We start from the raw sequence: 72,089 nt of genomic DNA, 5'->3' as shown, positions 1-72,089 counted from the left end.
GAGAAGAGGACGCCAGAGTCCTGGGTTGTACAGGGATTGCACGTCCCAGCAACCGTCCTGTCTGGGGGACAGGAGACTGCAAGTTTTCTGGCCTCAAGCAGAAGCCCTGCAGCACAGCGGCATAACTAGAGCCTGGAGATGCACCCAAGACAGCAGTACCCATTATAGGTTCGCACCGCCTGCTAGTACGGAGCTTAGAGCAGGAGTGAAGAAGAGGGACCGCAGTGTAGCTCACAGGCAGCGGGTCCCGCAACGGAGAAGTGTAGCAGGTAGGCCTCCAAACCCACCTGACGGGACGGACTCCAACTGCTTCCAGGCTGACCGGACCCTCCTGGACCTAGTGACCAGTGCCCCGGACTCTATAGCTTTCACTGCAGTAAAGGTAACTGGACTGCATTCCTCGTGTCTGTCTCCTTCTTCTGCACATCCCCGTAGCTGTGCTATCACCGTGACTATCATCACTGCTGCCACCCTGCTCTCTGCAGCCTATTTCCCCTGCCGCCATCCTTCATATCAGCGCTCTCAGTCCCAGGGGGCCCGCTTCGCCTGTGGGAAGAGTTTCATCTCAGCTGCTATAACATCTATCCCCCAGGGTCCTCACAGAAGCGCTGGTCACCCCTGACCAGGCACCACAGGTGGCGTCACATAAAGACTACAAATCCCCTGTAAATACTCCGATCATCTGCTCGGTCAGGGCCACGGAGCTGGGCCACTGCCACCGTGACCTCCCTGGAAGACTGCCAGCCCGGCTATCGAGTACCCCAGGCCCTCATGGCCGCTGCAACTGGCATCACAAACAGGATTTACGGACCCCGTTAACCGGGTCCTGTGTGCCACAAAGACTGTATATAACCATATATACTGCAGCCATTACTGTAACACGTGCAGAGTTAATGATATGTGGGGTGTCCCATCGTGGGCGGAGCCTCAGAAACGGCTCCAAAATAGGCACCTCCCACTTGAATAGACTATACCAAAGTTGCCTGTCACTCAGGCTGAAAGGTGCCAGCCTTCCCCTTTTGCATCAGACTGGAGGGGGGAGATTGTCGCCTCCCCCTGCAGAGGGCTGTGTGATCCGATCCATCCAGTTGCTGCAGCTCTGTCTGTGAGATCTCATCCATCCCATCTGACGATCCCAGTTGCTGCAGCTCAGTGAGTGCAATACAAGTGTGAGAAGCTCAGCAGCAGGAGTGCAGCTGTAGAGTGAGCAGCAGCGCAGTCACGGTGACCGACTGTGCAAGGAGCGACAACATAAGCATCCGAAGCGGTGAGTCCTATCACGGCAAAGGTGAACTAGGAGGGGAGAAAGATGCCCAACTTAGGCGAAGCTCCAACAGCGGGTGCTGCCGCAGCCCCCATAATGCCACTGTCTATGCCGTACATCCCAGGAGCGGCCCGGTTACCACAATACTCAGGGGAGTCGCATACCCTAAGTGATTTCAAAGAGAGACTGCATAGCCTGTTTGACGTTTACCCCTTGGCCGAAGGGCAGAAGGTCAGCATTATAATCATTCAGCTAGAGGGAAGTCAAGTCCTGGCTGAACACTGATAAAAGGACAGTCAAGCACATCTTAACAAAGCTACAAGACACTTTTGATACCCGCACCGTGGCAGAAATAAAAATGCTGTTCTTTGGCTGCAAACAAAGGGTGCAGGACAGTGTGAGAGACTATGCCCTCAACCAACAGGAGGAGCTGCAAGCCATTAAGCAGATTGATCCTGACAGCGTGCAGGAAGAGGACAGGCTACTAACAGAGTAATTTATAGAAGGACTGCTGTCTACCGTGCATAAGACCCAATTGCGTATAATGTCCTTACAAAACCCTGACATGAAATTTGCTCAATTTAAGGACAGGGCAATTCGTGTGCTACGAGAGACGACCCCTAGCGACAACGCACCCACTAAACGCCCAGCAATACTCTACCACCAGGAGGCAGTGTCTGTGCCCCAGAAACCTGTTGAGGCTGATGCACGGACACTGAGTAACGAACCCTCTGCAGATTTACGCCTACAGGTACAAGAACTAACCAGAAGTATGGCTGTGTTGGCAAGAACAGTGCAGTCTCTGCAAGTGTCTTCCCCTACAGAGAAGATCCAGCTGGCCTCGAGTCCAGATGACCAGCCGTGGCGACGACAGAAGAGGATCCCATCCACCCGTACCAAAGGAAGGGACACCGACTGCTACGACCTGACCGGGCAGCCCATCTGCCGACGCTGCGACAAGGTGGGTCACATCGCAAGGTGGTGTCCGTTAAACGAACGACCCCTGGGGCAGAGGGCCAACCCCCAGGAGTAAAGCAACCTGGTCCACACAACTGGAGGGACACTGCCGATCCTGCCCGTCGTGATTGATGGCATTCCATTGAACGCTCTCTTGGACACTGGTTCCCAAGTGACCACAATGCCTCATGTCCTGTACAAATGCTATTGGGCGGACACTGGCCTTACCCTTCCCCCTGATGATGACTTGACTATAGTAGCAAGTAATGGTCAGCCCTTGCCTCAGATGGGGTATAAAAGAGGTGATCATTAAGGTGGGGAGAGTGGAACTTGAAACACAGGGTATGATAATTGTGGATATTGATAAACGTGAATGCCATCCCATGATCACCCTGGGTACAAACATTTTTGAAAACTGTCTTGGTGAGATAATTGTGTTGTTACAGCAGGTAGCTGAAACTGCCAACTCAGGACAACAGCGAGCTCTGCACAAAGAGATTAGAGCACTCATGCAAAGACAACAGGTAGAGTTGTCCAGTGGAGAGATTGGCAGCGTAAGGGTGAGTGACCCGTACCCCATTGTGCTACCCCCCAAGAGTGAAATGATGTTATGGTGTAGGGCTGCCATGGATATCAGAGGCCAAGACTACCAGGCCTTAGTAGAGCCCGTTTACTCTGACAGCAGACCCACTATCCTGACAGCTCGAGAGGTGGTGGATGTCAGAAAGGGGAGAGTACCCATACGAGTATTAAATTGTGGGGAAAAAGAGGCCAACTTACCCAGGTATGCTACCGTAGCCATGCTCTTTACTGTTAGTAATAATGCAATCCAGGCAGTAGAACCCTTGGACCTGTCTGAAGCCACGGAGGACAATGGCTCCTCGGGATAGTTGGAGGACTGGTGTCTGAAACTGCACATTGGTACTGATTCCACCCCTTCACATCAGAAAGATGGGGTCTACCGGGAAGTCCAGGAATACAAAAGGGTATTCAGTAAGAACCCCCTGGATTTTGGGCAAGTAAAAGGTATTCAACAACATATCCCTACGGGAGACCACCCCCCTATTAAAGAGAGATACCGTCCTGTCCCTCCGGCTGACTACCAGTGTGCCAAGAGCATGTTGCGAGAAATGAAAGAGGCAGGAGTAATAAGGGATAGTTGTAGCCCCTGGGCAGCCCCCTTGGTACTAGTCAAAAAGTAGGATGGTACCATGCGTATGAGCGTTGACTATAGGCAGATCAATCGCATCACCCATAAAGATGCCTCTCCCTTGTCGCGTATTGAGGAGTCGCTAGCTGCCCTAAAATCAGCTAAATACTTCTCGACCCTAGATCTCCCCAGTGGGTACTGGCAGGTTCCTGTTGGAGAGGCAGACAAGGAGAAGACCCCATTAACTACACCAATGGGCTTATGCGAGTTCAACTGTATACCATTCGGGCTGTGCAACGCCACTGGAACGTTCCAGAGGTTAATGGAATGTTGCCTTGGGCATAAGAACTTTGAAACGGTACTGTTATACCTGGATGATGTCATTGTCTATTCCAGAACCTATGAAGACCATTTGAAACACCTGGCTGAGGTATTCGAAGCCCTATCCAACTTTGGTCTCAAGGTGAAGCCGTCCAAATGTCATCTCCTGAAACCCAAGGTACAATACCTAGGCCATGTGGTGAGCGCAGAAGGCGTGGCACCACACCCGGATAAGGTCACCGTCATCAAGGACTGGCAGAAGCCAACTACCATTCGTGAGGTACGACAATTTCTAGGGTTGGTTGGCTATTACAGACGATTTATCAAGGGCTTTACCAAGATAGCCACTCCCCTTCAGGACCTCTTGGTGGGCCACTCCAAAAAGGCGAAGACCAAGAGCCCTCCGATTGACTGGGACGACAGAGTGGAAGAATCCTTCAATCGCTTGAAGCTAGCTCTCACAGGAGACGAAATCCAGGCTTACCCTGACTACGGTCAGCCATTTATCCTGTACACAGATGCCAGCAACGTTGGGTTGGGAGCCGTGTTGTCTCAAATGCAGAAAGGCAAAGAGAGGGTCATCGCCTATGCCTGTAGGAAGCTTCGCCGTACCGAAAGGAACCCCACCAACTACAGTTCCTTCAAGTTGGAGTTCCTGGCCATAGTCTGGGCAGTGACTGAGAGGTTCAAACACTACCTCGCCTCCTCCAGATTTACAGTCTTCACGGATAACAACCCGCTGACGCACCTGGAGACCGCAAAGCTTGGTGCCCTAGAGCAATGATGGATGGCTCAGCTGTCTAACTACGAGTTTGTGATCAAATATCGGGTGGGAAGCAAGAACGCCAATGCCGATGCTTTGTCCCGCATGCCGAACTTACCAGACATGGGAGAATATTTGGAAGACCTTGAAAAAATTGAGATGCCTGCCTTCCACCGCCAGGGTGCTTCCCAATCCTCCCATTGTGTGAAAAACAAGCAGTTGGCCGTTCAAGGAGTCTCTTTCAACCCATTGCCCCACCATGGATGGGCAGAATCGCAGGACAGTGACACGGCAGTCCGCATGGTGAAAGAACTGCTGAGTCAAGCCAATTCGTCCCCAGGCCCGGATGCACCACCAGAAGCCTTGCGTTTGTGGAAGGAGAGAGCCAAGTTGTTCTTTTATGAAGGTAAATTGTGCAGAAGAACCATCAACTCCTGCACGCACGAGCTGGTATGGCAGATAGTGTTCCAAAGAAGGATGCGCCAATGGTCCTGGAAGCTTACCACAATGGGGCAGGACACTTCGGGTGGAAGAAGTTGGAGGTCCTGATCCCGTGAGCGTTTCTTCTGGATGGGCATGAGAAGTTCCATCGAGAGGTGGTGTCGAGAGTGTGGCCCATGCAATCTAAGACGAAGAGATTGTGATAGCCAGAGAGCCCCTTTACAACCCATCATCACAAGACAACCACTTGAAATCGTAGCCTTGGACCATGTGAAGCTGTCTCCGAGTCGGTCGGGATACACCTACGCCTTAACGATTGTGGACCACTACTCCCGTTTCCTAGTGGTTGTACCAGTCAAGGACCAGACGGTGAGGACAGCTGCTAAAGCCTTTCAAGAGCACTTCTGTCGACCTCATGGCTATCCTGAGCAAGTCCTAACAGACCAAGGCCCAGCTTTTGAAGCGGAGATATTTCAAGAATTCTGCAACCTGTACGGCTGTAAGAAAATTCGGACAACACCTTATCACCTGCAAACCAACGGTCTGTGTGAAAAGATGAACCAGGTGGTAATTGACTTGTTGAAAACCGTACCTCTGGAAGAGCGCAACGAGTGGCCCGAGAAGTTACCAGACTTGGTGGACCTGTAGAATCACATTCCGGTGAATTCAACCAACTGTACCCCAGCCTACCTGATGCGGGCAAGACTGGGTAAACTTCCTATCGACCTGGACATGGGTGTCCTAATACCAGCAGCAGTACAGCCAGACACAGACTGGGACACTGAAAGACAGCTACAGTACCGTAAAGTCCAACAGTGTGTGGAAGAGAGTCTATTGTGAGCCAGACAGAAACAAGAGAAAGATTACAATCAGCAAGCCCCTGCCGCTCCCTTGTCACCAGGAGAACAGGTACTTTTCATCCATAAGCTGGATGACCAGATTTTTATCTATAAGCTGGATGACCAGTGGGAGGCTGAGCCGTATACCATCTTGACCTCGCACTTTGATAACAGTAAGGTTTGCCTCATTACTAAAGATGGAGGGAGAAATTCTGCGACTGTATCTAGAGACCACCTGAAGGTGTGCCCAGATCAACTGTGTGACAGAGGTAAAGGTCAAGACACTCCTCAACAGATAGAAGAGGTTGAAGGGAAGGTCCGCACCGTATTAGGAGAATTTCCTCAGTCTTGGACTCAGGTAAACCAGGCAGTGGTAGTATCAGTCTTGACATTTCCACTGATGACTACACGAGAAACAACAGACACTTTGGGTCCTCGTGAAGACCAGTCGGCTTCAGAAACAGATGCCTCATCAGCAGCAGATCAGGAGAATCTACCCCCTGCTAGCGGCAAATCTGTCGTGCCCATGGTGAGTCAAATAGGTCGTAGAAGACTACCAAGCCTACCTGTGCTACGTCATACTAACAGTAGTGTAGCCCAAAGTGAGCCTACCACACCAGCAGTAGACACTTCAGATCAAGAAAGGTCAACAGAACCACCAGTGTTACGTAGATCGCAGCGTAGTACACTAGGTCAGACCCCAGTTCGTTACAAGCATGGTTTATAGAGTATTATAAGAGTTAGCAGATATTAAGTTAGAATGTTGAAAAACCTTGTGCCCACCTGGACTAAGTAGTGTGAGACTCAGTAATTACTACGCATAAATTACCTACAGAGATTACTGTATGAACTTCTAAGAACATGTTAATGGGCAATTGGGCCATAGGACTAGGTGTGGCCAGGACAATGAAACAAAACAAAAAAAAACAAAAGGGTGGTTTGCATCCAACCCTGACCTCAAAAAAACGTCGGCTTGGCCAAAGAACCAGGTCAAACCATGGTCTGTGTGTCCTGTAGCCACGCCTAGGGACGAAGTTTGAGGTGGTTTGGGGCGGTTCCCACCATGCTGCACTACAAACCTGTGAGGTGACGCTCCGGATAGGCGTTATCACGGGTACCTTGTTGAATGGTTTATATTTTGCATTTTTCTGATGTTTTTGTACTTTTTGCATTTTTTTTTTATAATAATGTATCGTTTAAGAAATGTGCCTCCCCAAAAGGGAAGAAACTGTTCATGTTAACTTGTACCTCATGTCTTTACAGTGCGGGATGTACTGTGCTTCACTAGGGGGTAAGGTGGCGCCCCATGGGCCGGTTGCCACAGTAGTGTTGCCTCCTTTACTGAAGGTGATATTACGCTTGGAAGCAGGAGGAGCTCCCCACGTCACGTAAACCCCACATGCACACACAAGTTCTGATCCCTTACCTGAAGAGGGAGCTCTATACCCTATTTTGGGGAGCTGCCTTTTCTGGTTGAGGGGGAGGAGTTAGTCAGTGAGTGTGAGAGGGAAGGGAGAGGGAGAAGAAAGCAGCAGAGAGAGAGAAGGAGAAAGTTCTGGGGAGCTGAGTACGTGAAGAGCTCACCTCAGGCAGTGGAGCAGAGGACGCCAGAGTCCTGGGTTGTACAGGGATTGCACGTCCCAGCAACCGAATCTGGGGGACAGGAGACTGCAAGTTTTCTGGCCACAAGCTGAAGCCCGGCAGCTCAGCAGCATAACTAGAGCCTGGAGCTGCACCCAAGACAGCAGTACCCATTATAGGTTCGCACTGCCTGCTAGTACGGAGCTTAGAGCTGGAGTGAAGAAGAGGGACCGCAGTATAGCTCACAGGCAGCGGGTCCCGCAACAGAGAAGTTTACCAAGTAGGCCTCCAACCCCACCTGACGGAACGGACTCCAACTGCTTCCAGGCTGGCAGGACCCTCCTGGACCTAGTGACCAGTGCCCCGGACTCCACAGCTTTCACTGCAGTAAAGGTAACTGGACTGCATTCCTCGTGTCTGTCTCCTTCTTCTGCACATCCCCATAGCTGTGCTATCACCGTGACTATCATCACTGCTGCCACCCTGCTCTCTGCACCCTGTTTCCCCTGCCGCCATCCTTCATATCATCTCTCTCAGTCCCTGGGGGCCCGCTTCACCTGTGGGAAGTGTTTCATCTCAGCTGCTATACCATCTATCCCCCAGGATCCACACAGCAGTGCTGGTCACCCCTGACACAGGTGGTGTCACATAAAGACTACAAATCCCCTATAAATACTCCCCTGATCTGCTCGGCCAGGGCCACGGAGCTGGGCCACTGCCACCGTGACCTCCCTGGAAGACTGCCGTGACCTACCCCAGGCCCTCACGGCCGCTGCACAATGACTGGCACAGGGTAGAGGCATCGGTGAAGTGGCTTGATAGAAATACGACGCTGGCTGCTGCATTCAGAAAGGATTGGAGAGGTGACAGTTTGTTTAGAGGGAGACCGATTAGAAGAGAGTTGCAGTAGTGAATAAGAGTGACAGTAAGACTTTTTGCAGCATCAAAGGTGAGAAAAGATCGAATTCTGGAGTTGTTTTTAAGGTGCAGGTGACATGAGCGAGTGAGTGATTTTCCACGTTGAATAAAGGAAAGTTGTGTGTCAACTATTACTCCAAGACAGTAGGCGTGCCGAGTGGGAGTTATGTTGGTACCACCTAATGGAAATTGCAAAGTCAGGTATAGGTAGATTAGTAGAGGGAGGAAAACGAAGGAGTTAATTATTGGAGATATTAAATTCAGGCTCTTGTTGAAGAATTACAACTAATGATGAGCGAGCATTAAAATGCTCGGGTACTCATTGCTTGGGTCGAGCAAATTGGAATACTCGGGTGCTCGACGCGAGCAACGAGCCCAATGTACGTCTATGGGAAACTTGAGCATTTTTCAGGCGGCTCCCCCGGCGGTCTGCAGAGGGCCTAAAAATTGCCCAAATCGATGGGAACAGTGCTCAAATGACATGGGAACAGCATGGGGAAGACCCCTGGAAGAATTTCTGACTCCCAGGTCACTGCTGTCAACAAAGTTGTCAGAGTATTACGCCACTTTTACGGACTCACAATAAAACATACAAAAACGAAACCAAAATGGATTTTCCTGGGAAATATGTTAAGGAACATCGTTTCCAGGGCAATGACTTGTATATAAGGCAAAATAAATAACCAAAACCAAAAATACTCCTCCACACCTTGGGCTATGTTCACACGTAGTGTTTTTGATGCGTTTTTGCACTTTTGCATTGCTTTCAACAAAGACAAATGCATTCACTGGGAAATGTCATTTTAACATTTTACAACCTTATCTGGCCATGTGGTGTGTGATACATCATCAGACACATGCATACAGTGCTGAAAAGACATGGAAACAGCATGGGGAAGACCTCTGGAAGCATTTCTGACTCCCAGGTCCTTGGCGCATGCGAAGATGCCTCCCACCATGCACCTGTCGTTGCAGACTTGCAACAATCACCGTCCACGTCCTTATCACAGTGCAGCGTTCAGTTGTCCCTACCCCATTCCTTCGAATGCAAGTGCAAATAGGCAGCCAGCCACCCACCCTCCCACAGGCTGCAATGCTATACTGCCAAATTTTTGACAGCTGCTTGCACTTGAAATGTGGCCTTTTAGGCTCGTGGAGACAGACGCTGTCCACAATCTTATGGTGGCGGCGACCGGGTATCCATACTCGGTCCCCAGCCGCCAGTATTTTTCCCGGTATCGTCTCCGCCTTCCACAAGCACAGGTCCCACAACATTACCCGTGCCCTCCCCAGTGCACTTACTGGGAAGGACCGCCTAACCACAAACACGTGGACAGGTGAATGTGGCCAGGGACGGTACGGAGACAGTCCACAGCTTTTTTTGCTGAGTTGTATATTACCATAGCCATATTCTTTAGCTCGGTGAAAGGACTTGGGAAACCATATCTACCCAGCTGTCATTTCTTCCAGGAAGTCCTCTAAAGCTGCTTTCACTTGAAATGTGGCCTTTTAGGCTCGTGGAGGCGGAAGCTGTCCACAATCTTATAGCGGCGGCGACCGGGTATCCATACTTGGTCCCCAGCCACTACTATTTCTCCCGGTATCGTCTCCGCCTTCCACAAGCACGGGTCCCACAACATTACTCGTGCCCTCCCCAGTGCACTTACTGGGAAGGACCGCCTAACCACAAACACATGGACAGGTGAATGTGGCCAGGGACGGGACGGAGCCAGTCCACAGATTTTTTTGCTGAGCTGTATTTAGCTCGGTGAAAGGACTGGCATAGAGGGAAAATTATTCGGAAGAAAAAGACTCAGGATATATAACCATGCACACCCAATGTTGGAAAAGTGGACGGAGCCAGTCCACAGCTTTTTTTGCTGAGTTGTATTTAGCTCGGTGAAAGGACTGGCATAGAGGCAAAATGTTGTCTAAATGTAATCATGTAATAAAGATTTTTCTCACTTTTCCAACATTGGGTGTGCATGGTTATATATCCTGAGTCTTTTTCTTCCGAATAATTTTGTGGCTTTACATCAGGTTACTGTAGCACCCCTTTCTATTTTTGATTATTATTCCCCAGCATTGCCCACTTTTTCTTTTTGTGGACTGGCATAGAGGGAAACCGTGTCTACTTTGGGTGTCATTTCTCCCAGGAAGTCCTCTAATGAAGCAATGGCAGCCCGTTCAACATCAACTCGCACTTGACACACACATCTTTCTTTGCGCATTTAATTTCATGACTACAGAGTTGGGCAATGGCCTGATCTGCAATGCGGTTTAAGAAAAAACATGCATAAGCACGTTTGATCCACATTAAAAAAAAGCTGCCATAGTGTCCGGGAACCTTCCTCCACACTTTTCTTAGTCAGAGCAGCTTTTCGGCAGGGTTAGACGGGCCCACTAGAAAATCGGAGACTCCTCCGGTGGGCCTTGGCTTCTCCTTCAGGAGAGTTCATAGTGCCGAGGTGAGGCCATGATGATGATAGAGGCCACCATCTGCTTAGTTTTCTGTTACTTGGAATACAAGCGCAAGTATGCAGCCAGCCACCCACCCACCGACAGGCCGCAATACTAAACCGCCAGATTTCTGGGCAGCTGTTTGCACTTGAAATATGGCCTTTTAGGCTCGTGGAGTTAGAAGCTTTTCACAACCTAATGCCGGCGGCGGCCGGGTGTCCATACTCGGTCCCCAGCCGCCACTATTTCTCCAGGTATCGTCTCCGCTTTCCAGAAGCACGGGTCCCACAAGATTACCCATGCCCTCCCCAGTGCACTTACTGGGAAGGATCGCCTAACCAAAAACTCGTGGACAGATGAATGTGGCCAGAGACGGTACGGAGCCAGTCCACAGCTTTTTTTGCTGAGAGTTGTAATGCCCATGCTGTGACTGCAAGGGCTCCAAAATTTGGGAAAAACCCCACTAACAATTTAAAGACACATAGAGCAGGGCCACAGTAATGACAAATTCCCATTAGAAAGGAGAGGGTCTGCTATACAGTTATAGGGTATGCAGTGAGTCCGACGGCTGACCAATTTTAGGAAAAACCCCACTAAGAATTTAAAGACACATAGAGCAGGGCCACAGTAACAAGTACGACATGTTCCCATTTGAAAGGAGAGGGTCTGCTATACAGTTATAGGGTATGCAGTGAGTCCAACGGCTGACCAATTTTAGGAAAAACCCCACTAAGAATTTAAAGACACATAGAGCAGGGCCACAGTAACAAGTACGACATGTTCCCATTAGAAAGGAGAGGGTCTGCTATACAGTTATAGGGTATGCAGTGAGTCCAACGGCTGACCAATTTTAGGAAAAACCCCACTAAAAATTTAAAGACACATAGAGCAGGGCCACAGTAACGACAAATTCTCATTAGAAAGGAGAGGGTCTCCCATAGTAGTGGCCTATGCAGTGAATGCAAGGGCTGCCAAAAATTGGGGGGCAGTCCAATGCCCCTTGGAAGAGACTTAGAGGGCCTCAAAAAAAAAAGGTTCCCATTAGAAAGGAGCGGGTCTCCTATACTTGGAATGCCCATGGACTAAATGTATGGGCTGACAAAAATTTACCCCTGAGGGGTATACATGAACATACTGTATAATTTTTTTTTACAGGCATCATAAACACCCTTTTAAAAAATTATGTGGGTGTTGCATCACAGACCATGGTCACCCTGGTGATATGGTGGTGGAGGATGAGGAGAAGGAGGAGGACAAGAGCAAATAGCCAAAATTAGGAAGCGTATACCCGTGTGTGGAGGTGAAGAGGTGCATGGGAATACACCTCCCAAAAAAGACACTGGATTTGAGCTTATGTTACGCTGCTATCATTCAGTGGTGTTGAGAAGTCTGGCCCAATCCAGCCCTTGTTCATTTTTAGTAGAGTCAGCCTGTCAGCATTTTCAGTTGACAGACGGATGGACTTATCAGTTATATTCCACCAGCGGCACTAAAAACCCGCTCTGATAAAATGCTAGCGGCAGGGCAGCCCAGGACCTCCAAGGCGTAGAGAGCCAGTTCATTCCACGTATCCAGCTTGGATACCCAATAGTTAAAAGGCACAGAGGAATCACGGAGGATGTTGGTATGGTCGGCAAGGTACTCTCTCAGCATCTTCCCAAACTTGGCACTCCTTGTGAGAGTACCTCGCACTTCAGGGCCTGTGCGATGGGAGGGTCTGAGAAAACGGTCAGGGAACCTTGACAGTGTTCCCCTGCCTCTGCTGGATTGCATTTGTGTCTCTCTCACTCGTACTCCTTGGATGTCCAACGAACTGTGACCTCTGCTGCCAGCGTTTTCAGATGGGAATTTTTTTTAAAGCTCTGCAACAAGGGCCTTCTGGTACTGCCCCATTTTTGTAGACCTGTCCGCCTTAGCAATAAGACATATAAAGTTCTCCTTGTAGCATGGGTCTAGAAGTGTCACCAGTAATGACTGTCACCCAAAATTTTGAGAACGCGAGGGTCATGGGAAAGGCAGCGTAACATAAAATCAGCCATGCGTGCCAGACTGCTAACAGGCAAGACTTCCGTGTCCTCACCAAGAGGATGATTGACCATGCTCTCCTCCTCCTCCTCTCTGTCCTCTGGCCATCCAGGCTGAACAGGTATGGCAGTTGTGCAGGTAGTACCGTCTATAGCGCATAAAACTAGCTCCTGTTCTTCCTCCTCCTCTTCCTCATTGTCACACAATCCACATTGGGATGAGATGAGACTGGGCTGTGTGTAATCACCCTGTATGGTTCCTTGCTCCATCTCATCGTGCTCCGCCTGCAATGAATCCTCTTTAATTGAGAGCAGAGAGCGTTTCAGAAGACAGAGAAGCGGGATGGTGACGCTAATTATGGCATCATCGCGGCTCACCATCTTGGTGGAGTCCTCAAAGTTTTGGAGGATGGTACATATGTCTGACATCCATGTCCACTCATGAGGACTTATGTGTGGAGTCTGAACTGAATAACGACGGCCTTGTTGATGCTGGTACTCAACAACTGCCCTCTTCTGCTCACAAATCCTTCCCAACATCTGCAGTGTAGAGTTCCAATGCGTGGGGACATCACATACCAGTCTGTGAGCCGGAAGCTACAAACGCTGCTGAAACACGGCAAGGGTGGCGGAAGCTGTAGGTGACTTCTAAAATGGACACAAAGGTGGCGTACTTTAACAAGCAGATCCGGCAGCTCCAGGTAGGATTTGAGAAACCGCTGAACCACGAGGTTAAGCACATAGGCCAGGCATGGTACGTGTGTGAGCTCGCCTCGCCTCGCCTCAGAGCCGCCACCAGGTTCCGGCCATTGTCACACACTGCCATGCCTGGCTGTAGGTTCAGCGGTGTGAGCCACAGATCTGCCTGCTCTTTCAGAGCTGTCCACAACTCTTCAGCATTGTGCGATTTGTCACCTAAGCATTTTAGCTTCAGCACAGCCTGTTGCCGCTTGGCTGAGGCAGTGCTGCAGTGCTTCCAGCTTGTGGCTGATGTGTTCATTTCGGAGATAGAGGATGAAGAGGAGGAGGCTAAGGAGGATGAGGTGCAGGAGCTGTAGACTGTGGGGGCAACCCTGATTGACCTAGGGCCCGCAATTCTCGGCGTCGGGAGGACGTGTTCCGTCCCAAGGTCCGACTGGGTCCCGGCTTCCACTATGTTAACCCAGTGTGCCGTCAGTGAAGATGTACCATCCCTGCCCACAAGCACTTGTCCACGTGTCCGTGGTTAGGTGGACTTTACCGGTAACTGTGTTGTTGAGGGCACGGCTAATGTTTTGGGACACATGCTTATGTAATGCGGGAACGGCACACAAAGAGAAATAGTGGCAGCTGGGGACCGAGTACCGAGGGACGGCCACTGCCATCCGATTGCGGAATGCTTCCGTCTCCATGAGCCTAAAAGGCAACATTTAGAGCGCAAGCAGTCGTGAAATCTGGGAATTTAGTACGTGGCCTGTGGGGCGTTGGCTGCGTATTTGCACTTGCTTCCAAGGACTGGGGTATGGACAACTGAACGCTGAGCTGGGACAAGGACGTGGATGTGCTTCCTGATGCTGCTACTTGAGAGTGTGCAACGACAGGTGCATTGCAGGAGGCAGCTTCGCATGCACCATGGACAGGGGATTGGCTTGCATGCACAACAGTGGAAGAAGCAATGGTGCCACCCGCAGACACTGTTCCTGGACCCTGGGGTTCAACCCACAAAGTCGGGTGCTTTGCTGCCATGTGCCTGATCATGCTGGTGGTGGTCAGGCAGGTAGTTTTGCCACCCCTGCTGATGCTGGCCTGGCAGGTGGTGCAAATGGCCTTTTTGAGGTTATTGGCAGAGTCTTTAAAAAACAACCAGACTCGGGAAGACCTAACAGTTGTACTGGCAACTTCCTTCGTGTTGGTGTTACGGGGAACGGTTGCCTGCCTTCTTTCTGCGGCCACCACACTGCTTCTTCCTGCCTGTTGGGGTGCTCTGCCTCCCTCCCCCTGTGTGCTGCTGTCCTCGCTCTGCATGTCCTCCTGCCAGGTTGGGTCAGTTACTATATCATCCACCACCTCGTCTTCCTCTTCCGCACTCTGGTCCTCCTCCTGACTTTCTGGCAATTGTGTCTCATCATTGTCCACCTCTTGGGACGCATTCCCACCGTCGCCTTCATGTGACCGCGGCTGCTCAAATATTTGGGCATCGCTAGATGTGATCTCTTCTTGCCCCGCTTCAAGTAGACAGGGCGAGATGCCCGAATCTATAAATGGAAAAGTAAACAGCTCTTCGGAGTGTCCAAGTGTGGGATCAGTTGTCTCTGGTCATTCGGCATGGTGGGAGGAAGGAGGTTTAGGGTGAGGAATATGCGGTCCAGACTCACAGCTACTGAGACTTGACCGTGTGGAAGACAAGGTGGTGGTGGTGGTGGCTAAGTGACTGGAAGCATTATCTGCTATCCAACAAATAACCTTTTGACACTGCTCTGTGTTCAATAGTGGTGTTCTGCGGTCCCCTATTAATTGGGACAGGAAGGTTGAGCGAGAAGACGTGGGTGTTTGTTGTAGCACGGCCTCGGCCTCTGCATGCACCATCATCACCATCACGTCCAATTCCCCGTCCCTTGCCACGTGCCTTGCCCATTTTAAATGGAGGACAATATCTTCCACGCTCACAACAAATGACTGAATTTGGAGCGAATATGTGATCCGTGTGACGCAGAAAACACAGTTTTAAATATCTGGCCTGTAGGTAACTATTTTCAACAGCAATCTGGTGTATATTGCTTCACTGACACACTGAAAATTTTTTAAATGGAGGCCAGAAATGGCAGTATTTTCTGAAAACGTATATGTAATCCGTGTGACGGAGAAAACACAGTTTTAAATACCTGGCCTGTAGGTAACTATTTTGAACAGCAATCTGGTGTCAATTGCTTCACTGACACACTGCAACAAATTTTTAATGAAGATCCGAAATGGGATTATTTTCTGAAAACGTATATGTGATCCGTGTGATGGAGAAAACACAGTTTTAAATGCCTGGCCTGTAGGTAACTATTTTGAACAGCAATCTGGTGTCAATTGCTTCACTGACACACTGAAACAAATTTTTAATGGAGGCCAGAAATGGAAGTATTTTCTGAAAACATATATGTAATCCGTGTGAAGGAGAAAACACAGTTTTAAATACCTGGCTTGTAGGTAACTGTTTTGAACATCAAACCGGTGTCAAAAACTTTGCTGACACACTGAAAAAAAATTTTAATGGAGGCCAGAAATGGCAGTATTTTCTGAAAACGTATATGTGATCCGTGTGACGGAGAAAACATGGTTTTAAATAGCTGGATTTTTAGCGCTGTAATATGGAAAGGACCTGGCTGTATTCTGCAGTGCCAACAAGCAAATGGCACAGAAAAACGGTGTTCTCTGGATTGCTTTTTAAGCAAATAATGAGGATTAAGATCCAAAAAAAAATTATTCCTGGCCCCTGAGACCTGGGTCTTTGTCTAGAAATATCTAACAGAAGCAGAAGGCAGGACTGGAATGGAGCCTCTTGTGCTATGTGCACTGCAGTCTGCTATATACCCTGCCTGCCTATATAAACTGCCTGCCTGCCTATATACACTGCCTGCCTGATATCTCTGCAGATGGATTAGTCCTCAGAAGGACTGTTTGTTGAGAAGGATATGTGTCTCTAATATAGTTTGTACACATACACTAACTAGAAACAAGCGAATCTCTCCCTAGCTCCACAGCAGCTCTCCTTACACTGTCTGATTCTGGAGTGACTGTGACAAGCATGGCAGCGCCAGGTCTGATATAGACCTGATGACGCTGTGCGGCCAGCCAATCATGTAATGCCACAACCAACATGGCTACGACATTACAGTGAGTGGCAGGCAATCCCTGCATGTTCATTGGCTCTCTAAAGAGTGCCAAACATGCAGGGAGGAGACCCGAGCTCCTGCCAAGCATGTCGAGCAGTGAGATGCTCGGTCGCGCACCGAGCAATAGTGAACATGCTTGCTCATCACTAATTCTAACAAAAAAAAATTCCCATCTGATAACCCTGGCGGCAGAGGTCACAGTCAGACAGTTCACTGGACAACCAAGGAGTAAAAGTGAGGGAGACGCAAACCAGATGCGACAGAGGCAGGAGAACGCTGTCAAAGGTCTGGGACAGTTTTCTCAGACCCTCCCAGCACCAAGGCCCTGATACACAGGGTACTCTGACAAGGAAGGAAAAGTTTTGGAAGATGCTGAAGAACTACCTTGGCGACCATACCAGCGTCCTCCATGATTCCTCTCTGTCTCTGTGTCTTACAACTGTTGGGTATCCAAGCTGGACACGTGGCATGAACTGTCTCTACACCTTGGAGGTCCTGGCTGCTAGCGTTTTGTCAGAGATGGTTTTTAGTGACGCCGGGGGCATTAGAACTGATAGGCTCATCCGCCTGTCAACTGAAAATGCTGACAGGCTGACACTTATAAAAATGAACAAAAGCTGAATTGGGCCAAACTTCTCACCACCACCAGATGAGAGCATCAAACATAAACTCAAATCCAGTAGTTATTTTTTGGGGGGTCTATTCCAATCACACCCCATCACACCCAGACATGGGTATACCCTTCGGGAATTGTTCAATTTTATGTCACTGTCCTCCTTCTTCTCATCCTCCACCACCATATCACCAGGGTGACTGTGATGCAACACCCACATAATTTTCTTAAGGGTGTTTCTGATTAGAGACAAGCAAATATTTCAATATTTGTTTGGAATTACAATTGCCGTTTTTGCAATATTCACCAATGTAATTGTCGAATATTCGCCGAACATTGCCGAACGCCATTGGATTCAATGGGTGCCAAAACCAAACGCATACACAACACCTTCAAACGGGACCAAAAGCTGCCAAAACACATCAATTTAGAGGCAGTCACGAGGACAGTGCCATCAATTGACCCAGAGTTCAAGTGGTATAATTATTATTATTTATTATTATAGCACCATTTATTCCATTGCGATTTACATGTGAAAGAGGTCACTGACTTGTACAAGAGCAGAGAAGACCCTGCTTGTGAGAGCGCACAAACAGTCTATAAGGGATGGGTGAGGATACAGTATGTGAGGGTACAGCTGGTCGTGCAGCGGTATGGTGGAGCGAGGGTTACTGCAGGTTGTAGGTTTGTTGGAAGATGTGGGTCTTCAGCTTCCTTTTAATGGCTTCAACAGTAGGCGAGAGTCTGATATGTTGGGGTACAGCGTTCAAGAGTAGAAGGGATGCATGGGAAAAATCTTGTATGCGATTGTGGGAAGAGGGGATAAGACGGGAGTAGAGAAGAAGATCTTTTAAGGATCGGAGGTTGCATGCAGGTATGTACCGGGAGACTAGGTCACAGATATATGGAGGAGACAGGTTGTGGATGGCTTTGCATGTCATGGTTACGGTTTTGAACTGGAGTCTCTGGCCAATGGGGAGCAAGTGAAGGGATCTTATAGATTGCAATCTTATAGATTGCTGGAGCCAGTCCACAGTAAAAAAAAAAGCAGCCATAGAGTGTCCGGGAACCTTCCCACAGACTTTTCTTAGCCAGGGCTGCTTCTCCGCAGGGTTAGACGTCCCCACCAGAGAATCCCGCGGTGGGCCCTGGCTTCTCCATCAGGAGAGTTCATTATAGCGCAAACTTTGCAGCTGATATGGGGCTCTTGAGCAGGGAAGAAAGGTGGGCCCTCAAAATCAAATCCTCTGGTCGGCCCTCTGTTTTTCAGTCTGACACTGCTTCTCGGTGAGAGTTGTATGTCACCACAGCCATATTCTTTAGCTCAGTGAAAGGACTGGCATAGAGGGAAACCGTATCTACTCCAGCTGTCATTTCTCTGCCACCAGGTTCCACCCATTGTCACACACGACCATGCCTGGCTGTATGTTCAGTGGTGAGAGACGCAGATCAGGCAACTGTGTTACAGCTTTCAACAACTCTGCAGCGGTGGGCGGTTTGTCACCTAAGCATTAAGCATATTGTCTTCAGCACAGCCTGTTGCTGCTTGGCCAAAGCAGTGCTGCAGTGCTTCCAGCTTGTGACTTATGTGGTCATTTGGAAGATGGAGGTCGAACAAGAGGAGGAGGAGGAGGTCCAGGAGCTGAATAATGTGATTACATTGAGGTTACATTGACGAGTCTGGTTTTTATACTAAAGAAAGATCCTACTGTGTTTTTATTTATTTATTTTATTTTATTTACGTTTCTTCAAATGTGTATTGGAGTTCGTCCTAATTTTTGGCAGCCCTTGAAATTGCTGCATATGCAATAACAGTACAGGAGACACACTTCTTAATAATGGGAAGGACAATTCAAATAGATTCTATATTCCAGAATATTAACTGTCTTATCTGAAATTCTTTTACGGGTGAGGTATCGCAGTATGGATAGCGTATTACATTGATCCAGCCAGGTATTATTGCCTTATACTGTGTGCTGCTAGTGCTGCCCAAAAAAATGTAAAATCTATTCTATTCCCTATCGATAATGCTGTTAGATGCATTTACAATAAGGACAGGTGCTGCTTGGTGGTATCATCACCAGTTACAGATGAGTGTTCATTCTGGTCGCATAAATGTCTTCCACAGTCCATAACTTTATTTTTTTTATTTCTTTGGCCTTATGTACAAGTTATTACCCTGGAAAGAATGTTTCTTAATATTTTTTTCCATTTTAGCTTGTTTTTTGTATGTTTTTTTTGTCAGTCCGTAAAAGTGGTGTAATACTCTGACAACATTGTTCACAGATATACTATTTGTCAGTGGTCAACTGTGAATAGGTTTGAACCCACAACTGCAATACTTTAAATGGAGTGTAACATTTGACATGCTCACAAAAATTGCTGGATTATTAGGGCAGTCATATGGGTTAACGTCTGATGGCCACGGTTTCAGGTAGTTGCCTAATAGTATGGTATTTGTCAGCGACCAAGTCTCAATTGGTTCAACAAAACATAACTGGCTGACTTTAACCCCTTACTTACCGGGGACGTATTAGTACGCATATTTGCGTACTGCCCGTTCAGTGAGGGCTGCTGCGCTGTGCCCTCACTGAACGGAGCACATGTCAGCTGATTCTTACAGCTGACATGTGCCCGCAACAGCCGCGGGTGGAATCGCGATCCACCCGCGGCTGTTAACATGTTAAATGCCGCTGTCAATCTCCGACAGCAGCATTTAACGCGCGCTTCCGGGTAGCGCGTCATAAGCCCCGCCCACCGGCGACCCCGTCACGTGATCGCGGGTCGCCGATGGGCGTGCATGACAACCCAGGGTCTGCAGCAGACGCCTGTGGTTGTCATGATCTTGTCGCTATGAGCGCCACCTAGTGGTCGGCGTTCATAGCACAGGACCATTTCTGCTGCATGCAGGGGACCTGCTCGTCCCCTGTATGTAGCAGAGGCGATCGGATAGTTGCTGCTTCTAGTCTCCTATGGAGACTATAGAAGCATGCAAAAAGTAAAAAAAAAAAGTTTTTAAAAATATAAAAAAAAATAAAAAAATATAAAAGTTTAAATCACCCCCCTTTTGCCCCATTCAAAATAAAATATATAAAAAAAAAACCCACATACACATATTTGGTATCGCCGCGTTCAGAATCGCCCGATCTATCAATATAAAAAAAGAATTAATCCGATCGGTAAACGGCGTAACGAGAAAAAAATTCTAAAAGCCAGAATTAAGTTTTTTGGTCGCCGCAAAATTGCAATAAAATGCAATAACGGGCGATCAAAACATCGGATCTACCCCAAATGTTATCAATAAAAACGTCAGCCCGGCACGCAAAAAATAAGCCCTCAACCAGCCCCAGATCACGAAAAATGGAGACGCTACTGGTCTTAGAAAATGGCGCTATTTTTTTATTTTTTTTTTTACCAAATTTTGGAATTTTTTTTCACCACTTAAATATAAAAGAACCTATACATGTTTGGTGTCTATGAACTCGTAATGACATGTAGAATGAGAAGGGCAGGTCAGTTTTAGCATTCAGTGAACGTGGTAAAAAAAATAAATAAAAAACAACTGTGGTATTGCACTTTTTTTGCAATTTTACCGCACTTGGAATTGTTTTCCCGTACAGGATATGGTAAAACTAGTAATGGCGTTGAAAAGTACAACTCGTCCCGCAAAAAATAAGCCCTCACATGGCCATATTGACCAAAAAATAAAAACGCTATGGCTCTGGGAACAAGGGGAGCAAAAACGAAAATGCAAAAATGAAAAATGCTCCGGGGCTTAAGGGGTTAAATGTAGTGGAATATTTGGCACGCTCCACAAAATTTCTGTATTATTACGGCAGTCATATAGATCACGTGCGTCTATTGATTTTAAAAAGATCCTCTGCTTCTACAATACAGTAATATGAATAAAACTAAAAAAATCTGGCTGCATTCTGCGAACAAGCAAATGGAGCTGTAAAATGGTGTACACTGACAGACAGCTACAATCTATAAATGGAGGACAATATTTTCCACTTTCACTACAAATGGCTGGATTTGAACTGCAGTTATATGTGATACGTCTAAGGGAGAACCACGGTTTTAAATTGCAGGCCTGTAGTTTATTAATACTATTCTTCACAGTGACCTCGTGTGAATAGCTTCGCTGACACACTGCAACAAAATGTAAATGGAAGCTAGAAATGGTTGATTTTGTAACTCAGTTACATGTGATACTTCTGACGGAGAACCACGGTTTTAAATTGCAGGCCTGTAGTTTACTAATACTATTCTTCACAACAACCTCATGTGAATAACTTCGCTGACACACTGCAACAAAATGGAAATGGAGGCCAGAAATGATTGAATTTGGAATGCTGTTATATGTGGTACGTCTGACGGAGAACCACGGTTTTAAATTTCAGGCCTGTAGTTTACTAATACTATTCTTCACAACAACCTCATGTAAATAGCTTCGCCGTATGGCTACAGCATTGCAGTGTGTGGCAAGCAATCCCTGTGTGGTGGGCCACTGGGGAGGCGCCAGATGTTGCAGAAGGGCCAGCTGGGGTGTGTAGTCTCACTGGCAGGAGATAATGATGTCACGGTAGCTGAAGTGGGTCAATGGACCCCTCAACGCTTCACTCGTGTCCACAACAATTTCAAAAGCAGGAGGTGGCACTTGTGGATGGTATAGGACCCCCCCGGGGGCACTCCTGTAGCGGTGGTGTCTGGGTGCAGAGTTTGGAGTGCCCGTGATGTTTGTGCAATCTCAAGTAGCCAGGAGAACTTGTAAACATAACAATTTTACTGAAGGAGGTAACGAGGTACAGTCTCTCTTACAAGCAAAGTTCACAGTATATTGTGCACATGAAAGTAATGGTTTTCTCCGCATGAGACAAGCATTGTTATGGCCTCTCAGGGCGGCTGGAGCAGAGATCTCTTCACTTGGTAGTACAGGAAATGCTATGCACAGTCCAAGAAATATTACACTGATGGAGGGACCGTCACAGATTGGCTCTCCATGGAAACACACTAAAGTGTATGTTGGTATATGCAACAGTTGTGGACTTCTTTGTTTGTGTGAAGGAGGACTTTATGCTGATCTGACAGTAGATGGCGATGTTGTGTAAAGTTTCCTTGTTTACTGTATTGTAAAAGAAAAAAAAAGGTCTCTCTTGTACTTCCTGTTTTGTTCTTACTTCCTGGTGCAGTACTGTGTGACTGAGCATTTTTTCCTTTACCTCATGTTCTAAGAAGTAAAAGCTTGTTATCCTATCTAATCTGCTCTGTGAAGTTTCTACTGCAACTGTGGGTATCCAGAAGCTGTGCAACTGGTTATGGGCCCAGGCACCGAGGACCGCAGACACCCAGGACACTGGAACTCTCAGCAAGACCCTGGTGAATGCAGAAGAATTCTTCAGTACAATTCTCTCCAAACAAGTAAGACAAGTTAAAGATGACAAGTAGCACAGAGCTAAAACTCACAGTAGCTAAGCTGAATAATGAGAATTATCAGTTATGGAAGTTCAAAGTAGAAATGTTATTGTCTAAAGATGATTTATGGGAAGTAATCACTACAGATAGACCTGATGAGGATAATCAGACATGGGATAAGAAAAATAGACACGCAAGAGCTACCATCAGCCTATTAGTGGATCATGCTCAATTAATCCACATAAGGAATGAGGATACAGCAAATGGAATGTGGGAAGCACTAAGAAAGCTACATGAAAGACTCAGCTTATATCACAAGTTATTTCTGCTAAGAAAGCTTTACAGTATGAGACTAAGTGCAGAAAATGCCATGCAGAAGCATATATTCTATATTATAGAAGTGATATCATAGCTGAGATCAATTGGTGAAAATATTAAGGAAAGCCATGTAGCAGCAATATTATGTGCAGTTTACCGGATTCATATACTGCTTTGATAAATGCACTAGAGACAAGGCCTGAAACAGACATTACATTAGAGTTTGTGAAGACCAGAGTCATAGATGAATATCAATATTAATGGGAATGCTCTTAAAGCTACAGAATCAAAAAGACCCTATTAAAAAGAGACAAGAGAATGTTTCAAATGTAAGAAAAAAAGGACATTTAAAGAAAGACTGTACTATATGGAAAGCAGAACAACAGAAAATACATCATAAAGAGAATACACAGAAGGTGAAAAACACAATTTCTGATTCATGTGAAAATAATTGGAATGGCACATTTAAAGTGACTGATAAGAAATCATCGTTTCGGTTGGTTTATTGACTCACATGACAAGTAATAAAAATTTCTTTACTGAATTTAATTTAAATAAGAAGGAAGCCATTTATCTTGCAGATGGAAGCAAAATTATTGCAGAAGGTGTTGGACAAGGAATGCTAAACTGTTCTAACAAGTTTGGGCATGATTCAAAAATACTTGTACAGGATGTGTTATATGTTCCAGGATTAGAAGGAGGATTGTTATCTGTAAAACGTCTAACAGCTAATGGACTTACTGTAAAATTCAAAGATGATGAGTGTACAATCCTAGCTCGAAAGAAGGTAATAACCAATGTCAAGACAGATGAACAATTATATCTAGACACATTAAAGGAACAGATGAAGTTGTGTACACATGATCACAAGAATTGTATTCACATGTGGCATAGATGTCTAGGTCACAGACATCCTGAAAGTATAATGGAGCTACAAAGGAAAGAATTGACAAAGGATCTATTGATATCTGATTGCTCAATTACCGTAAGATGTGAATGTTGTATAAAATCCAAAGCCACAAGTATATCTATTCCTAAAGAAATTGAAACGAAAAGCACAGGACCACTTGATTTGGTGCATACTGAAGTATGTGGACACATGAAAGTGAGTACATCAGGAGGCAATAGATATATGGTGACTTTTATAGATGACTACTCAAGATACACAGTCACATACTTGATCAAGAACAAAAGCGAAGTTTTCAATAAACTAGTAGACTACGTGACAAAGTAGAATAACAAGTTTCAGAGAAAGCCAATTGTCATTAGAAGTGATAATGGAGGTGAATTCACAGGACACCAAATAGAAAACTACTGGTTTAGAGCATCAAAAGACTGTTCCATACACACCTGAACAAAATGGAGTAGCAGAAAGGAGAAACAGAACTCTGACTGAAATGATAAGGTGTATGCTGACAGATTCCAAACTATCAGAGAAATATTGGGGTGAAGCTGCAATGACAGCTACATATCTACAGAACCGACTTTTTTCTAGAAAACTGAAAAAAAAACATATTAACTGTGGCAAGGTATGAAACCAAGTGTAAATCATTTAAGAGTTTTTGGTTGTAAAGTTTTTGTATTCATTCCAACAAAAAATGTTCCAAACTTCAAAATAGGTCCATGGAAGTAATATTTGTTGGATATAGTGAAAATTGCAAAGGATATAGAATCCTAGATCCCAAAACAGACAGAGTTATGGTGAGTAACAGTGTGACATTCATTGAGGATCTAAATGAAAACACTATGATTTCACTTGAAACAAAAAATTAGAAAAACAGCAATGATAAGAAGTTGAAATTAATAAAAAACAATACTAAAAGTGAAGAGATACAACTACAAACAGACACAGAACCAAGACGTTCAATAAGAGAAAACAAAGGAAAACCACCAATACGCCTTGCATACAAGGCAAGTACAAGTAAAATTTATGAGCCTACCTCTTGGGAAGACATATCTCGACTTCCTGAAGAAGAAGCCAATAAATGGATAGAGGCAACAGAAATAGAAGTAAAATCCATGCATAACTCAAAAACATGGACACTAACAGAATTACCAGAAGGAAGAAAAGTGTTACGAGTCCGGGTGGTGGAACCTCTGTGCTTCGGTGCAAGGAGGGACCAGAGGGGCGTGACTAAGTGACTACTCGGACCAACCCAGGTCACGCGGCGGCTTAGTCAACTCCGTGAACCAGGGAGGGACCGGGCAGGTGAACCAGGTGCCAATCTCGGACCGACCTTGTGTGAGAGCAGGTGACTCCCACGGATCAGATGACAGGAGCTGACAGGTACAGCGGAAGATCACGGCAGGAAGGCTGACGGGTGGTCCGGGTAGATAAGTAGGCAGGTACTGCAGACAGCCAGACAGGTGCTCAGGTTAGGCAAGCAGGCGGGTACAGCGAATAGCCAGACAGGTGCTCCGGGTAGGCAGGCTGGCGGGCATGGCAGGTTACTGCCAGGTGCTCCAGGTAGGCAGGCTGGCGGACACGTCAGGTAACTGGCAGGTGCTCCAGGTAGGCAGGTTGGCGGGCGCGACAGGTAACTGGCAGGTGCACCAGGTAGGCAGGCTGGCGGGCACGGCAGGTAACTGGCAGGTTACTGGCAGGTGCTCCAGGTAGGCAGGCTGGCGGGCATGACTGTTAGACTGGCAGGCAGGACTGCAAGACAGACTGGCGGGCTGGACTGTTAGACAGACTGGCGGGCTGGACTGACAGGCAGCAGGACCTGAGGGCTGAGAAAAGTGTTAGCACACAAAACAACAACCTTGCACAGGCACCTCTATTTTGGCCAGGGACTCTTTAGGATGGCGCGCACGGCCCCTTTAAGAGGGAGGGAGCGCGCGCCCTAAGCACAGTGCCCGGGAAGCTGCGCACGGAGCGCGCCACAGCAGCAGCAGGGGAGCAGGAAGACGCCGGATCGGGACCGCGGCGGTGAGGGGAACGGCGTCTCTGCCCGGGAGGAGGCAGAGACGCCGATCCTACAGTACACCCCCCTTTATGCCCCCTCTTCTTTAGGCCCACGAGAAATTTTTTAAAAAGATGAGGGACATGAATGATCTCCCTGGGTTCCAAAGACCTCTCCTCCAGGCCAAACCCCTTCCAATCCACAAGAAAGAAAGCCTTTCCTCTTACCCTCTTGGTGGCCAAAATGTTTTCTACCTCAAAGACATCCTCAGCGAAGACTGGAGCTGGAGTGGTACCTGGATTGTCAGAGAAGGAATTAAGGACAACTGGTTTAAGGAGGGATACATGAAAGGAGTTGGGAATCCGTAAGGTGACCGGGAGTTTCAGCTTGTAAGCCACGGGATTGATTTGGTTCAGAACCTCGAACGGACTGATGAACCGCGGACCCAACTTATAAGAAGGTATCTTGAGACGGACTTATTTGGAGGAAAGCAAGACCTTGTCTCCCGGATGGAATTGTGGTGGATCCAGACATCTCTTATCAGCGTGTTTCTTTATCCACTCAGAGGACTGAAGAAGTGCAGATCTAGTGTCTTCCCAAATAGCCGAAAATCCTCCGCGGCAGGATTGTCCACTGAAGAGGAGACGGGAAGTGGAATCCGGCGGTGTCGACCATAGACCACAAAAAACGGGGATTTAGTAGAAGACTCGCTCTCATGGTTGTTATAGGAGAACCCGGCCCAGGGCAGGAGCTCAACCCAACTGCTATGGTGAGCGTTGACGAAGTGACGAAGAAAGCTGGTAAGGATCTGATTGATACGTTCCACTTGACCATTGGACTGAGGATGATAAGCAGAAGAGAAATCCAAAGAGACATCCAGCAGCTTGCACGTAGCTCTCCAGAAGCGCGAAGTGAACTGAACTCCACGATCAGAGACAATGTGGAGGGTAGGTTGTGAAGACGGAGGATGTGATGGATGAAGTCCTTAGCCAGCACAGATGCAGACGGAAAACCAGGCAAAGGGACGAAGTGGGCCATTTTAGAAAAGCGGTCAGTGACCACCCAAATGACAGTACAACTGGCAGAAACAGAGAGATAAATGATGAAGTCCATTGCAATGTGTTGCCACGGAGCGGGAGTCACGGGAAGAGGAAGGAGACGGCCGGATGGAAGGTGCCTGGGAACCTTGTTACGGGCACAAGAGGAACAAGCCGTGACAAAGCAACATCCTTGCACAGGGAAGGCCACCAGTAATGTCGGGCAATGAGCAGAAAGGTCTTCCTTTGGCCAGCATGACCGGCAAGTTTGGATGAATGGCCCCAGAGTAGAACCTTCTTTCGATCCGGAACCGCTACAAAGGTCTTACCGGGTGGAAGATGAGACAGGTCAAACGGAACAACAGTCATTACTTTGGAGGGATCAATGATATGTAGAGGCTCCTCCTCTTGGTCGGAAGACAGGAATGAGCGGGATAGAGCATCAGCTTTAATGTTCTTGTCCGCCGGGCGGTAATGCAGAGTGAAGCAGAATCGGGCGAAGAATAGAGACCACCTGGTCTGACGCGGATTTAGTCTTTGGGCGTTCTGCAAATAATCAAGGTTCTTATGGTCAGTATAGATGACCACCGGGTACACAGCCCCCTCAAGCAAATAGCGCCACTCCTCCAGAACTAACTTGATGGCCAGCAGTTCTCGATCTCATATAGAGTAGTTGCGTTCGGACAAGGAGAAGAGCTTGGAGAAGAATCCGCAGGTCACCATTCGCCTGGACGAGGATTTCTGGGTGAGCACTGCTTCGGCCCTGGAGGAAGACGCATCAACCTCCAGGAAGAACTGGTTGTTGCAATCCAGACGGTGTAGCACAGGAGCAGAGGAGAAGGCTTGTTTAAGGGAGACAAAGGCCTTCTCCGCTTCGGAAGTCCATTCCCTGGGATTTGCTCCTTTACAGGTGGGCGCAAAGATGGGAGCAGTCCGGGAGGAGAAATGAGGAATGAAGAGGCGGTAATAGTTTGCGAAGCCCAGGAATCACTGAATCGCCTTCAAGCCTTCCGGTCGGGGCCACTTTAAGATGGCAGACACCTTCTCGGGATCCATCCGCAGACCAGTCTCAGAGATAATATAGCCCAGGAAAGGCAGAGAGGTCTGCTCAAAGAGGCATTTCTCGTATTTAGCTTATAGGCGATTCTTCCGGAGCCTCAGTTGAACCTGGGAACATCCCTTCGGTGTAAGGGCAGATCCGGAGAGAAAACCAAGATATCGTCCAGGTACTCCACCACGCAAGTATACAGGAGATCTCGGAAGATGTCGTTGACCAGCTCCTGGAAGACGGCTGGAGCATTACAGAGACCAAAGGGCATCACGCGGTATTCGTAGTGACCGTCCCGGGTATTGAATGCCGTCTTCCACTCTCCCTGGCGAATCTGGACCAAATTGTATGCCCCACGAAGATCGAGCTTGGTGAAGATCTTCGCGCCTTTAAGGCGGTCAAACAGCTCCGAGATGAGAGGCAGGGGGTACTTATTTTTGATGGTGATCTGGTTAAGGCCCCTGTAATCGATACAGGGACGCAGAGAGCCGTCTTTCTTCTTGACGAAGAAGAATCCTGCTCCAGCCGGAGAGGAGGATTTCTGGATCAATCCACTAGCAAAATTCTCCTCAATGTACTCAGACATGCACGGGTCTCGGCCAGCGACAAAGGGTAGATTCGCCCATGGGGAGGAGAAGCACCAGGTACCAGGTCGATGGGGCAATCATACGGCCTATGAGGTGGTAATGTCTCAGCCTCCTTTTTGTCAAAGACATCCGCATAGGACCAGTAGAGCGCCGGCAGACCAGGTAGATTAGGCTGAGTAGACGGGGGTCGAGCAGGACGAACAGGAACCAGACAGGACTCATGGCGTTCCTGACCACAACGGAGCACTTCACAAGATCGCCAATTCAGGATGGGCTCATGTCTTTGTAACCAGGGTAGACCAAGCAAGAGGGAGTGAGAGAGACTGGACAGCACATGAAAGGAGATCTTCTCCGAGTGCAGCATTCCCACCTGAAGGGTTACAGGCTCAGTGACAAGCAAGATGGTCTCCAGGAGAAGCTTTCCATCCACAGAGGCAACCACCAACGGTTCAGCCAGACGTTTGGTGAGAATCTGATACCGCTCCACAAGGGCCTGAGAAATGAGTTTCCCAGCGGCTCCGGAATCCAGGTGGGCAGTCTCAAAGAAGCAGGTCTCACCACTGGAAAAAGAAACGGAGAGAGTCAAGGACGGAGAGGATTTACTGTTGCCTAGGACGACCTCTCCGAGTGGTCCTAGACACTGGAGTTTCCCGGCCTCACCGGGCAGGAACGGATCAGATGCTCTATACTGCCACAGTAGAAGCAACTCCCCTCGGCTCGGCGTGTCTCCAGGCGAAACTTGACCATCTTGGTTTGGTCAATTTGCATAGGCTCAGGCGAACATGCCCGGGGAATTGCTGGTTGCGAGGCTGGCCTTTGGAATGTTGGAGCGAGACGCGGAAATCTTCTCTCCCGGGTAGTCTCCTTAGCACGTTCCAGAAAACGGATGTCAATCCGGGTAGCTAATGACCCCAGGTCGTCCAGGGTGGAAGGGATGTCATGACCGGCTAGCTCATCCTTGATCCGTCCAGAAAGCCCCTTCCAAAAGGTAGACACCAGGGCCTCATTGTTCCAGGCAAGTTCTGATGCGAGGGTTCGGAAACGTATGACATACTGGCCCACAGTGAGACTCCCATGGCGAAGACGGAGAAGTGAGGAGGCAGTAGAAGATTTTCATCCGGGCTCATCGAAGACCTTCCAGAAGGCAGCGAGGAAAGCCAGAAGATCGGACACCAGGAGATCCCCTCTTTCCCACAGAGGGTTTAGCCATGCCAATGCCTCCCCGGTGAGGTGAGACATGATGAACGCCACCTTGGCCCGTTCGGAGGTGAACTGGTGAGCCAGGAGTTCAAAGTGCAGCGTGCACTGATTTAAGAAGCCCCGACATAGGACGAGGTCACCACCCAAACATGGAGGCGCAGAGAGCCGGGGTCCAAAGCCGGGTGCCACAGCGCCACTGGGTTGAGGTGCCGCCGGAGCGGGTGCCGCTCGGCTATAGACAGACACAGATGGGGTGGACAGCGTGTCCAGGCGGGAGTTGACACTCCACAGATAGGACAGGATAGTTTCCTGTTGGGATCTCTGATGTGAGTCCTCCTGGTACAGGTCAGAGAGCGAAGGAGCCTGGGGGCCACCGGGCTCCATGGCCTGTGCAAACTGTTACGGGTCCGGGTGGTGGAATCTCTGTGCTTCAGTGCAAGGAGGGACCAGAGGGGAGTGCCTACTCGGACCGACCCACGTCACACGGCGGCTTAGTTGACTCCGTGAACCAGGGAGGGACCGGGCAGGTGAACCAGGTGTCACTCTGGGACCGACCTTGTGTGAGAGCAGGTGACTCCCATAGGTCAAATGACAGGAGGTGACCAGTACAGCGGAAGAGCATGGCAGGAAGGCTGACGGGTTGTCCGGGTAGATAAGCAGGCAGGTACGGCAGATAGCCAGACAGGTGCTCAGGGTAGGCAAGCAGGCGGGTAACTGAAGATATGACAGCAGACATTTTCACAAAGGCATTGAATGCTGAAAAACATCAGAGACTAATGAAGAAATTAGGTTTGACTGAATAAGTCCTTACTGTTGAGAAAGGGTGTTGGTATGTGCAACAGTTGTGGACTTCTTTGTTTGTGTGGAGGACTTTATGCTCATCTGACAGTAGATCGTGATGTTGTGTAAAGTTTCCTTGTTTACTGTATTGTAAAAGAAAATAAAAGGTCTCTCTTGTACTTCCTGTTTTGTTCTTACTTCCTGGTGCAGTACTGTGTGACTGTGCGTTTTTTCCTTTACCTCATGTTCTGAGAAGTAAAAGCTTGTTAACCCATGTAATCTGCTCTGTGAAGTTTCTACTGCAACTGTGGGTATCCAGAAGCTGTGCAATAGTGTGGACGTACTCACAGTTTTTATCCCACCGTTCCCTCTTGCAGGGGGTAGGTTTAAGCAAAGTTGGTGGCGTGGCAGCCACGTGGATCTGGTCCTGGCTAGAAGCGATCAGGATAACCAGAGAGCAGGAGAGTCCATGTACAGCTTTCTCTCTCCTGACTAGAAGACACTTCACTCTTTTTGTGAAGGAGATTATGTGAGGCAGCAGGAGCTGCCCACAACTGGTCTGTACCAGTGTTCAGTCAGTGTGTCCTGAGCTGAGAGGCTCCTCCCAGCCATTGCTATGGCAGCTTGTTGTGTGGAGATTAATTATTACTTCATATACACACATTGGCCAGCAGATGGCAAGAAAGTACAATTTACAATGCAATGTATTATATCCCGTAACTCAGTACACACAATGGAACAAATCTACTACCACACTACAACTGTCTTATTTAGCAGTAGTAGAACGGGTACAGGGATGCCACACCCGCATGTTCATTGGCTCTCTAAAGAGCGCCAGACATACAGGGAGGGGACTCGAGCTCCCACCCGAGCAACCCGGAAAACTCGCCGAGCTTTTCGAGCACCGTGATGCTCGGGCGAGTATCGAGTAGTGGCGAGTGTTAGAACTCTCCTGTTAGTTTTTTTTTAGTTTGCTGGTCACATGACCATTTTTGCCTATTTAATCCGGCTCCGCCCTCCTGGCCTTGCTGGACTTCATTGTATTTACTACTCTTGAGCTAGCTTGGTGCTCTGTTGCCGTTCTCTGTTAGTTTTGCTAGGTCTTCTGACCTCTATGCTTTTTGTTGTGTGTTTGTCTTTGACTGCTACTATTTCTGCTAGGAGGTGGCCAACTTATCCCAGTCCCTAGTTCTTGTAGGGATCCCTCCCTCACATCTATAGGTCTTCGTACAGACTAGCCGAGGACTTTAGCGGGTCTGATCGCAGGATCAGGTTCCCCGTTACATCATAGGGATCTAGTTTAGTTCTATTGTAGGGACAGATCTCCTGTCGTTCCTTAGTCTCTGTAGCAGATCATAACAGTAAGTCCAGCCCTAAAAAAAAAAAAAAAATTTCTCTAAGGAAAGACCTCCAGTTTTCCATCATGGTCTCGGTTCAAGATTTGGCTCAACGCTTGCAGGGACTCTCTCTGGAGGTGGCCAAGCTCCAACAACACGTGAGTAGCTGTTCTGGAGCACATTTTGTGGAACCAAAGGTACGTCTGCCTGATCTATTTTTTGGCGAACAACAAGATTTTTTTTCTTTTAAAAATGCTTGTTTATTGTATTTTCGTTTGAGACCCGGATCCTCTGGTGATGAATCACAGCGCATAGGGTTCATAATGTCACTTTTGCGCAAAGATCCTCAGGGATGGGCCTTCTCTCTCCAACCTAGTGATCCGTGCTTTAGATCAGTGGATAGTTTTTTTTTCTGCTTTGGGTTTGTTGTACGATGATCCTGATCGTGTCTCATCTGCTGAGTCTGAATTAAGACGTTTGAGGCAGGGATCGGGTAATGTGGAAAAATATTGTTCTCACTTCCGTCGGTGGTCTGCCCAGGTGGGGTGGAACGATTCAGCTTTGAAAAGCTTGTTTCTTGCAGGGGTAGGTGAAAGGGTTAAGGATTTACTGATTGCTTATCCCACACCTGGAAACTTGCAGGAGGCAATGCAATTAGCTATACGGGTGGACAGGAGACTGCGTGCAAGGGTTAATGAGAGCAAATCCTCTGCTATGTCAGCTCCGAGTCCTGAGAGGGTCTGTGCTGACAATGGAGAGCCGATGGAGATTGGGGCGATGGCACCCCGCTCTCAGGAAAAAGACCGCAGGCTTTCTGAAGGCTTGTGCTTCTATTGCGGAAATTCTGGTCATTTTATTAAGAACTGTGTGCTTCGTATGAAGAAAAAAAAAAATGGTCAGTCATGCCCGTATTGCCTGTTTAAATTCTAACGGAGTATTCCTATCTGCTACTACTGCTGCTCAGGATTAATTAATTGAATTTCGGGTATTTGTGGATTGTGGTTCTACTCTGAATGTGATTGATGGGGGATTCTTGGAAAAACTTAGATTAGAACCTAAAACTTTGTCATCCCCTATTGCTGTGGTTTCTGTTGATGGCTCTCCCTTGAAGAGTGTTACTCACAAGGTCTGTGAATTTCCCCTTACTATTAATGGTATTCATCAAGAGAATTTGGATTTGGTGGTATTGGATAATTTGCCTTCTCCAGTAATATTGGGGTTACCCTGGTTAAAATTGCACAATCCTGTACTGGATTGGTCTACCAATGAAATTAAGTCCTTGAGCCCTAAGTGTTATGACAAGTGTTGTAACGGGCGCATTGCTGCTGTGGAAAAAGGGGAATTACCTATTCAGGATTTTTGGAGAGTTTTTTCTGAGGAGGAGTCACAAGTTTTGCCTCCCCATAGAGACTATGATTGTACCATTGAATTTGTCCCTGGAGCGACTCTTCCTAAAAGTTGTTTATTTAATCTTACTATTCCTGAGAGAAAGGCTTTGGAGGAATACATACAGACAAGCTTGGCCGCCGGTCACATTAAGCCTTCCAAGTCTCCTGTGGCTGTTGGATTTTTTTTTGTAAAAAAAAAAGATGGCGGTTTACGTCCTTGTCTGGACTTTCGTGAGATTAATAAAATTACTGTACGCAATCCTTACCCACTGCCATTGATTCCTGATTTATTTAACCAGTTAGTGGGGGCCAAGTGGTTCTCTAAAATTGATCTCCGGGGGGCATACAATTTGTTGCGCATGAAGGAGGGTGATGAATGGAAGACTGCTTTTAACACTCCTGTGGGTCATTTTGAGAACCTGGTTATGCCTTTTGGTCTCACCAATGCTCCAGCATTTTTTCAGAATCTTATTAATGACATCCTTAGACCTTTAATCGGCAAAAATGTGGTTGTGTATTTGGATGACATTCTGATTTATTCGCCTGATCTGGAGTCTCATTGGCGGAGCGTACGTGATGTATTACAGTTATTAATGGACAATTCGCTTTTTGCTAAGCTGGAGAAATGTGAGTTCGCTGTACAAAGAATTAGTTTTTTGGGCTACATTATCTCCAGCGAGGGCTTTGAGATGGACCCGGTTAAAGTTCAAGCTGTGCAGGAATGGCCTAGGCCTATTGGTTTGAAATCGATACAGAGGTTTTTGGGTTTCGCCAATTATTACAGAAAATTCATAAAAAAAATTTCTATTATTGTCAAACCGCTGACCGATCTCACCAGGAAAGATGCTAATGCGGTTCAGTGGACTACTGAGGCCATTGAAGCTTTTGTGTTTCTAAAGGAGAGGTTCACCTCTGCTCCCATCCTTATGCAGCCTGATGTGACTAAGCCGTTTTTGGTTGAGGTTGATGCTTCTTCGGTGGGGGTCGGTGCGGTGTTGTCTCAGGAAAACAAGGATGGAGTACATCCCTGTGCCTTTTTTTCAAAAAAATTTTCTGAGACTGAACTTAATTACGATATTGGTAATCGGGAATTGCTGGCGATTAAACTCGCATTTGAACACTGGCGTCACCTCTTGGAAGGTGCTGAATTTCCCATTCAGGTTTTCACTGATCATAAAAATCTGATCTATCTTGATGCTGCCAAGCGCTTGAATGCCCGTCAGGCTAGGTGGGCACTTTTTTTCTCGCGATTTAATTTTTCCGTTACTTACATCCCGGGTACCAAGAATGTTAAAGCGGATGCTTTGTCTCGCAGCTTTTCTCCCATGGTCGGTGTTGAGGAGGAAGAGGAGACCATTTTACAAGAAGGTGTTGTGATTGCTGCTTTGGACTCCGTTTTGGAGGATGAGATTCTTAAAGCTCAGGAGAATGCCCCATCTAACACTCCCCATGGGAGGTTGTTTGTGCCTAGGACCTTTAGGAGAGATTTGTTTGTTGAGTGTCATGAGTCTCGGTTGGCAGGTCATCCAGGAATTTCTGAGACCAAGAGACTTGTGGGTCGCAGTTTTTGGTGGCCTGGATGGCAGAAGGAAGTCATTAAGTGGGTGCGCCAATGTACTGTGTGTGCAAGATCCAAGTCTTCGCATGCTCCTGCTGCGGGGTTGCTTTGCCCTCTGGAGGTTCCTAGTGCACCTTGGACACATCTGGCTATGGACTTTATTACTGACCTTCCCGCCTCTGAAGGTTTCACGGTCATCTGGGTGGTCGTGGACCGTTTCAGCAAGATGTGTCACTTGGTTCCCTTCATCAAACTGCTTTGCGCTAAGACACTCGCTAAGGCCTTTGTCAAGGAAATTGTCAGACTACATGGTGTTCCTACTGACATTGTTTCTGATAGGGGACCTCAGTTCGTGGCTCGTTTTTGGCGTGCCTTTTGTGACAGGTTGGGAGTTCATTTGTCGTTTTCATCCGGATATCATCCTGAGTCTAATGGCCAGACAGAAAGGAAGAACCAGGATGTTGAGCAGTTCTTGCGTTGTTTTGTGGCAGACAATCAAGAGGGGTGGTCTGAGTTTCTGCCACTTGCTGAATTTGCTCTTAACAACCATACATCCTCTTCTGCTGGGTGTTCGCCTTTTTTTTGTTGTTCTGGGAGACATCCGTCTTTTGGGTCATTCTCCAAATTGGTTTCGGCTGTGCCTGAGGAGGAGAGTTTTTCCGGTGATTTGGAGAGAGTTTGGACGGATGTGCGTGGTAATCTTCAGGAGGCTAACAAAAAATCTAAGAGGTACTTTGATAGGAAACGGCAAGAGGTTTTGTTTGCTGTTGGTGACATGGTTTGGTTGTCCTCTAAGAATCTGCGATTGAGAATTCCTTCTAAAAAATTGGGTCCCAAGTTCGTAGGGCCCTTTAAGGTGCTTCAGATAGTTAACCAATCTGCTGTTAGGTTGGAGGTTCCTACGTCCTTGAAGATTAACCCGGTGTTTCATGTTTCTCTGTTGAAAAAAGCTGATGTGTCGGATGGTGACGCCTCTGCCACTGTTCCTCCGGTGGTGGAGGACGGGGAATATGAAATTTCCCGCATCCTAAATTCTAGACGGTATAGAGGGAGTTTGCAGTATCTCGTCGCTTGGAAGGGTTTCGGACCTGAGGATAACTCATGGGTGAGGGCGGATGATGTTTCTGCTTCCAGACTTGTCAGAGCGTTTCACAGGAGGTTTCCTGGTAAGCCTGGGCCTAGGGGATCCGGAGGATCCTCTTAGAAGAGGGGGTACTGTTAGAACTCTCCTGTTAGTTTTCTTTTAGTTTGCTGGTCACATGACCATTTTTGCCTATTTAATCCGGCTCCGCCCTCCTGGCCTTGCTGGACTTCATTGTATTTACTACTCTTGAGCTAGCTTGGTGCTCTGTTGCCGTTCTCTGTTAGTTTTGCTAGGTCTTCTGACCTCTATGCTTTTTGTTGTGTGTTTGTCTTTGACTGCTACTATTTCTGCTAGGAGGTGTCCAACTTATCCCAGTCCCTAGTTCTTGTAGGGATCCCTCCCTCACATCTATAGGTCTTCGTACAGACTAGCCGAGGACTTTAGCGGGTCTGATCGCAGGATCAAGTTCCCCGTTACATCGTAGGGATCTAGTTTAGTTCTATTGTAGGGACAGATCTCCTGTCTTTCCTTAGTCTCTGTAGCAGATCATAACAGCGAGCACGTTCGCTCATCACTAGTTACAATATAATGTAATTATAATATATCAATGTAAAGCTTTTTTGCTACTTTTTTATTACATATTTTAGTGTGTTTTTTAATGTACTTATTACCCTAACCCTAACCCTCGCCCTAACTTACTTTTTGTTTTGCTTCAGTCTTTTGTACTCAGTACATTTGAGGGGGTGCCCCCCTACTTCCCTGGGCTGTGCACCTTTATCTACTCAGCTTTCTAAAGGCAATGGCAAAACACAGTCATGTCCAGGTCCTGCTCTGCCCCCTGTATATTAGGAGTTCTGCCGGCACATAAGGAGGTGAGATATTAGAAAAAGGGACCCTCTAGTTTGGGTACACCCTGTCGCCGTGAGATGGCTTTAACGCATTTTTTATGAAAAAAAATGTCAACTAAGCACCCTATGTTTTTTACATGTGTAATTATTTATTTACTTACTGCAGAACTTATACTGTAAACATTGTTTTTATTCTAGGTTATATCTAATTGAAAAAAAACAGCGCTGTAGAATATGGTCTGAGTTAAAGGGTAAAATACAACTGAAAGGACAAAATAACGAAAAAAAATGGAAATTAAATAGAAACCTATAGTTTAAAGTAACATTTCACTTTTCAGTATTTTGTTTGATCACACTTTACCTTTATTCCAGATTCTATTCTACAGGCATCATTTTACTTGGTTCTTGTTAAAGAGTTTGGCCTTCAAAAAAAAAAGAAAACTTTAAATCAAATGCACCGGATTAATAATACATGAACACTACAGCTTTTTTCGTTGCTTCTAGCACTGATGGAGATATATCAACTGTTCTGTGGAACAGCAATTGTATCATCCCATAGTACAAATGTAACATGTAATTTATACCCTATGGTGAAAAACTTAAAAAACAGACCACAGAAAAACAGAAATAATTTTTTTGTCTTTTTGAACAGGGGAGAAATAGTTATTTTTTTTAAATCACATTTCCTGCTGTTATTCAGTTTTTTTTAAAAAAAAAAATCCTAAATAAACCAATAGACATTACAATTTTCTAATAAAATATGAAAATGACAATGTTTTACATCTTTGGCTTGATTTGTACCATAAAATAGATCTGGATCTCGACCAGCAAAGAAATGTTTCCATGACCCTTGGATCACTTCCATTTTTTGTATTGATACAACCCTGGATGTCCATTCTTTATACTTGGTGAGTTGGAATCATTTAAACAGGAGCATCCATATATTCGTTTTCTGTTGTGTACTGCGTAGTTATAAGAGTTTTCTATCACATCATCTTGGCCTCCTGTTTTAAAATGCCTTTTTTTTCTTATTAAGAATCTATGTATTGGTGGTTATTATTTTCTTACTTTCTGTTGACTTTTTGCTTCTTTAAAAATAATTTTTGTAATCAGAAAATGACATATAATTTTTTAATCACATTTAAGGTGTTAAATTTATTTTTTTTTATACTTTTTGCTAAATTTTTATTTTATTAATTTCCCTATCACCATCTGTATTTTAAAAAAAAACTTGGAAATTTTCACAAGGGCCTGTAGGTCTTACACCAGAGATACTTCCTGATCTTTACAAAAGACTTTTCATTAATCTCATTATCGTGACAGACAGGATAACACTGAAAGGTAACCCTTTATAAACAGTACGTAGCACATGATCCACCATTCACAATAGGTGATGTCAGAGTTCATCTGCTCCGCCCTGCTTTACAATGATCTCCGCATTTTCACATTAGAAGCTCAGAAGGCTCTGTACTGACTAATAGAGTCCATATCAGTCTATAGCTGCTAATATCTATTTGCCCCAAAGAGCAAAACCAAAGAAATGAGCCAGAACACATGTTGGTATAAGTGCAATATGTAGGTGAACATTCACACTGTGGCCATTTTACAGACAGAAGCTAGAATGAAAACAAAATGAGCAAATACCCTGCAGTAAGTAAATAAATAGTAATAGTGCATATAAATAACATAAGGCACTTATGTGACAACACAGCTTCTAATCTTAATCAGTCAGACGTCTAGATTTGTTAAGTGTTGACTTTATGTGTTTTTTTCTGAAGAATGCCAAGAGTGTGCAAAGCAGTCATCAAAGCAAAAGGTGGCTACTTTGAAGAACCTAGAATATAAGATATATTTTCAGTTGTTTCACACTTTTTTGTTAATTCTATAATTCCACATGTATTAATTCATAGGTTTGATGCCTTCAGTGTGAATGTACAATTTTCAAAGTCATGAAAATACAGAAAATCTTTAAATGAGAAGGTGTGTCCAAACTTTTGGTCAGTACTGTATATGTGCCTCAAAGGAGTAAAATCAAATAAATGAGCCAGAACACATGTTGATTTAACCCATTTACCCCCGAGGGTGGTTTGCACTATAATGACCGGGCCAATTTTTACAATTCTGACCACTGTCACTTTATGAAGTAATTACTCTGGAACGCTTCAACGGATCCCCCTGATTCTGAGATTGTTATTTCATGACATATTCATGACATATTGTGCTTCATGATAGTGGTAAAATTTCTTCGATATCACTTGCGTTTCTTGGTGAAAAAAATGGAAATTTGGTGAAAATGTTGAAAATTTCACAATTCTCAAAATTTTAATTTTTATGCCCTTAAATCAAAGAGATATGTTACACAAAATAGTTAATAAATAACATTTCCCACATGTCTACTTTACATCAGCTCAATTTTGGAACCAAATTTTTTTTTTAGCAGGGAGCTATAAGGGTTAAAAGTTGACTAGCGATTTCTCATTTTTACAACAAAATTTACAAAACCATTTTTTTAGAGACCACATCATATTTGACATTACTTTGAGGGGCCTTTATGACAGAAAATACCCAAAAGTGACACCATTCTAAAAACTGCACCCCTCAAGGTGCTCAAAACCACATTCAAGAAGTTAATTAACCCTTCACAGGAATTTTTGGAACGTGGAAGAAAAAAATGAACATTTAACTTTTTTCACAAAAATGTTACTTTAGACCCAAATTTTTTTATTTTTTCAGGGGTAACAGGAAAAAATGGACCCCAAAATTTGTTGTGCAATTTCCCCTGAGCACGCAGATACCCCATATGTGAGGAAAAAACACTGTTTGGGCACACGGCAGGGCTCGGAAGGGAAGGAGAGCCATTTGATTTTTTTTCATGTAAAATTTGCTTGAATAATTAGCGGACACCATGTTGCGTTTGGGGAGCCCCTGATGTGCCTAAACAGTGGAAACACCCCACAAGTGACCCCATTTTGGAAACTAGACCCCTTAGGGAACTTATCTAGATGTGTGGTGAGCACCCTGAACCCCCAGGTGCTTCACAGAAGTTTATAACATTGAACCGTAAAAATAAAATGTTCACATTTTTTAAACAAAAATGTGTTTCAGCCCCCAATTTTGCATTTTCACAAGGGTAACAAGAGAAATTGCACTATGCAATTTGTTATGCATTTTCTCCTGAGTAAGCCTATACCTCATATGTGGGGGAAAAACACTGTTTGGGCGCACGGCAAGGTTCGGAAGGGAAGGAGCGCCATTTGACTTTTTGAATGTAAAATTTGCTTGAATAATTAGCGGGCACCATGTTGCGTTTGGGGAGTCCCTGATGTGCCTAAATAGTGGAAACCACCCCCACCTTCCCCCAGTGACTCCATTTTGGAAACTACACCCCTCCAGGATTTTATCAAGGGGTATAGTGAACATTTTGAACCCAGAGGTACGACACAGAATTTGATAACATTAGGTCATCACATTGAATAAGTTGTCATTAGTCTTGAGTGCAAGTGCTCGCTATTTGAGTTTGCATCAGGTGCTCGGGTATGCACCGAGTATAGCGGGTGCTCAAGTGACATGCTTGAGTCCTTGCCCCACATGTTTCACGGTTATTAGACACCCAAAAAAAAACATGCGGGGATCGCTCGTGCATGGCAGGCAATCCCCGCGAGGATTTTTTGGCTGTATAACAGCTGCAAAACATTTGGGGCGGAGACTCTAGCATGTCACTTGAGCACCCACTATACTCGGTGCATACCTGAGCACCCGATGCAAACTCAAGTAGCGAGCAGTTGCGCACAACATTAATCGCCATAACGTCATCATTTTTTTTCTTTACTTCTGAAAAAATCCCAACCCTAACCTTAGCCCAACCCTAACCCAAGTCCAACCCTTGCCCAACTCTAACCCTAGGCTAACCCTAACCTAACCCTAACCTTAGCCTAACCCCAGCCTAACCCTAACCCTAGCCTAACTCTAGCACAACCCTAACCCTAGCCCAACCCTAACCCTAGCCCAACCCTAACCCAGCCCAACTCTAACCCAACCCTATCCCTACCCTAACCCTAGCCCAAACCTAACCCTAGCCCAACCCTAACCCTAGCCCAACCCTAGCCCAACCCAAACCCTAGCCCAACCCTAACCCTAGCACAACCCTAACCCTAGCACAACCCTAACCCAAACCCTAGCACAACCCTTACCCTAGCACAACCCTAACCCTAGCACAACCCTAACCCTAAAGTTTATTTTTTACGCCGTTCCTCGTGCGGTATAAGTGATTAGACGTCTTTATTATTTGGGTCGGTGCAATTACAGCGATGCCAGATTCATATCGGGTTTTTATGATTGACAGCTGTCACACACTAAAAGACACATTTTTTTGCAAAGACTAGTTTTTGCATCGCCATATTTTGAGAGCTATAATTTTTCCATATTTTGGCCGACAGAGTCATGTGACAGCTTGTTTTTTGAGTGACTATTCTGATTTTTAGAAGGCAGAATAAACAAAAACCAACAATTCAGGAATTGTTTTTTTTTTTTTTTCTGCCGTTCTGCGTGTGGTAAAATTGATAAGGTAGCTTTATTCTTCAGGTCAGTACGTTTACAGCGGTACCGCATTTATATATTTTTTTTATATTTTGGCGCTTTTACACAATAAAAACTATTTTATAGAAAAAAGAATTGTTTTTGCATCGCTTTATTCTGAGAGCTATAATTTTTTTATTTTTTGGCTGATGGAGGAGTATGGTGGCTTGTTTTTTGCGGGACAAGATGACGTTTTCAGCTGTACCATTTTTATTTACATTCGTCCTTTTAATCGCGTTTTATTCCATTTTTTGTTTGGCGGTATGATGATAAAACATCGTTTTATGTTTCGTTTTTTATTTTTTACTGTGTTCACTAAAGGAGTTAACTAGTGGGACAGTTTTAAAGGTCAGGTCATTCCGGACGCGGCAATACCAAATATGTGTATTTTTAGGTTTATTTATGGGTACAATATATATATATATATATATATATATATATTATTATTATTTTTTTTTTTTTTTTTATATTTTTACAATTTTTTTTTTACTTTTTTTTTCACTTTCTGACATTTTTATTACTTTTACACTTTGTCCCACTATGGGACTTTCACTTTTTGCAGCCTGATCGGCTATATAGCACAGGAATGATCGATTTCGATCGCAGCATTTCGGAGTTTAATGTGCAGGGAGCGGTGCGGGACCGCTCCCTGCACATAGCACCGGGTGTCAGCTGTAACAATCAGCTGTGTGCGGGCGAAATCGCCAGGGCGTACTAATATGTATCATGCCCATAAGGCCCAGGGCACAGATACATATTAGTACGCCTTGGTCCAGAAAGGGGTTAAGTGCAATATGTAGGTGAACATTGTGGCCATTTAACAGACAGAACCTAGAATAAAAAACAAAATGAGCAAATACCCTGCAGCAAGTAAATAGATAGCAATAGTACATGTAAATAACAGGGTACATAGTTGACACTATTTTGATCAAAAGAGCGTAAAAGCCATCCCACCATGACAAGATGTACCCAATCAGGATGGTCCCTAACTCTTGAACATGGTAAAAAAAACAATTGTGGAATTGCACTTTATTTGCAATTTTACTGCACTTGGAATTTTTTTCCCATTTTCCAGTACACTATATGGTAAAATCAATGATGTTGTTCAAAAGTACACCTTGTCCCACAAAAAACAAGCCCTCAAACGGCCATATTGACAGAAAAATAAAAGTTATGACTCTGGGAAGAAGGGGAGCAAAAAACAAAAATGCAAAAAGACCAAAGAGCTGTCGAAGGACACCAGAAACAAAATTGTAGCCCTGCACCAGGCCGGGAAGACTGAATCGGCAATAGGCAAGCAGCTTGGTGTGACGAAATCAACTGTGGGAGCAATACTTAGAAAATGGAAGACATGCAAGATGACTGATAATCTCGCTCGATCTGGGGCTCCACTCAAGATCTCACCCCGTGGGGTCAAAATGATCTCAAGAATGGTGAGCAAAAATCCCAGAACCACATGTGGGACTTAGTGAATGACCTGCAGAGAGCTGGGACCAAAGTTACACAGGCTACCATCAGTAACACACTACGCCGCCAGGGACTCAGATCCTGCAGTGCCAGACATGTCCCCCTGCTTATGCCATTACATGTCCGGACCCGTCTGAAGTTTGCTAGAGAGCATTTTGATGATCCAGAAGAGTATTGGGAGAATGTCATATGGTCAGATGAAACCAAAGTAGAACTGTTTGGTAGAAACACAACTCGCCGTGTTTGGATGAGAAAGAATGCTGAGTTGCATCCAAAGAACACCATACCTACTGTGAAGCATGGGGGTGGCAGCATCATGCTTTGGGGCTGTTTCTCTGTCAAGGGACCAGGACGACTGATCCGTGTACATGAAAGAATGAATGGGGCCATGTATTGTGAGATTTTGAGTGCAAACCTCCTTCCATCAGCAAGGGCATTGAAGATGAAACATGGCTGGGTCTTTCAGCATGACTATGATCCCAAGCACACCACCAGGGCAACGAAGGAGTGGCTTCGTAAGAAGCATTTCAAGGTCCTGGAGTGGCCTACCCAGTCTCCAGATCTAAACCCTATAGAAAACCTTTGGAGGGAGTTGAAAGTCTGTGTTGCCCAGCGACAGCCCCAAAACATCACTGCTCTAGAGGAGATTTGCATGGAGGAATGGGCCAACATACCAGCAACAGTGTGTGCCAACCTTGTGAAGACTTGAAGAAAACGTTTGACCTCTGTCATTGCCAACAAAGGATATATAACAAAGTATTGAGATGAACTTTTGTAATTGACCAAATACTTATTTTCCACCAAAATTGCAAAAAAAAATTTTTCCAAACCAGACAATGTGATTTTCAGGATTTGTTTTCTCATTTTGTCTCTCGTAGTTGAGGTCTACCTATGATATCAATTACAGGCCTCTCTCATCTTTTTAAGTGGGAGAACTTGCACAATTGGTGGCTGACTAAATACTTTTTTCCCCACTGTATATGCAAAATGGAACAGATTTACCTATGAGTTATATTGCCACAAATGAATAAATATATGTGTTCATTATTATAACACCACTTTGACAATAATGTTCAACCAGGCCAAATGCGCTCCCAAGAAGCCAGTGAATACTGTGAGTATATATTCTCCAAACTATCTTTATTTCTCAAGTAAATACAACACGTTGTATTTACTTGAGAAATCAAGATTGTTTGGAGAATATATACTCACAGTATTCACTGGCTTCTTGGGAGCGCATTTGGCCTGGTTGAACATTATTGTCAAAATCTCTTTGCTATGATAACCCGAGCAGGGCTATTGAATAGCCACCAGGTGTATGCAGCAAACCAACTGAAAGGAGAAAATCCCTTTCTTTGTGATCCTTAGAGATCAGTAAGCTGAATTGAAAGACCAAATAAAGGTGAGTTCAAAAGACCATTATAAATATTCATATTACCGCTATATACTACACTTAGATTGGTGCGCTCTCTGTCTTCCTTTCTCTCTTTTTTGTGGAAATATAACACCACTTTGTGATTTGGGGAATAACCCTTTAAACCATAGGTCACTTTCTGATTATTTATTCCCTTTAAACCTCTCCTTTTTTCTAATCTAGTTTTCTTTTCTTGTCCCTGAGACTTGGTGACTGTTTCTGGATGCATTTTGCTTTGCATGTTCTATCTGTAAAGCCGATATATTAAAAAATATATTAAAATATCATTATTTCTCTGTACCAGATAATTGATGCCGTCTTGTGTTAATTAATGAGTGCACATATATATATTTAACCGTTCAATGTGGTTCAATATGATAAATAAATTGCATCTATATTCCCAGTAATCCAGTGAGACTAGAGCTGGTGTCACTGGTGGCCCATCAGGATTAATGTTCAGTAACCTCAAACAAGATGTGCCTTTTTTCTCCCTATTCCAAGTAGTGGTGTGAAGGCAGACACATTAATCAGCAAGTTCACAAATAACCTCTGGCAAAGCATTGTGAAATTTACACAGCTTTTCTAATTTCCTAACTGAACTCTGCAAAGTGCAGGTTGTGGTAACGATACAATATACTGAAAAATCAGGAGTTTTAAAATTAATGTTATTTAGGCAATGTTATAAAATAAATTACAATTACTTTCCTGGTGAATCCCCTGCTGCTCCATCGCCACCCCCGCTTTGGTGGTCCCCGCTAGTCCTGCACTGATGCCTTCCTTTATTCACATGACCACTGCAGCCACTCACTCGCTTCTGATGGTCATGTGCCATTGTCACAGCCGGCGCCAGTGATTAGCTGTATCAGGAATGTGAATGATGTACAGGACATGATCACTGTAGGGCCAGCAGACACTACTGGAGCTATCGTACTGGACCCCCAGAACTTCAGCAGGTAGGTAATAGTTTTTTTTATATTTAATACTATTCCCAACCTTTGGGCAATTTTTCTAAAATCACATTAAAAACACTTTTAAGTAAAATCCAGTTTCCTATTTTTAGACCTGAACATTTCCACTGTAACCCCATTCAATTTAAGTCTGATTTCTTATTCCCATGGCTGGCTGTTATGCTCACATAACATTCACAGCAAAAAAAAGTGAGAGGTAACTAATATAATCAGATGATAACCGCAGTATGTGCAAAATACAGCGGTATGCTTGGCGTTAGTATTCTGAATACACAGACATGACAGTGGTCAAACCCTAAAAAGTTCAGGTAACCCAGCTTGTAAGCATAAGCCACATATGAATGGGTTAAAGAACAGAGTGGCCGCAATCCTCAATGGTTAGATGTCACCCAATCTGCTATTCAACCTCATCCAACAGCATAATCATGGTGAGACATAAACCATATAAAATAATGGAACAGTCTCACCCATTCAATTGATCAGAACGGCAGGGTCAATCGGTACCATGGCATTAACATCATCCACGGGTTCTAAATTTCCCTAAGATCTAATGCTTTACTGACCCTCAAGTCCCGTTAACTCTGAAACTTACAAGAGTAGTCCATAGCTGTTTACTCCTTTTTATATTGTGAAAATCACTGATGAAACACTGATGGTAAAAACTGACACACTGACCAAATACTGATGACCTTGGATGAAAAACACTTGAATAATGGTCCGTGTTTTTACATATGATAGAAATCAAGGATGTCTGAATCTTGATGTTAAGCCTTAATCTCCTAGTTGCTACGCTGACAAATATAATCAGGCTTAACATCAGGATGATGAGAAAAATGTAAAACCATATGAATGTCTGGAGAGGCCATTGGCTAATACCTTGTACTTAGGAATCCAGAAGTAATGTGCTGTGTTAATAACAATTAGCTAAGTATGTTGGAAGTTTTAGGGGCAATCAACCACAAATAGCATTGCCTAAATGCCACCGTTAAGTTATATAAGGACATGGGAAAAGCAACCATTTATAATTTACATGGATATGGCACATCATGACACTTTTCTGATGTCATGATTGTTTTTCCTGGCTGTGTGTACTGAACTTGTGGCAATTTTACCTTATTTTGTGTGTTTGTACAATGTCTAAGAAGAGGGTAAAATGAGGAAAAAGTTTGTTGAAAGCCCTGCATGAAAAAAACTTATATGGATGTGGATGTGCATGTATGTGACCATCTCCAATGAAATTGTCACGGGTGTGTCAGGTGTGACAGACAGTCGTTCTAGATCCAACGTAGAAGGTCATTGCGCTTGGCTCTGCAGGCACCTTCTTGATCTTTTCATCTCTGTAGTGTAGTGATATTCTTCTCCCTCTAGGACCTAGCAGTGATCTCCACCTTCTGCTGCTAATTGACACACCCTTGCTGGATGTTTAAATACCTTCAGTCTCTCCAGAGAGTCGCCAGTGATAGCTCTATTTTCCTCTGTCCAGGCTTGAAGAACTAGTAGTCGGCTAGTGTCTTCTTTAAGTTCCCTTGGAGGATAGTTGGCGTGATCTCTCTGGTGTCTTACCTTATCTATTTACCTGTTTGTCTTTAGTTGCAGTGGGGCTGACTAGTGCTCACCCCATAACCTCCCTATTTATGGCTTATCGCTATGGGCAGTCAGGGATTAGATTTCCTGCTCGGCGATAGGTGCGGAATGTATTTAGGGAAGTTAGGGGATCCAGGGTGTTGTCAGATCTGCCTAGGGGTCTCCACTCTCCCTTTCCATAGTGTTTGTGCTTCATCCCCCTCTTCCCATTGTTGTGCACTTAGTCTTTCCCTCACCTTGCATGACTTTATCACCAGCCATACACACATATAAAAAAAAAATGACACTTGTTTTTTTTTGTGTTTTTTTTTCCCTTTCCCCTGATTCATGGATCCCGTTTCTGTGCTGGCAGAGCAGCTGCGGAGGTTGTCACTAGAGGTGACTGACCTTCGATCTGAGGTTCAGCAGCAATGGCAGTGGCTGCAGACTCCTATTGTTGGGACTCTGCGGGTAGGCTGGTCAAGCTTGAACCCAAAGTTGCCCTCCCGGACAGGTTTTCGGGAGGTAGGGACAAGATTTTTGTATTCAAGGAAGCTAGTAAATTGTATTTCAAACTACGGCCTTACTCCTCTGGAGATGAGGAGCAGCCAGTGGGGATTCTCCACTCCCAGTTTCCCTAGTGTTTGGGATTCCTTCCCCTCTTCCCGTTGTTCTGTACTTAGTCTTTCCCTCACCCTGCGTGACAGAAATCTAGGGAACCCCCAGTAATAGCCTCATTTACAATACTTTCTCTCCATTGTTTTGCCAGCATCCAGAGAAGTCTCTTGCCCTATCGGTCGCTCCAAACAGCAGCCTAAAATTTGTATGAAGCCTATAAAGTGAATAGTAGGTCAGAGAGCCAAAAGCTACATTATACCCACTGATTTATTGGTTCCCCTGATTGTTTTAATAACCTTATAAAATGATTTAGCCTTAGATATTTTGTAGCGGCCTCAATGTCTCCAAGATAATGAAGGTTTATGGCACATGCCTTCTATGCCCTCATGGCAATTCAGCCTAGAATTCATTTATGATATTATCTTTGTGAGAAATCTTCAAGGCTAGTAGAAATAAATTAGTTTTGTGAGCATCACAACAACTCAAGGGTTCTGTCTACATAATTAATTTTCTCAATAGGCCTAAAATCTATTATCTTCTCTTTTCTAATAATTGAGGAAGTGTATCAACTAGACCACAACTGTCCTGTTATGTTGCATTCTGGAAAATAATGTATTTTCAACCCTTTGAAAAGAAGATTCTTATTACCCTATTCTTTTATCTTTGGCTTATCTTTCCAGTTTAAAAAGTTCCTATTTCCACAGCAATGACATTGTTTCATTTAGTGACAGTCACTCAATTTTCATTGCAAAGAGGAAGGAATAAATCTGTCTCTTAAAGAATCTTTCTGGAGTGAGTGTCCCTTTGGCTATGATGTTGGATCTAAAAATGTATACATATAATAATGAAAACACTGATCAGCTCTACTTATCATGGTGACATCAACCATTATCTATATTTATCATGGTGACATCATTGATCAGTGCCTGCCTGCCCATTTCAATTGAAAGCAGAGACAGGGCTAGGGGGAACATAGGTTAGATAAGTAGCTATTTTTTTTCAGTTTTGGGGTCAGCATAACTAAATTAGTAGACCAACAAGCCAGGCTAAATGTTTTTGTGTTTGATACTCCACATTTTGTTATAGACTGAGTTCAGCTAAATTTCTTTGATATGATCCAGAAGATGATCATTGAGGTTGGCAACTGGGGACTTTGGAAGTTGGAGAAGTAAAGTAAACTTGTCATATCCTTAAAACTATTTCATGGTGACACAAATTTTGTGCCAAGTGGATTATCATCTTCCAGTTATTTTCTGGACTTCGATGAGTCTTGAGCTTACTTTTTTCCTCCCCATCTTCCAAGAGCCATAACTTTTTTATATTTTTGTCAAAATAGCCCTATGAGGGATTATTTCTTTGTGGAACAAGTTGTACTTTTGAATGGCACCATTGGCTTTACCATATAGTGTACTGAAAAATGGGAAAAAAATTTAAAGTGTCGTGAAATTGCAAAAAAAACGCAATTCTCCTTTTTTTTTTTACCATCTTCACTATATGATAAAACTGAGCTGGCAATATGATTCCCCAGGTCAGTATGAGTATGCATGTACAGTGGGTAAGGAAAGTATTCAGACCCCTTTAAATTTTTCACTCTTTGTTTCATTGCAGCCATTTGGTAAATTCTAAAAAGATCATTTTCTTTCTCATTAAAGTACACTCTGCACCCCATCTTGACTGAAAAAAAAACAGAAATGTAGAAATTTTTGCAAATTTATTAAAAAAGAAAAACTGAAATATCACATGGTCATAAGTATTCAGACCCTTTGCTCAGTATTGAGTAGAAGCACCCTTTTGAGCTAGTACAGCCATGAGTCTTCTTGGGAATGATGCAACAAGTTTTTCACACCTGGATTTGGGGATCCTCTGCCATTCTTGCAGATCCTCTCCAGTTCCATCAGGTTGGATGGGGAACGTTGGTGGACAGCCATTTTCAGGTCTCTCCAGAGATGTTCAATTGGGTTTAGGTCAGGGCTCTGGCTGGGCCAGTCAAGAATGGTCACAGAGTTGTTCTGAAGCCACTCCTTTGTTATTTTAGCTGTGTGCTCAGGGTCATTGTCTTGTTGGAATGTGATCCTTCAGCCAAGTCTGAGGTTTTCATCCAGGATATCTCTGTACTTGACCGCATTCATGTTTCCTTCAATTGCAACCAGTCGTCCTGTCCCTGCAACTGAAAAACACCTTAGCATGATGTTGCCACTACCATGTTTCACTGTTGGGATTGTATTGGGCAGGTGATGAGCAGTGCCTGGTTTTCTCCCCATATACCGCTTAGAATTATTATTATTATTATTATTTATTATTATAGCGCCATTTATTCCATGGCGCTTTACATGTGAAAAAGGGGTATAATACAAGAACAATTACAATAATCTTGAACACAATGTGACAGCGACTGGTACAGGAGGTGCGAGGACCCTGCCCGCGAGGGCTCACAATCAAAAAGTTCTATCTTCGTCTCATCAGACCAGAGAATCTTATTTCTCATAGTTTGGGAGTCCTTCATGTGCTTTTGAACAAACTCTACCTGGGCTTTCATATGTCTTGCACTGAGGAGAGGCTTCCATCGGGCCACTATGCCATAAAGGCCCGACTGGTGGAGGGCTGCAGTGATAGTTGATTTTGTGGAACTTTCTCCCATCTCCCTACTGCATCTCTGGAGCTCAGCCACAGTGATATTGGGGATCTTCTTTACCTCTCTCACCAAGGTTCTTCTCCCACGATTGCTCAGTTTGGCTGGACAGCCAGGTCTAGGAATACTTCTGGTGGTCCCAAACTTCTTCCATTTAAGAATTATGAAGGCCACTCTGCTCTTAGGAACCTTGAGTAATGCAGAAATTCTTTTGCAACCTTGGCCAGAACTGTGCCTTGCCACAATTCTGTCTTTGAGCTCCTTGGGCAGTACCTTTGAGCTCATGATTCTCATTTGGTCTGACATGCACTGTGAGCTGTGAGGACTTACAGTACAGACCAAAAGTTTGGACACACCTTCTCATTTAAAGATTTTTCTGCATTTTCATGACTATGAAAATTGTACATTCACACTGAAGGCATCAAAACTATGAATTAACACATGTGGAATTATATACTTAACAAAAAAGTGTGAAACAACTGAAAATATGTCTTATATTCTAGGTTCTTCAAAGTAGCCACCTTTTGCTTTGATGACTGCTTCACTCTTGGCATTCTCTTGATGAGCTTCAAGAGGTAGTCACCGGAAATGGTTTTCACTTCACAGGTGTGCCCTGTCAGGTTTAATAAGTGGGATTTCTTGCCTTATAAATGGGGTTGGGACCATCAGTTGTGTTGTGCAGAAGTCAGGTGGACACACCACTGATAGTCCTACTGAATAGACTGTTAGAATTTGTATTATGACAAGAAAAAAGCAGCTAAGTAAAGAAAAACGAGTGGCCATCATTACTTTAAGAAATGAAGGTCAGTCAATTCGAAAAATTGGGCAAACTTTGAAAGTGTCCCCAAGTGCAGTTGCAAAAATCATCAAGCGCTACAAAGAAACTGGCTCACAAGAGGCCTGCCCCAGGAAAGGAAGACCAAGAGTCACCTCTGCTTCTGAGGATAAGTTTATCCAAGTCACCAACCTCAGAAATCGCAGGTTAACAGCAGTTCAGGTAAGAGACCAGGTCAATGCCACACAGAGTTCTAGCAGCAGACACATCTCTACAACAACTGTTAAGAGGAGACTTTGTGCAGCAGGCCTTCATGGTAAAATAGCTGCTTGGAAACCACTGCTAAGGACAGGCAACAAGCAGAAGAGACTTGTTTGGGCTAAAGAACCCAAGGAATGGACATTAGACCAGTGGAAATCTGCGCTTTGGTCTGATGAGTCCAAATTTGAGATCTTTGGTTCCAACCACCGTGTCTTTGTGCGACGCAGAAAAGGTGAAGGGATGGACTCTACATGCCTGGTTCCCACCATGAAGCATGGAGGAGGAGGTGTGATGGTGTGGGGGTGCTTTGCTGGTGACACTGTTGGGGATTTATTCAAAATTGAAGGCATACTGAACCAGCATGGCTACCACAGTATCTTTCAGCGGCATGCTATTCCATCCAGTTTGCGTTTAGTTGGACCATCATTTATTTTTCAACAGGACAATGACCCCATACACACCTCCAGGCTGTGTAAGGGCTATTTGAGCAAGAAGGAGAGTGATGGGGTGCTATGCCAGATGACCTGGCCTCCACAGTCACCAGACCTGAACCCAATCAAGATTGTTTGGGGTGAGCTAGACCGCAGAGTGAAGGCAAAAGGGCCAACAAGTGCTAAGCATCTCTGGGAACTCCTTCAAGATTGTTGGAAGACCATTTCCGGTGACTACCTCTTGAAAATCATCAAGAGAATGCCAAGAGTGTGCAAAGCAGTCATTAAAGCAAAAGGTGGCTACTTTGAAGAACCTAGAATATAAGACATATTTTCAGTTGTTCACACTTTTTTGTTAAGTATATAATCCCACATGTGTTAATTCATAGTTTTGATGCCTTCAGTGTGAATGTATAATTTTCATAGTCAGGAAAATAGAGAAAAATCTTTAAATGAGAAGGTGTGTCCAAACTTTTGGTCTGTACTGTATATAGACAGGTGTGTGCCTTTCCAAATCAAGTCCTATCAGTTTAACTGAACACAGCTGGACTCCAATGAAGGAGTAGAACCATCTCAAAGAGGATCACAAGGAAATGGACAGCATGTGACTTAAATATGCGTGTCTGAGCAAAGGGCCTGAATATTTATGACCATGTGATATTTCAGTTTTTCTTTTTTAATAAATTTGCAAACATTTCTACATTTCTGTTTTTTTTCAGTCAAGATGGGGTACAGAGTGTACTTTAATGAGAAAAAAAATAAACTTTTTAGAATTTACCAAATGGCTGCAATGAAACAAAGAGTGAAAAATGTAAAAGGGTCTGAATACTTTCCATACCCACTGTACCAAACATGTATAGTTTATCCTTTATTTAAGTGATGGGAAAAAAATCCGAAATTTGTATGAAAAAAATGTTTTTACGTTTGTCGCCATTTTGCAAGACTCATAGCGTTTCCATTTTTCGGGATCTAGAGCTGTGTGATGGCTTATTTTTTGCGCGCCGAGCTGATATTTTTATTGATACCATTTTGGGGTAGACATGATGTTTTGATCACCTCTTATTGCAATGTTGCTACAGTTTTTGCTTCAGCACTGCTATGAATAGCAGAAATCACGATCTTCTATAAACGCCGGCTACGAGCCGGCATTCACATGAGAATCATAATGACAGGCACGAGGTCTTCTGCAGACCCTCGGCTATCATGACAACCCATCAGCACCCTGCAATGAATCTCTGTTACCTCCCCCTTTGTTGAAGTGGAAATTTGTATGTCAGGCATCCTTAACAATATACAGTAATAGGGAGTGAAAAAATGTTTTAATCAGTGCTGCAGCCCCATTTTAGTGAGCTATAAAGTGTAAAACAAAAAGTGGAAAAAAAGTCCTCTTTAAGTAAGGAAGATTTTTTTGTATGTCAGCTATGAACATCAATAAGAGCATAAGAACCTTTTTCACTAAAAATAGATCCCTACTCTTTTGGGAGTAAACAAATGTAATAATTCTTCTGTTATTATATTTTTCGCTGGTGATCCATATATACAGTGCCCAGCATAAATCAGTGCACCCCTTTGAAAAGTAAGATTTCAATCAATATCTCACTGAACACAAAAACAATTTCCTAAATTTTAACAATACTGAGTTTGATAGAGCATTTTTTAACCCATAACATGAAAGTAAGGTTAATAATATAACTTCCATTACAAAATCTTCTGTTTTACTCAAATTAGTTGATGCAAAAAATGAACACACCCCCATCATTTTTGCATCAACTAATTTAAGTAAAACTGAACATTTTGCAATGAAAATGATGTTTTTAATCCTACTTTCATGTTATGGGTTAAAACAATGTTCTATGAAACTCAGTCTTGTCAAAATTGTAAAAGTTGTTCTTGTATCCAGTGAGATATTGTTTAAAATACTACTTTCCAAAGGAAGTGTACTTATTTATGCTGAGCACTCTACGTATTTCCCATGTGAAAGTGCTGAATATGCATGAATTTAGACTTCTGCAAATTCCGAGTGTTAGTATGTTACTGGCTGTAAGCAGACTAAACTCATAAAAAAAACTAATTCACGTACTGAAACAAATTTGCCTTATTTATGAGAAAATTTGACGTTTAGCGCCACAATAGTGCTACATCTTACAGCAGATTATATAGAAAGAAGAACTACTTGGAGTTTAAAGGTTAATATGTCAGTTTTAATCGTTACAAAAATTCATTAATAAATAGAAGGAGGTTTATACAAAAGACAGACAGACAGATAACAAACGCTGGTGAATTCAATGTATCCAGATGTATAGTACCATACTATTAGGCATAGGTGAGGTTCAAAGGTAAATGACACAGTGGTCCACAAGTGTATTTCACATAAATCTGGTCAGGTTTAAGGAAATAAACACCTTACCCATTGTTGAGGTCACACAGGTCTGCTACCAGAGAAAAAAAAAGTCCCCAACGCACATTTCGCTATTTCAGGTCATCAAGCTTTCTCAAGGGGAGAATGTAAATTTTATTCGTTACAAAAATTCATTAATAAATAGAAGGAGGTTTGTACAAAAGACAGACAGACAGATAACAAACACTGGTGAATTCAATGTATCCAGATTGTAGTGCGGCGGTGTTCACACTGTGCGGTAATGAGGCAGTGACCCAAGTACAGTTCAACTTTAACGTCTTTCCAAAACTCACAAATTAAAGGCAAATGGTATGCTCCGGTTCGCAGCCAGGTCGTCAAAGTACAGTCCATTTCCAAACCCGTTGCCATGGGCGACTACGCCGCCGTGTTGCTCTGAGGTGCGTCAGATGCTTTGCCTTCTTGGGCTCTGTGTTCAGGTCACACAGGCCAGTATTGCAGAGCCTCCTGCTCTGCAGCTTGCAAGCACAAAACTGACACACCCAAACCTTTGCTGCAGGTTTTTAAATGAAAACTGTGGACATGAGCCACATGCAAGACCCGGGCTAGAGGGAGTGAACCGCCCCACTGCCATCCTGTAATTCATTCCAAAAATAAAAGCCCATGCTGGGTTTTCTTAGATCCGACTTGGTCAAATGGCTTGATCAAGTCCAAACTTACTTTTATTTTGCACTGCAACCACAGGTGTGTCTGTGCTTGCAATGCACTCCAGCGGGTTCAATAAGCCTCAATGCACATCCTAGGGGATACATATCATCCATCGCATATAATTCCCCTCACTGCCTCACAAGATGTATAGTACTATACTATTAGGCATAGGTGAGGTCCCAAGGTAAATGACACAGTGGTCCACAAGTGTATATCACATAAATGTGGTCAAGTTTAAGGAACCAAACACTTTACCTATTGTTGAGGTCAAACAGGAAAAAAAAAGTCTCCTTGAGAAAGCTAGATGACCTGAAATAGCGAAATGTGCGTTGGGGACTTTTTTTTCTCTGGTAGCAGACCTGTGACTTCAACAATGGGTAAGGTGTTTGACTCCTTAAACCTGACCACATTTATGTGATATACAGTTGTGGACCACTGTGTCATTTACCTTGGAACCTCACCTATGCCTATCTATGACCGCTCACAGGCATCATGTGACCCCAGCTGTAGCATCCGCTGATGTCACGTCAAGTACCGGCTGTAGCTGGGCGTGACCCAGTGACGCGCTCCCCACTGATTGATGGGCTGTGAGCGGGGTTTCCCCGCACGTCACAGCCCAGGATCCAGAGCACGCTTTCCCAATGAATTCAGGAAAGGGGAAGCGCGCGGTGGATGCTGGGCTGTGATGCGCAAGAAAACCCCACCCACAGCCCATCAATCAGCATGGAGCGCGTCACTGTGTCACGCCAGGCTGCAGCTGGAACTTGATGTGACATCAGAGGATGTCGGAGCCGGCTGTAGCTGGGGTCACCTGATGCCTGTGAGCTGTCAGCAATATCGCCGCTCACAGGCAAGATTGACAGTGCAAGGTATTTTCAAAAAAATCTTATTTCCACAATTTATATCGATGGGGGGCATGTTCTATAGTAGTGGACAACCTATTTAAACTCCAAGAAGTTCTCCTTTCTATATAAAATGTTGTTTTGGAGTGGTGCATACTATTTATGTGGACTACTCTCTTGACCACAATCTGTGGCAGTGTCCACATCTATCATGTTTTTGGGTATTTGCGTATATCTATTTTACAGCAGATATTGCAATTGATTAGCAATTTTCTAACATACTTTCATTAGCAAATAGGCATATTTATAGAAACCGAGCTACAGTGAGAGGAAAAAATATTTACTCACTTCCTTATTTCATTTATTTGCTTACTTGTCTCACACAATTTAAAGTCCCTTCAAATTTTCAACACGTTGATGACCTATCTCCAGATCGTCATTTAACTACCATGAAGTTCCACCTTGATGGATATTAACTAAAAAAAATGTGCTCGAATTCGGTCTCAGTTTGCATACCTTGCACAAAAATATTTTGTATTTTAGAAACTTTTTGCGCCTCTCTAGACAATTTTGAAACAAATTAATAGAAAAGGCATCATGGTTAAGAGTAAACTTAAAATGCGCTAGCTTTCTGAACATTACGTTCCACAATTTTGGCTCACATTATTGGTATAAAGCCAGCCAAGAGGTGGCATAGGGATGAGAAGCGTCTCTAACATGCTTGACATGCACCAATTTATTAAAAAGTGTCAGGGACAGCAATACATTTTTCACAGCTTATTTCTGCCTGATATTCTTTTAAGCTGTCCAAATTTAAGACTGTATTCACAAATTTCCACATGTTAACATTACGATTATCCAGCACATATCCTCCGTGATTAAATAAAAACATTGAAGTTTATTCTTCCATCCTAAAAAAAGATACAAAGTAGCCATGTATATGGTTCTTACTCATTGCATGAAATTAATAAATCTCCCATATTGTCCCAAAAAGCATAAAGTTCATCAATAACAGTCATTTTTTTTTATTGGCACCACTGAAGATACTCAGAAAACACCCGAGCATACTCGTAAATCTCGAGTAACGAGCATGCTCGCTCATCACTAGTCAGTATCATATATCGATATATGTAAGCAAAAACCAGAAGTGGAACAGTCAGAGGAAAAGTATAATAGAAACACGTCACCAATTCTGTATTTTTCACCCACTCCTGGTGTTGGCTTACATAGTCATTTGTTAATCATAGAGCCTCGCAAAGAGTGTTGCTTCATCAAGAGCACTTATGAATGTTTCATTGGAATATTGGATATCCAGATCAGAACAGATGAGGGAGGAGATTGTCTATAAATTGCTAAGTGTTAAATGCTCTGTATAACCTTGATTATATTTTATATAGTTCATTTGCTTGCTTATTTGCTACATAATCTTCATTTAAAATTTTCTACAGCATGGGCATGTACAGTGGTGGCCAAAAGTATTGGCACCCCTGCAATTCTGTCAGATAATACTCAGTTTCTTCCTGAAAATGATTGCAATCACAAATTCTTTGGTATTATTACCTTCATTTAATTTGCTTGCAAGGAAAAAACACAAAAGAGAATGAAGCAAAAATCAAATCATTGATCATTTCACACAAAACTCCAAAAATGGGCCAGACAAAAGTATTGGCACCCTCAGCCTAATACTTGGTTGCACAACCTTTAGCCAAAATAACTGCGAACAACCGCTTCTGGTAACCATCAATGAGTTTCTTACAATGCTCTGCTGGAATTGTAGACCATTCTTCTTTGGCAAACTGCTCCAGGTCCCTGATATTTGAAGGGTGCCTTCTCCAAACTGCCATTTTGAGATCGCTCCACAGGTGTTCTATGGGATTCGGGTCTGGACTCATTGCTGGCCACCTTAGAAGTCTCCAGTGCTTTCTCTCAAACCATTTTATAGTGCTTTTGGAAGTGTGTTTTGGGTCATTGTCCTGCTGGAAGACCCATGACCTCTGAGGGAGACCCAGCTTTCTCACACTGGGCCCTACATTATGCTGCAAAATTTGTTGGTAGTCTTCAGACTTCATAATGCCATGCACACGGTCAAGCAGTCCAGTGCCAGAGGCAGCAAAGCAACCCCAAAACATCAGGGAACCTCCGCCATGTTTGACTGTAAGGACCGTGTTCTTTTCTTTGAATGCCTCTTTTTTTTTTCCTGTACACTCTATGTTGATGCTTTTTGCCAAAAAGCTCTACTTTTGTCTCATCTGACCAGAGAACATTCTTCCAAAACGTTTTAGGCTTTCTCAGGTAAGTTTTGGCAAACTCCAGCCTGGCTTTTTTATGTCTCAGGGTAAGAAGTGGGGTCTTCCTGGGTATCCTACCATACAGTCCCTTTTCATTCAGACGCCGACGGATAGTACGGGTTGACACTGTTGTACCCTCGGACTGCAGGGCAGCTTGAACTTGTTTGGATGTTAGTCGAGGTTCTTTATCCACCATCCGCACAATCTTGCGTTGAAATCTCTCGTCAATTTTTCTTTTCCGTCCACATCTAAGGAGGTTAGCCACAGTGCCATGGGCTTTAAACTTCTTGATGACACTGCGCACGGAAGACACAGGAACATTCAGGTCTTTGGAGATGGACTTGTAGCCTTGAGATTGCTCATGCTTCCTCACAATTTGGTTTCTCAAGTCCTCAGACAATTCTTTGGTCTTCTTTCTTTTCTCCATGCTCAATGTTGTACACACAAGGACACAGGACAGAGGTTGAGTCAACTTTAATCCATGTTAACTGGCTGCAAGTGTGATTTAGTTATTGCCAACACCTGTTAGGTGCCACAGGTAAGTTACAGGTGCTGTTAATTACACGAATTAGAGAAGCATCACATGATTTTTCAAACAGTGCCAATACTTTTGTCCACCCCCTTTTTTAGGTTTGGTGTGGAATTGTATCCAATTTGGCTTTAGGACAATTCTTTTTGTGCTTTTTCATTGAAGACAAATTAAATGAAGATAATAATACCAAAGAATTTGTGATTGCAATCATTTTCAGGAAGAAACTGAGTATTATCTGACAGAATTGCAGGGGTGCCAATACTTTTGGCCACCACTGTAGGTCATAGAAAGTTGACTAAAATTATACCTTGATATCTATGATCCGATGTCTTATTTTAGAGTAATGCTTAGTATGTAAATTAGCTGTTAAGGTCTTTGGGCCGGCAAGAGACTCAGCCTCCAGAGCTTATTTTAATAGACAGGGGGCATTAAAAGAATGAAACATATAATGTTTTCTCTCCTGATCTGCATGGCTCATGTTGGTAACACCTCCTTTCATTTAAGATAAGCCCCTGAGGGAAACTCTCCAGGAGATCTGTTTCAGACCCAGAGATCTTTAAAATATTAATAAATTCAAAGATTTTTCTGGAATAAGACATCAGATCGCAGATATCAAGGTATCATTTTAATCAACTTTCTATGACCTGGCTGTCTTCTACCCACACTGTGTGCAGAATTATTAGGCAAATGAGTATTTTGATCACATGATACTTTTTATACATGTTGTCCTACTCCAAGCTGCATAGGCTTGAGAGCCAACTACCAATTAAGTAAATCTGGTGATGTGCATCTCTGTAATGAGGAGGGGTGTTGACTAATAACATCAACACACCCTATATAAGGTGTGCTTAATTATTAGGCAACTTCCTTTCCTTTGGCAAAATGGGTCAGAAGAGAGATTTGACGGGCTCTGAAAAGTCCAAAATTGTGAGATGCCTTGCAGAGGGATGCAGCAGTCTTGAAATTTCCAAACTTTTGAAGCGTGATCACCAAACAATCAAGAGTTTCATGGCAAATAGCCAACAGGGTCGCAAGAAGCCTGTTGGCCAAAAAAGGCGCAAAATAACTGCCCATGAACTGAGGAAAATCAAGCGTGAAGCTGCCAAGATGCCATTCGCCACCAGTTTTGCCATATTTCAGAGCTGCAACATTACTGGAGTATCAAAAAGCACAAGGTGTGCGATACTCAGGGACAGGGCCAAGGTGAGGAAGGCTGAAAAACGACCACCTTTGAACAAAAAACATAAGATAAAACGTCAAGAATGGGCCAAGAAATATCTTAAGACTGATTTTTCCAAGGTTTTATGGACTGATGAAATGAGAGTGACTCTTGATGGGCCAGATGGATGGGCCAGAGGATGGATCAGTAAAGGGCAGAGAGCTCCACTCCGACTCAGACGCCAGCAAAGTAGAGGTGGGGTACTGGTATGGGCTGGTATCAACAAAGATGAACTTGTGGGACCTTTTCGGGTTAAGGATGGAGTGAAGCTCAACTCCCAGACCTACTGCCAGTTTCTGGAAGACAACTTCTTCAAGCAGTGGTACAGGAAGAAGTTGGTATCGTTCAACAAAAACATGATTTTCATGCAGGACAATGCTCCATCACATGCATCCAACTGCTCCACAGCATGACTGGCCAGTAAAGGTCTAAAAGAAGAAAAAATAATGACATGGCCCCCTTGTTCACCTGATCTGAACCCCATAGAGAACCTGTGGTCCATCATAAAATGTGAGATCTACAGGGAGGGAAAACAGTACACCTCTCGGAACAGTGTCTGGGAGGCTGTGGTGGCTGCTGCACGCAATGTTGATCGAAAACAGATCAAGCAACTGACAGAATCGATGGATGGAAGGCTGTTGAGTGTCATCATAAAGAAAGGTGGCTATATTGATCACTAATTTTTTTTGTTTTTGTTTTTGCATGTCAGAAATGTTTATTTCTAAATTTTGTGCACTGATATTGGTTTACCTGGTGAAAATAAACAAGTGAGATGTGATTGTATTTGTTTTTTATTAAGTCGCCTAATAATTCTGCACAGTAATAGTTACCTGCACAAACAGATATCCTCCTAAGATAGCCAAATCTAAAAAAAAAACACTCCAACTTCCAAAAATATTAAGCTTGGATATTTATGAGTCTTTTGGGTTGATTGAGAACATAGTTGTTGATCAATAATAAAAATAACCCTCTAAAATACAACTTGCCTAATAATTCTGCACACAGTGTAGTTGATTGACAGGTCTCTCTCATGTGTGTACTTTGGGAATGATCTGTTACTCAACTGCAGCAGTGTGGGGAGAAGCCAGATGTTCAGGTGTTTTCTCTAGCAATCGTGTAATCAGGCGCTGATTCCCCAAAGCCGCAAACCACGTGCAACATGAATCAAGTGACTGGTCTCACTTAAGAGCATATACAGTTGTCCTCAAAACTTTACATACTCCGGCAGAATTTTTCCTTTCTTGGCCTTGTTTCAGAGAATACGAATGATAACAAAAAAATTTTTTCTCCACTCATGGTTATTTGGTTGGGTGAAGCCATTTATTGTCAAACTACTGTGTTTTCTCTTTTTAATTCTTAATGACAACCAAAAACATCCAAATGACCAAAAGTTCATGTGGCGCCCCTGAGGGTTTAGTCGCCACAGAGGTACTGCACCTCACCCAGAGGTGTGGTGCCTTCTTCTCTCAGGTAAGGAGGGAGTGCTGCCCGGAACCCCAACACCTGCATCCAACACTACACTGCTCCAGGCCGGCTGGAAGGGCAAGATGCATTGTGTTCCTGCTGAGCCCTGTCCCTTGCTGGCGTGGGAGGAACCAAAGAGAGGGGGAACCAGTAGTGGGTGTGGGTGGAGGATGTAGAGGGGAGCACCATTGTAGGAGGTATATAAAGGGAAGCCATCTTAGGGTGGCAGGAGAGGACAGAACAATCAGTGAGTAGTAAGGAGAGGAGGGGAGCAGAGTCTCTTCAGGAGCTCTGCTCCATAAGTGGGGCCTAGTGATAGAGGCCAAGGAGGGGAGCAGAGGAGAAAGGCTCCGTTTTACAGAAGGGATCCCAGGGGGTACGGTGAGTGCAGGACGGCACCCGTACGCCCCGAATCTGCCAGGTGTCAGAGGGATCAGGCCGCAAGAAGGGGACCGGCCCCTGGACCAGCCATGTTACTCCAGGTCTCGGCTGGAAAAACCGGAGGCTTCTGCACTTCCATGGTGCAGTTGCCACAGTCTCACCCTAGTCACCGTGAAGGGCATCAAGTAGGTCCGGGAACTCCAGGTTGCCCAGAGGGACTTCAGAGCACCCGATCGGGACTGAGTGTGGGGAAGCGCAGGGCAGGAGGGAGAAGACCCAGCGTGAGAAGTCGGTCTAGTAAGGAACATAAAGAAAGCGGGGTTCCGTCAAGCACTCCTGATATATCTGAGAAAGTGCTGAACCCCTGGTCTGGTAGACGCAGTGCGACGCGGAGGCGGACACCCGTACAGTGTACCTGAGAACCTTGAACGAGAACTGTGAGTAAAACTCGGATGACTGCACTCCACTGCCTCCGTCAGTTATTTCAGCTGCGCCATCCCGACTGCACTACAAGCCCCAGCATCACCACCCACCATCAAACTCTACACTGCCCTGAAGCCCACTCCACCTGTGGGGAGCTGTTCCATCCTAGCTGCCCTATCAACTGCACTCAGAGGTCTGCAGCAGCGCTGCTACAAATTACCAGAAACCACAGATGGCGTCACGATCAAACTACAAATCCCATATAAACTATCCCCTTTTTGTTGACCGCCCTGGGCCACGGACCGGGCCAGCCACTGTGACATATTCCCCCCCCAGCATTCATAGGCCCGGGCACCGAGTATCCCACTGCCCTGGGGGCGCGTCATCTCTGGCGTCACGAACAGGATACGTGACCAGCCTATTATCAGCGGGTATTGTGTGCCTAAAGAACTGTTTTTCCACATTGAATGTGGCGCCCGCCCCAGAAGAATGGGCGCCATTATGTACGTTATCAAAGACAACAATATGGAACCTCCCATCGTGGGCTGGGTCCCAGAATGGCACCAAAGGCTCAACCCGCCCCTTGCAACTGTGACTTTCCGCATAGATGTGTCCGTCACGGCGGGGAGGATGTCCCAGGGAGTGACCGACAGCAGGCTGCCATGGAACCGCCCCTGAAAAGGGAGGGGAGGAGGAGAGAAGGAATGGAGACAGGGTGTGGTCTTCACCAGTCTAGACAGACCGCACCCGGCAGCCAGCATGGACGGAAGCCAGGACCAAGCCTTCGCCCCGCCTCTGGCCTGCAGCAGCAAGTGCCCACCCCCCCGGGATGTCGAGCCCCACCTGGAACAGGGCCATCCCGACCGGAACTTATATCCGGGTGACTATGTCTCCTACACCAGGCACCATGGGGAACGCGGGTGGTACGCCCTCCAAGTCCATCGCATGTTTAAGGAGGAAGAGGACATGCCCCCGCAGTTTATGGCTGATGACCCGGCTGTGTCACCCAGCAAGAATCAGAAATACCCCCGGCGGGGACTCCACTACTAGGTACCAATAGGTGGGACTGAACATTGTAAATAAGTTACCCGTAAGGGTACAAACTGGAAATTTTGTGTGCATAATTACCCGTCAGGGTATACAGACTTCAGGCTGAGGACTGTGAGCAGCCAAGAACTGACCTTGTATATAGTTTGCACTTCTTAAAGTGCCCTCTATTGGTTTTATATTTGCAACTAACAGACCTCAGAATAAAAACCCGGTTGGCGTGGCCGAAGACTTGGTCCAGCACCAGGATCACTTAAGCCCTGCAGCCACGCCCAGGGCATATGTTGAGGGTTTTCAGACGTGTCCCTCATGCTGCTTGATTTGCACCTGTAACAGTGAGATGGACACCCTGTTTGGGATCTTACTGCAAGATGTGTGAGAAAATGTATATATGCCAGTGAAAAGTTTAATACTGTTTGTAATAATGTTAACCTGTAACGTTCAAGAAATGTGCCTCCCATAAAGGGAAGAAACAGTTTAATAATCTTCTAAGCGAATGCATTCTAAAAATCTTTGTATGTCTAAATACCGTGTTTTTGCTCAGTTCCAGCCCGCGGACGTGCTGTGTTTTACCAGGGGGGAGTGTGGCGGCTCTGAGGGTTCAGTCGCCACAGAGGTACTGCACCTCACCCAGAGGTGTGGTGCCTTCTTCTCTCAGGTAAGGAAGGAGTGCTGCCCGGAATCCCAATACCTGCATCCAACACTACACTGCTCCAGGCCGGCTGGAAGGGCAAGATGCATTGTGTTCCTGCTGAGCCCTGTCCCTTGCTGGCGTGGGAGGAACCAAAGAGAGGGGGAACCAGTAGTGGGTGTGGGTGGAGGATGTAGAGTAGGGGAGCACCATTGTAGGAGGTATATAAAGGGAAGCCATCTTAGGGTGGCAGGAGAGGATAGAACAGTCAGTGAGTAGTAAGGAGAGGAGGGGAGCAGAGTCTCTTCAGGAGCTCTGCTCCATAAGTGGGGCCTAGTGATAGAGGCCAAGGAGGGGAGCAGAGGAGAAAGGCTCCGTTTTACAGAAGGGATCCCAGGGAGTACAGTGAGTGCAGGACGGCACCCGTACGCCCCGAATCTGCCAGGTGTCAGAGGGATCAGGCCGCAAGAAGGGGACCGGCCCCTGGACAAGCCATGTTACTCCAGGTCTCGGCTGGAAAAACCGGAGGCTTCTGCACTTCCATGGTGCAGTTGCCACAGTCTCACCCTAGTCACCGTGAAGGGCATCAAGTAGGTCCGGGAACTCCAGGTTGCCCAGAGGGACTTCAGAGCACCCGATCGGGACTGAGTGTGGGGAAGCACAGGGCAGGAGGGAGAAGACCCAGCGTGAGAAGTCAGTCTAGTAAGGAACATAAAGAACGCGGAGTTCGGTCAAGCACTCCTGATATATCTGAGAAAGTGCTGAACCCCTGGTCTGGTAGACGCAGTGCAACATGGAGGCGGACACCCGTACAGTGTACCTGAGAACCTTGAACGATAACTGTAAGTAAAACTCGGATGACTGCACTCCACTGCCTCCGTCAGTTATTTCAGCTGCGCCATCCCAACTGCACTACAAGCCCCAGCATCACCACCCACCATAAAACTCTACACTGCCCTGAGGCCCGCTCCACCTGTGGGGAGCTGTTCCATCCTAGCTGCCCTATCAACTGCCTCAGAGGTCTGCAGCAGCGCTGGTACAAATTACCAGAAACCACAGGTGGCGTCACGATCAAACTACAAATCCCATATAAACTATCCCCTTTTTGTTGACCGCCCTGGGCCACGGACCGGGCCAGCCACTGTGACATATCCCCCCCCCAGCATTCATAGGCCCGGACACCGAATACCCCACTGCCCTGGGGGCGCGTCATTCACATACCCCATTTCTTAATACCGTGTATTGCCCCCTCTAACATCAATGACATCTTGAAGTCTTTTGTGGTAGTTGTGGATGAGGTTCTTTAATTTCTCAGATGGTAAAGCAGCCCATTCTTCTTGTCAAAAAGCCCCAGAATGGCTCAAGGATATTGAGGTCAGGAGACTGAGATGGCCACTCCAGTCTATTATAAAATAATAACTACTGATAACAGTCCAGTATATTTTGAACTTATTTATCATTCTTGGTAATTGTATAATATATATTATCTACCTTTTATCACATAGGAAAAGTATATACATATATGTGATACTCCCACGGCCTGCACATTTTTGGTTGAGGAATTTTCCCTTATTTGTTTTACATTTTTCTTTTTGTAATTTTAAAATGTAATTAATAAAATGTAATATTTTATGCAAATACGTCCTTTGTGTGTAAAATTTAAAGGTTATATATATATTGGTAGGGCACAGGTTGTAAATGACCATTATTTTATTGTCCACACTTTCTTTAAAAAAGCGCCGAACTGGGGAATGCCTAACCTTTGGCATGGGAACTTGGCACGTATGGGTGCTCTGGGGAACAGTTGCCCGCCTTCTCCCTCTGGCCACCCCACTGCCTGTTGCAGATCCCTCCCCCTCTGCGCTGCTGTCCTTACTCTGCATGGCACCTTCCCAGGTTGGGTCAGTGACTTCACTGTCCACTACCTCGTCTTCCACTTAACAACATCACTTGTTGGCAACTGTATCTCATCATCATCTACCTCTTGAGACATTAATTGCCGTTCCCCACCATTATCTTCTTCTGATCGTGGCTGCTCAATTATTTGAGCATCACGACACGTGAGCTCCTCCTGTCCCTCTTGAAATGTTTCAGGGGCGAAAGGGCAGAATCAATAAATTTAAACGTAAAGAGCTCCTCGGAGTGTGCGAGTGTGGGATCACTTGTCTCCTGGTACTAGCCATGGTGGGAGGAAGGAGGATCAGGGTGAGGATTATGTGGTCCAGACTCCTTGGCTAGGGAGACTGGACCGTATGGGGTAAGACGGGGTGGTGCTGCGAAACATACTGGAAGCATTATCTGCCATCCAACTGACCACCAGTTCAAACTGTTCTGGCTTCAAGAGTGGTGTCCGCTCATTCCCGCAAAGTTGGACAGGACACTTGAGCATGCTTGTTGTACTCCCACAGCAGCCACAGTTTCATCTGACCCACAGCCTCGGTCTAAGCAGCACTTCCACTTCCCCGTCCCTTACCACACGCCTTGCACATTTTAAATTAGGTATATAATATATGACTGCAAACTTTCCAGTATTAATAGGGAACAGGAAATATGTAGCCCTGAAAGGGACTTTTGTTTTTTAGGTTGCAGCAGCGGTATACAAGTACTGCAATAGCAATATTAATCACTGCCTATATGCCTGCTTTAATCTAAGCTCCCCTTCTTAGATCAACTCTCCCTGAACTGCTTCCAGAGGAAAGTGTGTCGAGCATCACATCACCAGGTCTTATACAAGACCCGAAGATGCGATGAGGTCGGTCAATCACAGTAATGCCAGTGGCCAACATGGCTACGGCATTACTGTTTATAGCAGGCAATCCCTGCTTGTTTATTGGCTGTCTAACAGCCACAAAACATGTGGGGAGGGGACTTGAGCATGGCGCTCAAGCACCCAAGATACTCAATCGAGTAACGAGCATACACGAGCACCCCGATGCTCAATCGAGTATCGAGCAGTGGCGAGCACACTCGCTCATCACTATTTCCCACCTCCAAACTTAACTGTTGGTATGGTGTTTTTGCGTTGATATTTAGTCCCTTTTGGCTTCCAAACATGGTGTGTATTATGGCATCCAAAGAGTTCACTTTTGGTCTGACCAGACTATATTCTCCCGGTATTTCACAGGCTTGTCTAAATGTTGTTGAGCAAGCTGTTAACGTGTTTGAACATGCTTTTTGTTCAGCAATGGAGTCTTATGTGATGAGAGTGCATACAGGCCATGGAGGTTGAGTGCATTACTTATAGTTTTCTTTGAAACAATTATACCTGCTGACTTCAGGTCTTTTTTTTAGCTCTCCCCAGGTGGTCCTTGGCTCCTGGACAACTCTTCTGATAATTATTTTCATTCATTTGCCTGAAATCTTGCGGGGGCCACCTTATCGTGGTCAGTTTATGGTGAAATTATGTTCTTTCCACTTCCAGATTATGGCCCCCAACAGTGCTCACAGGAATCTTCAGTGGTTTAGAAATTCTTCTGTAACCAATGCCATCAGTATGTTTTGCAACAATAAGGTTGCAAAGGTCTTGAGACAGCTCACTGGTTTTAGCCATCATGAGATGCTTCTTGTGTGGCAGTTTGGTTACAAGACACCTTTTTATAGGAAATCAGTTGAACCAGCTTATTTTTCACTAAGTGAAAGGATTGCTTTCTAATAACTGATAGATTTCAGCTGGTGTCATGATTTCCTGTGGCTTTTTGCACCTCTTTGTTCATGTGTTCAATACTTTTACACTGTGTCATTTCTCATTATTACACACAACTTAATACATGGATATCTATGCATTGATTTTTTTGGATGGGTTGTTACTGACATCAGGTGAGAATTTCTTGGACCCATATATTGTTCTTGCTCAAGGGCCCTCTTTTATTTGTGTTGAGGGGTTCCAAATAAAGATAAGCATCCAATATTCTATCACAATTAGAAGCCTAATAGACTTTTCCTACTATTACTTGGGTGTTATTCTATTTGCTGTTTCCTATCAATGCTTATGTCACTTGTAATTGACTTTCATTTATATTCCTTGCCTCAGACATTTTCAAATGTAATTATTTTTACCTCTCCTTGCTTTTAATGCCATATGGAGTACATGATTTAGAGACACTTTTCTTTAATGATTATACATGTAGTAAATACAAAAACTTATTACAACCAAATATTACTAAACATTTTCTTTTTTTAAGCAAAAAATTAAAGGGATTTTCTACTTTCAAGAAAGTAGAACCTAAGTGCTCTAAAATACCTAATTGTGTACCGCAGCGGCTCCACACCATTGCTCAGGTCTCGAGTTTTGGCAGCAGTGGTTGAATCATGTTGACAGCACATATCACCTCTGTAGCTAATCACTGAGCTCAGCTGCTCATGCTGTCTACCTTGACACAGCTGCTGAGCTCAGTGATTAGCTACAATGATGATCCATAGTTACGTACTGTCAACATGGAGTGATTGCAGCACCAATATCTGAGAAGCGACAGGGAACTGGAGGACGAGTACCTACTCTGTTTGTTTTTTTAGCACTTTGTGGGGGCCCATCTTCTGCTGCTCATGAGAATTGGGATATGCATCCCTGTCTATGTTCCCTCTGTTCAGAGACAGCCATTATGAATACATGGCACCAATACTATCATTACTGTTATGTAAGGACTGCAGCATTTTAGGAAGCACCACTGAAGTCTTGTTCTGTTAGCAATGCTTCTTTTTGTCTTTTTTATACTTACTGCTTGAATGGGTTGTCCACTACTCTAACGACTATCTGGTCATCAGCTATTTTCCATCACCATGGCTGCTGAAACCCCTGATGAATGATTAGGTTTGAAAAAGAAGCAGCTTATTGCACATTATTGCATGGTGTCCTTTCAAATGAGTCCTCCAGGCAGATGATGACAAAGTTTGCAGTAATTATTTGGTCTGGTTACTAGGGGAGAGCCAAGTGGTCAGTTCATATATTCATATGCTCCAATGTAGTATACATGGTTATTGATGGGGTAATAGCAACTGCTCTGGCTAAGATGGAAGGACTGTTTTGCGTAGACAGCAGGTGATGCTGTGTGAACTGTTATTTTGGCAATGTACCGTAGTTCATCTAGACTGTATTACATGACCGCTTAGTGTTTGTTTATATTATTCCTTTACTGTATCCTCCATGTTTTTAATGGTGAAGATAATGGTTGCTGTAGGTCTCAAGTTAGAAGGTTCTTTCTTACATAATGTCTGAGTACAGAATGATTCTGCTGAAAGCTGAAATCTGCAACAGTTATATGGTAGGGGTGATCCTAATGGGACTACCCCTTTATTTCCAAGATTACTATGCACTTTTGTATGTTTATCTTTTTCAGCGGCATTTTGCAGAAAGGCACAAACAGCAAAGTGACATCTGACAGAATAGGATAAGTAGGTACAACATAACATTTATTGCAACTGATCACAATCTAGAAGATTCCAATATGTTCTGATTTATAGTGTTGGGAAATGTCAAAGATGATGCTGGAAAGATAAACCTTCAGGTAATAGGGGAGAACTATGTTACCGCTGCAGCAATCGTCGTGGTCAGTTTGGAATTCTTTCTTCCATTTAATGTGGTGAGAATTTATAGCCACAGAGCCAACATGATTGTAACCACATTTGCACAAGTCGTAGGCACTTTATGCTAGATTATATGGGTTGTGGTCAGAGATGGAGCACAGAGCAATACAGCATTTTGTGGTTAAGGAAATGTCCCCTTTATATTTCCTTCTAAAGAATGCTATGTACTCTATTAGTCAAAGACAGAGAAAATGCCGAATAAGCTGAATAAGAAAGGTAGCTGAGTATGGGGAGAAATTCAAAGTGACATGGGATAATGGCCCATGAAGGATAGCCTAGAAAAGGCAGTCCACATGATGAAACCGCGGTGTGCCGGCCGGTCACACCTGCAATCAAAGAATTATTTAGCTATCGGAGCTTGTGTCATATATCCCCGATACAAGTGGGTCATGTTCATTGGATCTGACATACAGCATAATGGACTTCGCAGATCCTGCCACTTTCTGCACTTACCTGAGTGTTTGTGAAGCGGGTGGGTAGCGTTTCTTTGCTGAATCCTCCCCACAGCACCATCAATATAGGAGCCGCTGCAGCACCAGTTCTTCATAAGATCACCGCTGGTGTAAGTGAGCTGTGCCGGATCTTGCCCACAGCATCACCGACACCGGAGCCGTCGGAATCCCTGTCACTAACCGGATCATCTCTGCTGAAGCAGACTGCGGCAGGTCGGGTCTATTACAGACCAGCACAGACTTCACAGACACCGCGGCTTTCTTCTTCCACCCGGGTGCTGTGGAACGGGCTGGCTGCCTCCAATATAGTCGGATCCTTCATCTAGCACGGTCCATATCAGTTAAGATTATTCCTCCCTTCATTCATATTTTTGTTGAGCGCGCACCATTGATTTTTCCAAATCAATTTTTAAAATCAGTGTGGTCTGTCTGGCACCAATGGATCCATACCTGATAGTGATAAGAGAACGTTTGCACAGAAAAGAGGTTATCTGAGCACGCTCGGGTGCTAACCAAGTATCTTCGGCGTGCTCGAAAAATAGGTTAGAGTCGCCGCGGCTGCATGTCTTGTGGATGTTCGACAGCTGCAACACATGCATAGATTGACCAACAAACAGGCAATCCATGCATGTGTTGGGGCTGTCAAACAGCCGTGAGACATGCAGCTGCGGCGACTCTAACCTATTTTTCGAGCACACTGAAGATACTCAGTTAGCACCCGAGTGTGCTCGTATAACACCTTATATGAACACGTTCGTTCATCCCTAATCCCTGCCATGAGTTCTATTATTCTGTTCTGAATAAGGAACAGAATATTAGTTCAAAATACTGTTGTTGACCCAGCCTAAAGATAGATAGCAAGATAGATATTAGATAGACAGACAGGTAGATAGATAGAAATATATTGAGTGCCCATATGGTGGTCTGTTGGCACTGTAATTATGATGCTTGCACCCAATGCATGTATTTGATTGGTGCTGCTTTATTTTATTTTTTGATTGACATAAAGATCTATATATAGCCAGAGATAAAGAAGCTACAAAATAATCAAAAGAAGTATAGTACATTTTTCTTTAGAAGTCATCATCAAGTAAAAATCAATAGAAATACACTCCAACTTGTCACTTCAATCTATTCAGAACAATCAAGTGATTCTTTCAGTACATTTAGAAACACTTTACTGACAACATAGATGCCATTGAGTCTTCTAGTAATACTGTTTTTTCCTCACTTCCGCTTTCCCACTTATACAGTGAATGTGCATATGCTTGGACATGAACCATGATTAATGGTAAAGATAGCAAAGAGGCAAGTGCATGTAAAACAGCATATATGCTCCCCACAATCTCAGTAATGAAAACAAAAATGGGGTAAATATTTTTGTTATTATTGCCTGCAGTTTGACACTGTGAATAAGAGGTCTCCTTTTGACCTCCTCTGAGCTGTGTACATCACTGGTTATGTTGGTATATCTAGTTACTTGCTTTTTTAACAGTACTTTATGACTTATTTGCGGTCTGATGTTATGTTAGGAAGGTAAAGTGAGATATAATAAAGGTTTACTTTTTGGAAGAAAATCTCATGCAACTTGTGTTTTAGAGTATAGGTACACTAACTTAAAGAAGCACTCCCATCAAACTTGTTATCCTCTTAATGTATTGCAATCATCATACTATACAGCACTGTGTACTTACAATTGCTCATTTTGCCTTTCTACAAAGCTAATTCTTCTTTCTTCCATTTGATCTACAACATTACGTGATGTAAGGTGGCTAACGTCAATGGGAGGTATGTATCACAGAGATGGTTGTCCTCTGTGATGTAACCCGGAGTGTTGCTCTAGTGCATGTAAGCACTAAGAGGACTGATTGGTGCACCTGGGACCGGGTTACGGGTAGTTTGGAGAGTTGGGCGGGTCCAGCTACTCACATACCTCACCTCTGGGTGTGGTTAACAGCCTATAAAATGGAGGCTATTTGTTTGGCACATGGTCTGTGTGTTTGGAGGGAGAAGGCCTCCTGTGTGTTGTTAAAAACCAAACAAGAACACAACAAAGTGTATGGGATAAAAAATACAAGATTTTTATTAGAAATATTACACATATAACAGCACATATATCATATCATAAATAGTAAATCTATAACTAAAGTATCAGAAACAGAAAGCTCCTGGCTAGAATTCACCCCACTCACTGGAATATAGGGCTATCAAAATTACAGGTTACAATAGTAGAGAGTATAGATGACTCAATGGGGCATAGCAGGCTATATCAATAACTCTGTAGTATATTTTAAGTTTATCAAACCATATCTATATAGGGGATCTGAGCCTGTATGTCCAGAGAATAATCCTATAGTATGTACGGTGCGATTCCTACCAGATATACCTGTTCAGGCATATATATATTGCAACCAAGGAAGTGGATCATCATAGCATACCTGTGCTCATTGTTGCAGGACCTGCATCCGGAGGCTAGGGGGAATACGCCAATAGAAACACCTATGTGTTGTTGCCTCCAGACCGAGCCAGGATACTGGACACTACCCAGCCTGTGTGCCCACAGGACTGGCTAAGCAGAGACTTGCTTAGAGGACACTTTACTTTGTTTTCCTGAACTAAAGGCTGCTTGTATTCCTTTTTGCTTTTTGGTTTCTGAAGTAATAAACCGACATGGACTTTCAAAGGAACATGCCTCCTGTTTGCCTCCCGACGCACCCAAGTGAGTAAAAACCCTACAGTGATTAAAAACTGACTAGTTGAATCCTTCTAAG

This window comes from Phyllobates terribilis, unplaced genomic scaffold (genome assembly GCF_046119375.1).
Source record: "Phyllobates terribilis strain yellow unplaced genomic scaffold, ASM4611937v1 Scaffold_1__5_contigs__length_1240528914, whole genome shotgun sequence".
NCBI classification, from domain to species: Eukaryota; Metazoa; Chordata; class Amphibia; order Anura; family Dendrobatidae; genus Phyllobates; species Phyllobates terribilis.
This window is presented reverse-complemented; position numbering follows the sequence as displayed.